Source organism: Mus caroli, unplaced genomic scaffold (genome assembly GCF_978045245.1).
Source record: "Mus caroli unplaced genomic scaffold, Mus_caroli_1 scaffold_8, whole genome shotgun sequence".
Taxonomy (NCBI): domain Eukaryota; kingdom Metazoa; phylum Chordata; class Mammalia; order Rodentia; family Muridae; genus Mus; species Mus caroli.
In genome coordinates this window covers 121050103-121119561 of record NW_028227263.1, presented here as the reverse complement: position 1 = coordinate 121119561, position 69459 = coordinate 121050103, and the positions used below count along the sequence as shown (strand labels likewise).

General features: G+C 52.2%; 3 protein-coding genes across 7 annotated transcripts in view; 2 read left to right on the top strand and 1 right to left on the bottom strand.

The window, feature by feature from the left end:
• The first annotated feature begins 6767 nt into the window (after positions 1-6767).
• Positions 6768-20774, top strand: Kcnn4 (potassium calcium-activated channel subfamily N member 4). Its single transcript, XM_021167996.3, has 9 exons — positions 6768-7131; positions 10850-10945; positions 13225-13646; positions 15026-15161; positions 17592-17702; positions 18102-18220; positions 18404-18473; positions 19944-20117; positions 20648-20774. The coding sequence occupies exons 1-8, from the start codon at positions 6973-6975 to the stop codon at positions 20106-20108; spliced, it is 1278 nt and encodes a 425-aa protein (XP_021023655.1). The 5' UTR covers positions 6768-6972; the 3' UTR covers positions 20109-20117; positions 20648-20774.
• Positions 20775-35524: 14750 nt separating this feature from the next.
• Positions 35525-58854, top strand: Smg9 (SMG9 nonsense mediated mRNA decay factor). Of its 3 annotated transcripts, none has more exons than XM_029480088.2 (14): positions 35525-35802; positions 39114-39269; positions 41366-41440; positions 41536-41791; positions 41874-41971; positions 43452-43564; positions 50852-50963; positions 52432-52527; positions 52787-52872; positions 55905-56011; positions 56704-56811; positions 56941-57069; positions 57219-57363; positions 58377-58854. In XM_029480088.2, exons 2-14 carry the CDS (start codon positions 39120-39122, stop codon positions 58453-58455), a joined length of 1554 nt encoding a protein of 517 aa, XP_029335948.1. In that variant the 5' UTR covers positions 35525-35802; positions 39114-39119; the 3' UTR covers positions 58456-58854. The 3 variants fall into 3 exon arrangements, with proteins under 3 accessions (XP_029335948.1, XP_021022457.1, XP_021022458.1); XM_021166798.3 differs by having other exon boundaries at positions 35526-35802; positions 41527-41791; XM_021166799.3 differs by lacking the exon at positions 35525-35802 and adding an exon at positions 35887-35978 and having other exon boundaries at positions 41527-41791.
• Positions 58855-68613: 9759 nt separating this feature from the next.
• The window catches only part of Irgc (immunity related GTPase cinema), a 3583-nt gene continuing 2737 nt past the window's right edge, over positions 68614-69459 (bottom strand). For all 3 annotated transcript variants that reach the window (XM_021167849.3, XM_021167851.3, XM_021167852.2), the window contains exon 2: positions 68614-69459. This exon is cut by the window's right edge and continues 679 nt beyond it. In XM_021167849.3, coding sequence (XP_021023508.1) covers positions 68688-69459 — 772 coding nt within the window. In that variant the 3' untranslated portion in view covers positions 68614-68687.

Here is a 69459-nt window from a genome sequence, read left to right as displayed (position 1 = left end):
TTGAGCGGGAAGTGGGGGTGGAACTGGAGAGAGGGAGGGGATAAATACAATCAAAACATGTTATATAAAATCTCAGCTGGGCATGGTGGTGCATGCTCTTAACCCCAGCATTGGGGAAGCAGAGGCAGGTGGATCTCTGTGAATTCGAGGCCAGCCTGGTCTACAGAGTGAGTTCCAGGACAGCCAGAGAGGGCTATGTAGAGAGAGACCTTGTCTCAAAAAAGGGGGGGGGGAGTTTCGAAATGCGCCAACAGAGAGCCGGTGAGCTCCCTGGAGCCAAGCCCAAGGACCTGAGTTTGACCCACAGGACTCATATGGGAGAAGGAGAGATCCATGTTCTGACCTCTCGGGAGAGCTGCCCGCTGACTGCCACACACTTACTGTGGAATGTGTGCGTGCCAGTGCCACCCCCAAATCAACCAGTCAGTAATGTATGTTGGGCTTTTTTGGTTGGTTGGTTGGTTGGTTGGTTGGTTTTTTTTTCCTGGCTGTCCTGGAACTTGTTTTGTAGACCAGGCTGTCCCCAAACTCACAGAGATTCACCTGCCTCTGCATGGGCCACCACTGCCCGGCTTCAGCATATGTTTAAAACAAAGAACAGTACAGATTTTTTTCTTTTGGAAAACTAAGGGGGAAAGGAGGACAGTAAAGGAAGAAGAGGAAGGGAAAGAAAGGACGAGGCTGGACGCTGCGACGTAAGAATAACAAATGCATGTGCCCAGAGACTAAGAGGAAGAGACAGGAGTTCAAAGAGAAAGGGAAGCTTGGACAGACGCTGGGATGGCTGAAATCTTGAGCGCTCTCTCCCATGTGCCTCCATGGCAGGGTTGTCTGTTTTATTCGTTGCAATATCTCCTGCTTTTAGAACGATATCAGGCATTCAGTAGGTGCACCATATATGTCGACAAGAAACTTTTGTTACAAAGCCACAGAGTGCCTGCAGTTTCCAAAATGACCACCAGGTGGGAGTCTTCCAAACCTTGACGCCTCCGTGAGCCAAGCCCCAGAGCTGGCTTCAGGGTGCTTTGCTGCCTGCCACCAGCCTAGGCCTTTCAGGATGTCTTCCGTGGAGCTCACGGCTTGCCAGGCCCAGCACATGCCCTGGGCAACAACTGACCTTTCCGCCTAAGACACCCTCTTCCCTACTTCCCTCCAACACCAGCCAGTTAAACAACCCTTTGTCCTTGGCCCCTTCCGGCTGGGCCCCGAGGCTCCTGGGTTTCTTCCAGGCCCGGAGATGGGGCTGGGACAAAGGTGGGGCATCTGAGAAACCGCCAAAGAAATGTCCTGGGGACTTTGAATCAGCTCTTCCACTCTTCCTGGATAGAACTGTGGGATCTAAACCCCATTCTCACCTTGAACCCAGAGCCCCCCCAGCCCCAGGTCTCCAGGAGCCAGCCCTCCCTGAGGTCCACAGGTCCAGTGCCAGCCTCCTCCCTCAGACCCAGGGGTCCAGGCCCCAGTCCTCCTCCTTCAGACCCAGAGATGCAGACCTTCCCATCTTAGACCAAGGGGTCCAGACCCCAATACTCTTCCCTTAGCACCAGCCTCCTCCCTCAGACCCACTGCTCCAGGCACCAATCCTCCTCCTTCAGACCCAGGAGTGCAGGCCCAGACCTCCAGTCTTAGAGCCAGGGGTCTAAGTGCCAGTCTCCTCCCTCAGACCCAAGGTCCAGACCCAAGCCCTCCACCCTCAGGCTAGCTCTGCACCCTGCTTTTATACTCTGCAGTCCTCTTACTCCAAAGACCCCGGTCTCCCTCCTGCCCCCTTCAGTGTTTCAGTATTGAACTCAAGGCTGACTCACAGGAAGTTTTGGGGCCTGAGTCACTCCCACCTCTCAGTTCAGCCCCTCCCAGAGCTGGAAAGAGCCAGAAAACGGGACGATTTCAACTGCCCGTAGCTCCAGTATAGAGTTTGGTGTCTATTTTCCATGATCATTACTCAGCGGTGCCAGTTGGGGTATCTCCCACATTCAAACTTCCCAGATATCTATTTTTTTTCCAGTATATTTGGAGACAACATTTTTGTCTAACGTCCATGTCTGGATTTCAGATTTTTTTTTCTTCCCTTCTGTGTGTTTTCTCTATCTCTTTAACTTTGTTCTGTTTTAGGTTTTTTGTGTGCTACAGATAGGATCCAGGGCCTTAGGCTAGTGCTCTACCACTGTGCTACACCCCAGCCCCTCACTGGGGGTTTCCAAACAAAGGCTTTACCACTGAGTTACGCCTACAGCTCCTCATTGGGGGATTCTAGGCAGGGGCTCTACCTCTGAGCCACGCCCCAGTATTGCCTTTATTCCCTCATCTTTCTTGTCTTTTTGTTTCTCTCCTCCATCTCTGTGTATGTAGGGTCTCAATGTCCTCTCTGCTTCCAGTCCTCAATGGTCCTCCGTCTCCCCATCTCTGCTTCTTTCTGTCTTTGTGTCTCTGTGTCTCTTGTCCATCTGTCTCCATCTGTGATTCCCTGCTTTGCTGTTCCATTCTTTCTCCTTTTTCTTCCTCCACCCTTCTGTGGTCTTCTGTTGTCTCTGCTCTCTCCAGCCTAGTTCTTGCTGACTCTGAGCTCCCGTTCTTTCTCTGTCCTTCTGTCTCGATCTCACCCTGCTTCTTCCCTAGCTCTCTCTATGTCTTCTGATCCCCATTCCTTCCTCAGTCTGCATCACTGGCGTAGGTGTGGACGGCAGGTTACTTCCATTTCTATCTTAGCAGCACAGAGGAGCTGAGAACCATGTGCAGGGAGGAGGGCCACACGTGAGTCCAAAGCCAAGAACAGCTCAAGCCACTCAACTGCACAGCTTCTGGGCCCCAGTTCAGGGACTTCTGAGAAATGTACACACAGACAATTATCAAGGGAGGGGGGCCGAGGGAGGAAAAGAAAGAGGGAGAGGGAGCGAGAGGCTGAGAAATCAGAGGGTCCAGGAGTCGCGTGTGGTATCAAACATCTGTAATTTCAGAAAACTGGAGGCTGAGTCATGGTAATGAAGAGGTTGAGTCCAATCAAGGATGTGGAGTTACTTCCTGTCTCAAAAAACAAAAACAATATACAAAAAAAAAAAAAAGAAAGAAAGAAAACTAAATCACAACACAGGTTTTGGAGGCAGAGGTGAACAAAAGGCTAGGGATGTGGCTCAGTGGTAGAGCCCCTGCCTAGACTCCCCCAGTGAGGGGCTGGGGCGTGGCTCAGTGGTGGAGCCCCTGCCTAGAATCCCCCAGTGAGGGGCTGGGGGCGTGGCTCAGTGGTGGAGCCCCTGCCTAGAATCCCCCAGTGAGGGGCTGGGGCGTGGCTCAGTGGTGGAGCCCCTGCCTAGTCTCCCCCAATGAGGTTCCCCAGTGTGGTCCAGTGGTGAGCACATGTCTAGCACACAGACTACCCAGCGTTCCATTCTAGCAGTGAAAAATAAAAACCCATAAAGACATAGAGTGAGGGAGATAATAATACAGAGTTGTGTGCAAAGCCCAGAGATGTTCCCAGGGAGGAGGAAGCAGAGATGGCTGCAGGTTCCAGGCAGCAAGCAGGCAGGGGATGCCTGGGTGGCAGCATGAGGAGTCCCCGGCTGCAGCCTTTTCTCCAAGTAGACACACGTGTGGTGTCCGGGTGTGACTGGGTGTGTCTCCATCCTTCTCCAGCCATGTGTCACTGAGTGGGATCATCATGTGTGCCATGGGGTGGGGCACCCCCACGGGGTGTGTTTCTGTCACTGGGCATATGTGTGTGTGTGTGTGTGTGTGTGTGTGTGTGTGTGTGTGTGTGTGTGTGTGTGGTTGGGAGTCTCCGGGCGTGTCTGTGTGGGTTGCATTGGTGCCAGGCATGTCTGTCCACTGGTATCTCATTTCTCTGTAGCTGGCGGGTGCATAGTCCTCGATGCCACAGGACACAGAGTGGGAAGGAGTTGTGACTTGAGCATTTCTCTGAGCCTGGGGACTGTGAGGTGAAACCCCATGTTACAAGATCCCTTTGTGACCTGTCTTGGTGTCCCCGTTGTGTCGTGTGTGTTGGCATGCTTGGGAGCATTTAAGGGCCTGGCACATGGTGTGTAGACCCATGTGTCTGCTTTCTTTGTTGTGTGTCCCTATTTGAATCTCTGTCTCACACAACATCTTATTCCCAGAGTCACGTTCACTGTGTGCCTTTGTTTTATCTCTTTTTTTTTTTAAAAGATTTATTTATTTATTATATGTAAGTACACTGTAGCTGTCTTCAGACACTCCGGAAGAGGACGCCAGATCTTGTTACGGATGGTTGTGAGCCACCATGTGGTTGCTGGGATTTGAACTCTGGACCTTTGGAAGAGCAGTCGGGTGCTCTTACCCACTGAGCCATCTCACCAGCCCCCCCTTTTTTTTTTTTAAAGATTTGTTTTATCTCTTGTGGTGTGTGTGTGTGTGTGTGTGTGTGTGAAGAGAGAGAGAGTATGTGTGTGTGTGAGTATGTGTGTGTATGTGTGTGAGTATGTGTGTATGTGTGTGTATGTGTGTGTGTGAGTATGTGTGTGTGAGTGTGTGTGTGAGTATGTGTGTGTATGAGTATGTGTGTATGTGTGTGTGAGTATGTGTGTGTATGTGTGTGAGTATATGTGTGTGTGAGTGTGTGTATGTGAGTATGTGTGAGTATGTATGTGTATGTGTGTGTGCTGTGTGTGAGTTTGAGTATGTGTGTGTGTGAGAGTGTGTGTGTGTGCTGTGTTGGAGTAGGATGCACAGAGTGTGCATGTCTGTGGAGATCAGAGGCTGATATAAGAATAGCTTCCTCAATTGCTCTGCACCTTGTGTGTTTATGCACTGCCTGCATGTGCCATGGTACACATAAGAAAGTCAGAGGACAACCTGCAGGGGTCTGTTCTCTCCTTCCCCCATGCAGGCTCTGGGATTTGAACTCAGTTGGTGCCCTTAAACCCCATGAGTCTTGTCACTAGTCCTGCACCTCATGTTTTGGAAACTGGGTCTTTCACACCAACAGGAGCTCACGGATTCGATTAGAATGGCTCCACCCATCTGACTACGTCGCCTCCCCATTCAGGGCTGGGGTTGCAGGTATGTGCCTGTACACCTAACGTCTTTTTAAAAAACTACTTTTTTATTTTAGTCTTATTTGTGCTTGTGCATGCATTCGTGCAAGTATGTGTGTGTGTGTGTGTGTGTGTGTGTGTGTGTGTGTAAATGTGAATGTAACACCCTGTCTGACTCAGTGAAGTAGCTCTGTTACTCATATCAGGAGATATGTCCACGCTGAGGGTCTTTCTCTTCCCTGAGTGTGGTGTTTGTGTGGCCATGCACATGGGAGTATAACGGGTATGTGTATTGTGCGTGACGTTGGATTGATGGTGTGCTAATCTGGACGTTGGTGTTCTTGTGGGCCTGAATCCAACCCCATCCCCTCCAAAGGGTACATATCATTCTGGACTGTGTCCTGTGTGGTTAGAATGTCCTAGAATGTCCAACGCTGGGTAGGCATTGCTTGCACACTTCCATTGACTGTTCTCTGGTTTGAATCACGTACTGTGCTAAGATATGCTGAGTGTCAAGTGCACCAGTGTATGTCAGGATCGATGTCAGGTGTGTGTGTGTGTGTGTGTGTGTGTGTGTGTGTGTGTGTGTGCTTGAGTCCCACACACAATGATGTGAGCTAGTGTGCATTTCCTGTTCTCTGGGCACTGGGTGACAGTGTCTGCCACCACAGGTGTTTGCACATATGGGGTACCTCTCTGTGTTTCACATTCACACCCCCTTGTGTGTCTGTTGACACGTGTGTGTTGTGCCTGGTGATTCTTACAAATTGGTGTGCCCAGAGCTGCTGTGTATTTGTGTGGCTCCTGGTACATGTCCCGTGTGGTCGTTGATGCTTGGCTCTTTGTATCGTAGAATATTATAGCATTTTACCTGGTTTGGGTTTTGGAAACAGGGTCTCATGTGGCCCAGGCAGACCTTGAACTCATAGTTGACAATGATTGAGACCTGCTGATCCTCCTGGCCCCAGTTTCCTAGTGCCAAGACTCAGTCATGCACCATTGCCCACTTTATGCTGTGCTGGGATCCACCTCAGAGCGTCTGTGATTCAAAGGAGCCCACTAACAGCTGCACTCCGTCCCTGGTCCCCCTTAAAAAATATCATTTAAGATTTATTTTTTATTTATGCGCGTGCATGTATGTGAATATCAGCCACATGTGTCGGGGGCTCCCAAAGACCAGGAAAAGGGTGTCATCTCCTGGAGTTGAAGTTACAGGTGGTTTCAAGCCACCCACCCAGCAAGTAGGTGCTAGAAACGGAAGTTAGACTCCTCTGGAGAGGAGCTCTGGAGAGGAGCGCTCACTTTCACTGCTGTGCCTGACTTTCCAGCCCCTCCCCCGCCCCACTTTGAATGTGTGACTGCGTGAGCTCAACCTTTGGGTGGCCCCGTGTGCAATGGGATGCTGCTGCCCTGCTAAGTGCTGGCGTGTGTCACACCATGTGTGTGTGTGGTGTCTGGGTGTGGCTGTGGGTTTCTGAACTTTCAGGAGTGTGAGTCACTTCTGTGGAGGTTGTGTGGTGTGTGCTGGTGTGTTGGGCTCCGTCTCCGGTCTGTCATAGGGTGCTTTGTGGTGTCTGGGTGTGGTGGAGGTTGTAGGTGTGTACCACAGAGTGTAAACGGTTGGAGAGTCACAACCTATTGTGTCAGTGTGTCTTTGCCCACGTGGATGGACTCTTCTTCCTTGCCCGGGGCCACAAGACACACCCCAGCCCCTCCTTAGTCTCAGAAGGGAATGGGATAGCCAGCCTCCCCCTACCCAGGGACCTCCCCGTCCCTCCCCGCCCTGCCCTGCCTGCTGCAGTTACCACTCCCCAGAGGGCACAGGACTAGGCTGTGCCTTCCAGCAAAAGTCCCAGAGTGAGCAGAACAGGCCGCTGGCCTGGAAGCCAAGCTGGCTGCCATTTGCGTACTGAGAGGTGGGGGACCCTGGGCAGGAAGCTGGCTGAGCCCCAAGACCTCAGGGGCCATGGGCGGGGAGCTGGTGACTGGCCTGGGGGCCCTGAGACGGAGAAAGCGCCTGCTGGAGCAGGAGAAGAGGGTGGCCGGCTGGGCGTTGGTGCTGGCGGGAACTGGCATCGGACTCATGGTTCTGCATGCTGAGATGTTGTGGTTCCTGGGCTGCAAGGTGAGTGGGGCCCTTCTACCGAGCAGGGAAGGGACAGGGAGCCTGGTGTGAGGGAGGAGGGCTGGGATCTGCACCCCTGGGTGTGAGGGAGGAGGGCTGGGGTCTGATCTCCTGGATCTGAGGGAAGAGAGCTGGAGTCTGCATCCCTGAGTGTGAAGGAAGGGGACTGGGGTCTTACATCCCTGAATGTGAGAGAGCAAAGCTAGGGGATCCTATTCTCCTGGGCATGAGGGAGGAAGGCTGGCATCTTCCACCCCGAGGTGTGAAGAAGAGAGGAGAGCTGGGGGTCTAACACCCTGGGTGTGAGGGAGGAAGGTCGGGGTCCGCACCCCTGGGTGTGGGAGAAGAGAGCTGGTCTGGACTCCTGGGTCTAAGGGAGGAGAACTGAGGTCTTACACTTCTTAAGGTCTAAGAGAAGAAGGCTGGGTCTGGACCCCTGGATGTGATGGAGGTAGATGGGGGGGTCTGCACCCCTGAAACCTGAGCTAGTGTGATATCGTCCTCCCCCCAGCTCCCCCCAACCTACACACACACACACACACACATGCACACATGCACGCGCGCGTTCTCAGTGTTAGCCTTTGAGTAAGTGTTATCAGACAGACCACTGGGGGTCTGGGCCTTGTTGAGGCCCATACAAGGCTGATCCTTGATAGCCTAGCTCTGGTGAAGAGAGGGCGGGCAAGGGAAAAAGACGTTGTCATTAGGCGTCTCCTTGCTCCTTATCTAGCCACTGCCATTTACCCAGTGCCACCAGGCAGTGCTCTGAAGTAACCGACAGAGGAGACTGTGGGGAGTGGAGCCTCCACCCCACCCCTACCATATAGAAGTGCCATTACCCCCAGAAGGCACCACTCGCCAGATAGTGGTCTACTGTGGTTTGAAAGCCTTCGTCCCTGTGGAAGAGGAGACTTTGGGGTTCAGGCTCAAGAGTCTGCAGGAAGAGCCTCAAAAAATCTCACCAGGCATGGGATCCAAGCACTGGAGAAGTCGGGGGAAGGAGGCTGGGGGGGAAGGCAAGAGGATCAGAAGGTTAGGCCCAGCCTAAACTACATACTGAGTTTGGAGGCTAGCCTGGGCTACACAAACCTTATCTCAAAAACAGAAATAAATCCAAACAAGGTGGGGGACGGAGAGAACACACACAAGAGAGCTATCAATCAACCTCTGGAAGACCAGGGAGTGCAGGCAGGTCTTAACAAGCCCTGGGGATATTCCCACCCTGGTCAGACTTGTGGCAGAAGAGAGATGGAGGGCAAGGTTGGGTGTGTGGCTTGAGGGGGAGGCACACTTGTTCAATGGGAAAGTTGGGACAGGAGATGTGTGTGTGTGTGTGTGTGTGTGTGTGTGTGTGTGTGTGTGTGTGTTTGCGTGTGTGTCTGCAGGTGGGACATTCTTTGGGAGAACTTCTGGGCCCCGGTGCTCAGCCACTGTGGAGTGACAGACCGGCAGGCACATGGAGGGTCAGGGCAGGCCAGCTTCCTTCAGCCAAGTGGCCAAGGAGAGGGCAGCCACTGCGAGGGGGGGTGGGGCCGTCCAGAGCCATGCCAACAGGAAACATGGCTGGGGCCTGCCCGGCGCTCCCACGCTCCTGCACCACGCCCAGTAGGAGAAGTGTGGACCTGGGAGTCCAGGCAGAAGGGAAGGAGCCAGGGGGTCTTCCTCATCCTTCATGTCTCCTTCTTCACTAACTGCCCAAGTCCTTTCCTCTGACTGTGATTCTTGAAGGAATGGATGAGGCTCTCTGAGCCTCAGTTTCCCCATCTGTTCAAACGTAGCCATAAGCACCCTTGCAGCTCTTGTTTGAGACAAGGTCTCTGGTAGCCCAGGCTGGCCTTGAACTGGCTAGGTAGCTGAGGATGACCTTGTACCTCTGATCCTCCTGCCTCCACTTCTCCATGTATCACAACACTCAGTTTACAAAAGGACGAGGTTCAAACCCAAGGCTCTGCGCTTGCTAGGCAAGCACTCTTCCAAGTGAGCCACATCCCCACCCTAAGTCCCCGTCCAATGGCTGCCTTGGAGACCTCCATGCCCCCTCCTTCCCCAACTCCATCTCAATCTAACAAACTTGTTTTTCACCAAAGGAAGGCACCTGCTCCTCAGGAGGAAGGGCGGGTGCCAAGACTATAGGAAGGAAGAGCCGGCTTTAGATGAGGTGAAGCAGAGAAGATGGGGCAGACAGAGACTTGGGGGGAGGGAAAGTCAGTCTACAGAGGGAGGGGGGGAGGGAGGGAGGGAGGAGAGGAGGGAGGGAGAGAGGGAAGGGGAGAGAGAGAGAGAGAGAGAGAGAGAGAGAGAGAGAGAGAGAGAGAGAGAGGGAGAATGTGACAGAAACGCCTCCAGAGCCACTGAGAAACCCCAGTTGGAGAGATGCACGCAGAGAGATAATAAGGCCGTGCATACATGGACTGCCCACACACACACACACACACACACACACACACACACACACACACACACTCCAGACCCGGGCAGTAGCTCAATTGGTACTTGCTTAGCATGTGCAAAGCCCCTGGGTTTGATCTCCCAGCACTGGGCTGTGATGATGCATGCCTGTGATCCTAGCACTTGGGAGGCCTAGAAGCAGACAGAACTCGCAGAGAGAAGGAAGTAAGAGACCCCAGTCTGGGTGGTAGAATAGGAAAAGGGGACCCACACACACACACATCGCCGTGGGAGACGTGAACTGCATTGTGGGAAAGTGGCTGGTATCTGAGCAATAGGGGCTGAGACAAACTGAAAAACTGAACGGGGAACTGGGTAAGGGTGAAGGATGACGGGGGAGGGGAAGGCTGAGGACAGCAGCGCCATTGTTCAGATAGAGGTGGGGGGAGGCCCCCCAGGGGGCAGGAAACTGGCCTTCTTCCCCTGCTCAGAGGCGGGGTGCTGGCGCGGGCCCAGCCAGGGAAGCTGGCAGAGGAACAGGTGCAGGGTTCAAAGAGGGAACCCAGACAAGCCCTGCCCTGGGACAGCATCTCCCTGTGGGCATCGGCCCATCTTAAGGAACTCAGCAGTTCTCACCCCCCCGCCCCCCCAACTCTCTTAATCCTTCCTCCCTAAATTCTAGATCCCTCCAAGGCATTGCCACACAAAGAGAGGAAGAAAAAAAAAAAAAAAAAAAAAAACTTCTGCTGCTTTATGTAGCCCCTGAACTTCCTCCCGGGTGCCCCGGGCATCCAGCCAGGGGAAGTGGTAGGAGAGGGGAAGAAGGGGCTCACAAAGCAGGAGCTGGGGCTGGAGGTGTCTTGAGGCTCATTCCTCAGATTAGAGAAGGGCAGAATGCTGCTCTGAGACCTGAGTGACAGTCTCTCGTCTTTGCTGGGACTGGGGTTCGGGGAGGCACTGCTTGCTGGAGAGGGAAGGGGCACCCTCTGGAAGCTGTATGTCCTTTCCTAGACTTCACACATACACAAATGAGAACTACTTTTCATAGGGAAAGAATGTGAGTTTCAAGGCTCCCCATGGTAGGAGAGTGGAGGGTAGCGAGGAACTGAGACATGGCTTAGACGATGTCCTCCTGTCTCAGCCTACTGAGGACTGGGATCATACGGTGTCCTACACACTAAACTTGAGAATGGTTTTGAGATGTCCTGTCAGGAGGGACTGGTTCGGGAGCCAGGTTGTTGGGAATGTAGAGACCGCCTTTCTGAAGGAAGGGAATGGGGTTGGGCAGACTGGAAGCACTGGCGGCTCACTGTCTTCTGTTCCCCCACAGTGGGTGCTGTACCTGCTCCTGGTTAAGTGTTTGATCACCCTGTCCACTGCCTTCCTCCTTTGTCTTATTGTGGTCTTCCATGCCAAGGAGGTCCAGGTAAGCTGGGCCCTGCCCCTCAGCTTTGCTCTCTATGTATCCTTGTTCTCCTTCCCTGAGCTACCTGAGTCTACACCTCTGCCCGCTGGGATGGAATGAACCACAGACAGACAGGCAGATTCTCCTGCCGTAGCTGATCCATCCCCCAATGTAGCCCCCACGTGTTTCCTTGCCCACTTAGAGATGGAGGCTATGCCTACCCTCCTAGCTCCCAGGTCCAGAGACCACTTACATTTTTAAAATTAATTTTGGTCCTGAGGATTGAAGTCAGGACCTTACACCGAGCCACACCCCCAGCCCCTCACTGGGGGATTCTAGGCAGGGGCTCTACCACTGAGCCACGCCCCCAGCCTCTCACTGGGGGATTCTAGGCAGGGGCTCTACCACTGAGCCACGCCCCCATCCCCTCACTGGGGGATTCTAGGCAGGGGCTCTACCACTGAGCCACGCCCCCAACCTCTCACTGGGGGATTCTAGGCAGGGCTCTACCACTGAGCCATGCCCCCAGCCCCTCACTGGGGGATTCTAGGCAGGGGCTCCACCACTGAGTTACATGCCTAGTTTCTTTACAACTGTTATTAATGACAATAAGAGTGTGTACTTAAAATTTTTAACATTTATTTATTTATTTATTTATTTTAGGGGGGGACACTTGGAAGTCAGAAAACAAATTATACAAGCCAGTTTTCCCCTTCTACCACGTGGGGTTCTTAGGAATCAAAATCACGTCATAGGGTTTGGAGGTAAAGGCCTTGGCTCACTGAGCCATCCTACAGGCCTGAAGCATGAATATTTTAACTGAGTGCCTCTCAGGTGCCAAGCACCTCCTAGGGCGTTACTGTACATGGCTGAGAATCACTGTCTTGTATGGGAGTCGGGAAACCGAGGGAAAAATCTGGAGAAGTGAAAATGGGAACGGCATTGTGTCTCAGTGAGACCGGAGTTCAAAGATGGCTAGGAAGAGTTGTTGAGTCTGGAGGAGGAAAATAAATCTCACATTAGAGGTTGGCACTACTGTGGGATGTTAAGTGTTAGGTGACTTGTGATTTCAATAGGTAGGGACACAGTAATATAGGATAGAGATCTGGAGGTGTAGCGCAGAGGTAGAGCCCCTTCATACATTCATTCAGTGAGGGGCTGGGGGCGTGGCTTAGTGGTAGAGCCCCTGCCTAGAGTCCCCCAGGGAAGGGCTGGGGGCGTGGCTCAGTGGTAGAGCCCCTGCCTAGAATCCCCCAGTGAGGGGCTGGGGGTGCGGCTCAGTGGTAGAGCCCCTGCCTAGAATCCCCCAGTGAGGGGCTGGGGGTGCAGCTCAGTGGTAGAGCCCCTGCCTAGAATCCCCCAGTGAGGGACTGGGGGGCGTGGCTCAGTGGTAGAGCCCCTGCCTAGAATCCCCCAGTGAGGGGCTGGGGGCGTGGCTCAGTGGTAGAGTGTTTTCCTTGCATACTGAAGAGTGGTTTTTACCTTCACATTGAAACAAACAAACCTCACAGAGAGCAGTTCATGCTCCGGGCCCTGTTCAGTTGCCCTGTTGTGAGAACCAGGCCTCAATTTCCAGATTTGTAAGTTGGGAGCGCTTGTACATGAACCTCTGTGTATGAACATTTATTGAGTCACATGTACAGGGATAGAGCAGTCCCCAGGGCGTCCAAATGCTGCTTAAATGGAGCTAAGTGTGGCAGCACCTACCTGTAGTTTCAGCACTTGGGAGTCTGAGGCAGGTAGATCGCTCATTTGAGCCCAGCCTATGTTATAAATTACCTGGCGCCACAGTGTGCGCGTGGAAGTCAGTTCTCCTACAACGTGGATGCTAGGGAGTCAGGCTTGGTGGCAAATGCCTTTATTCACTTTATTCACTAATCCATCCCACAGGCCCTGAGGATTATTTTTGCCAGCGGTAGTACCCCAGGGCCAAAAGTGGGCAGAGCCCTCAGGGATGGGCACACAAACCCTAGGAGGTCGATGGTTCTGTCTCAGTCGCTACAAATCATAGCTTATAGAACTTGTCAGTGCACACAAGAGGCACTCAGTTCGTGTAGGAGGAGTATTCCTTCCGGAAGTGGGCCAGAACTAGCCATTAGAGTTGGAGAAAGTGGAGAAGGTGGAGAGGCGACTTGCCGGTTCCCGCCTGCTTCCTTCCCCAGCCCCACACCCCGTACAGCTATCTCTGCCCTACTTTCCAGGCCCAGGGCGTCCTCTGCATCTTATCTCGGGGCACAGGCCGGGTGTGCCACTGCCTGCCCCGCACCTGACCTCTCTCCGTGTCTGCCTCCTCCCTGCAGCTGTTCATGACGGACAACGGGCTCCGGGACTGGCGCGTGGCGCTGACCCGGCGGCAGGTGGCGCAAATCCTGCTGGAGCTGTTGGTGTGCGGGGTGCACCCGGTGCCCCTACGGAGCCCGCACTGCGCCCTGGCGGGGGAGGCCACCGACGCGCAGCCCTGGCCGGGTTTCCTGGGCGAAGGCGAGGCGTTGCTGTCCCTGGCCATGCTCCTGCGTCTCTACCTGGTGCCCCGCGCGGTGCTGCTGCGCAGCGGGGTCCTGCTCAACGCGTCCTACCGCAGCATCGGGGCGCTCAACCAAGTCCGCTTCCGCCACTGGTTCGTGGCCAAGCTGTACATGAACACACACCCGGGTCGCCTGCTGCTGGGCCTCACGCTGGGCCTCTGGCTCACCACAGCTTGGGTGCTGTCTGTGGCTGAGAGGTGAGGGGCCTGGAGCACAGGGAGGAGACACCAGAGTCTGCTGGATATGATGGTGCAGGCTGCAAGGCTGGGGGCCAGCCAACATCAGGGCAGGCTCACACTTTCCATCCTTCTTGGCTGAGAAATCGCAAGTCCTTGAGGTGATTCCCAACTTCTGAGCTACCCAGAAAACACACACACACACACACACACACACACACACACACACACACACACGGGACAGGAGAGAGAGAGAGAGAGAGAGAGAGAGAGAGAGAGAGAGAGAGAGAGAGAGAGAGAGAGAGAGAGAGAGAGAGAGAGAGAGAGCAAATCCACCCTTCCGGCCCATAGTAAGTCCAGATTCAGACTCTGGTAATAGGGCTAATCCTAATAGCTACCTTGTTGAAAGGAACAGCTTTTCCAAATTAGCGGGTACAGTAAGTGCTTGCTGAGTCTGGAAAGCAGACATTTGGAACATTTTTGCTGGGGGAATTCCCTGCCGGACCTAGCCGGTGCTTAGCAACTGTAAACAGATGGCGGAGGGGGGCGGGGGGGAACTACTCGATTCTAACAGATCCTCAGGGTCCCACTTACAGAGAAATCCAGCCTGTGGCCTGAGAGCTGGCAACAGGGCCTTGGGGCAACAAAGCCGAACCTCTGGAGCTCAGGCTGCCTCCAACACCCCAGTACCTCAGCCTCCTGAATGCTTGGATTACCGAGGAGTGTCACTGTCCCCGGCTCTCTACAAGCTTTTTTTTTTTTTTTTTATAAGAGATGTTAATCATTTTTATCTTGATCTCACTTGAAGGCCGCGTAGTCTCCTCGTGGGTGTTAGATAAAGGTGTAGCTTCCTCTGGATAGCTCCTGCTTCAGGCTGGGTCTCAGCCCCACCTTAGCCCTCATCCGCACACGCTTGTGTCTAGCAGCCCTGGCTGCCTAGCTGAACTCAAACAGGCTCTAGCGCAACGGTTCACATCCTCCATAATGCTGCGATCTTTTAGTACAGTCCCTCATGCTGTGGTGACCCCTGCCAACCAGAAATTTATATTTCTTGCTACTTCGTAACTGTAATTTTGCTACTGTTGTGAATTGTGACATAAATATCAGATGTGCAAGGTATCTGATATGCAGTCCCTGTGAAAGGGTTATTTGAACGCCAAGGGGTCACGACCCACAGGTTGAGAACCACTGCTCCAGGCCTGACCAGACCCTAGATTTGTACTTTTATAACCCAGAATGGTTGAGCATCTGAAAGAGGCCACCAGAATTTCTGGCTTTCTATCCAGATGTTTCTTGGTGTTAAGAGTATGGCTGGAAGAGGAACAGTATTGGGGGGGGGGAGTAAACCCCACCAACACCCCCAGGCTGGGGTTTCAGAACTAAATTCTCTTTGCCCATAGGCAGGCTGTCAATGCCACGGGGCACCTCACAGATACACTGTGGCTGATTCCGATCACATTCCTGACCATTGGCTATGGGGACGTGGTACCTGGCACCATGTGGGGCAAGATTGTCTGCCTGTGCACCGGAGTCATGGTGAGTACTGCCCCCAAGACTCTCTCCCAGCCCACTGCTGATACTCATGGCTCAGAAAACCATGGGCCAACCTAGGCCCTCCCTGACATCTCTGAGAATTGTGGGTATCTGGGCACTTCCCCACTCCCCAGCCTCATTCTTTATTCAAGACCCAGATCTGCCAGGCACTTGGGAGGCAGAGACAGGTGGATTTCTGAGTTTGAGGCCAGCCTGGTCTACAGAGTGAGTTCCAGGATAGCCAGGGCTACACAGAGAAACCTTGTCTTGAAAAGAAAAAGAAGAAGAAGAAGAAGAAGAAGAAGAAGAAGAAGAAGAAGAAGAAGAAGAAGAAGAAGAAGAAGAAGAAGAAGAAAAAAAAGATATCCAGCCCATTTCTTTCTCCTCTTCAGCTTCTTCCTTCTTCCTCTCTCCTCCTCCTCCTTTAAGTTAGGAATTTGCTATGTACTCCAGGCTAGCCTTGAACCCTCAATCCTCCTGCTTCATCTTTGAAGCATGCTGGCTGGATACTACAAATGACCTGTTTTGAGACTGTTGTCCCTTAGTCCTAGAACCCAGGGTCCATATCCTCAGATCCAGGCCCCAATTTCCCAGTCCCGTTTTTTCCTGAGACAAGGGATACAGTCTCCCATCCTCCCCTAGGGAGAACTGGGTGGAAAGTCACCTTCTGGAGTATGTTTTGGGGACCAGGCTTCATAGATTCAAGCCCCACTTTGCCCCTTGCCAGCTATGGAGCTCAGGCAAACCACATGTTGTTCCTGGGCCTCGGTAGCCCCATTTGTAAAGTTGTTGCAGTCCCAGCATCCTCCTTGTGGGGTTGTTGAAAGGGCAAATGAAGAACTTCATGTCAAGGGTTCAAACAGGAAACACAGGCACTGCTCAGTAAAAGCAGCGGGGGCTGGGGGCGAGGTGGGGGAGATGACGGTTTCGGTAATGAATCCCACACATCTGTTCTGACCCCAGCCCCTGAGCTCTCTGGGAGGAAGTGGGGGTTGGTGAACAGTTGTTGTAATGGATCCCACGCGTTTCTGCAGTTCACTGTTCCTACCCTTGCTCCTAAGCCCTTCAGGCAGAGGCAGAGGCTCCTACCTCCAGGCTCTGTCCCTCACCTACAGTCACCCTCTTTCCTACTACAAACTCCCCATCCAGTTTCTTCCACCCAACTCCTTCGCCCTCTCCGTGGCCCAGCCCCAAGTGCCTTGGCCTAGCCCATCCCACAGGGGACCTAAGCCACCAGCTCCCAGCTCTGATGCTGCCCCAGGACATGTTGGGTCAACTAAGCCATGAGTCCATGGGTGAGCAATGGTGTGGCAGGCAAGCTGGACACACACAGAGAGAAGGAAAAGCTAGAAAAAATATTCCTGGGCCCCTTAGGGCTCCTCAGGGCCCCTCAGGGCTGTGTCATTTGACAGAAAGAGAAATCGAAAGTGTGAAATATGTTATGTAGACACACAGACACACACACACCATGCCTGGCTCAGAGCCTTCATTGCACAACAAGATAATAGCATCTTTTTAATGCTTTTAAATTATATTTAATTATTTATGGGAGGGTGTTGCACATCAGGACCCTCGTGTGGAGGTCCAAGGGCTACTTTTAGAGAGTGGGTTCTCTCCTCCACTGTGAGGGTTTGGATGGGGAATGCAACGCAGACCACCAGGCCTGCTGGCACTGCCTCTTACCCTCAGAGTCATCTCAGCATTGTTTCTATGTTGTTTGTTTTTGGGCGGGAGGGGATGACAAAGGGCTCAGGTAGCCCAGGCTGGCTCCAAGCCTGCCATAGAACAGAGGTTGATGATCCTCCTGCTTCAGTGCTGTCCCCTCCTCCCCTGGTACTGGGTCTATAGATGTGTGTCACAGACCCTGAGTCTGGAGCAGACTGGTCCTCTGTGCCAGTCTCTGTTCTGACATTTTCCAGTGGCAACTGGTGGCATTTTCACAGATACTGGGAGGACATGTCTGTCCCCTAGAAAGGCTGTCCTCTCGTCTTCTAATCAGTCATTTAAGGAAAGAGGCATTTGAGCTGCATGGGGGGTGACGGGTGGAGCATGCCTGTGAATCCAGAACTGGGGGATTGATGCAGGTTTGGGGGTAGCCTGGGCTACATAGAAAGACTCTGTTTATATCACAAGACAAACAGGGCTAGGAATTTGGCTTGTCCGGCATTCATGAAGACCTGGGTTAGCCCCTGGGTTTGGTACTAACTGGGCACCATGATAAGTGCTTGTAATGCCAGCACTTTGGAGATGGAGACAGCAGATCAGAAATTTGAGATTGTCCTTGGTCACATGGTGAACTCAAGCTAGCCTGACAGATAGTTCTGTTAATGGTGGAATGGCAGTGGCTGAACCTGCCCTCTGTGGCTGTGAGAAGACTGACACTGTCACAACCAAGTCCCACAGAATCATGTTCCTTGCTTGGTGTGCCCACAGGGGGTCTGCTGCACAGCTCTCCTGGTGGCTGTGGTGGCTCGGAAGCTGGAGTTCAACAAGGCAGAGAAACACGTGCACAACTTCATGATGGACATCCATTATGCCAAAGAGGTGAGGCTTGGCTGGGGCTGTAGCTCAATGGTTAGACCCTTGCCTAGCTCACATTGAGTTCAACTCCAAGCACCTTGTAAACCAGGCACGGTGGTATAGACTTGTAATCTCAGCATTCAGAAGACGGAGGCAGGAGGGTCAGGAGTTCAAGATAGTCCTCAGCTATGTAGTGAGTTCAAGGCCAACTGGGCTGCAGGAGACCACCCTGTATTAAATAAATAAATAAAGCCAGTTCCCTTTAAAGCGTGATGGTTCGGTACTCAGAAGGATTAGACAATAAGATGGCAGGGAATTTGAGGCCAACCTGGGCTACAGGAAAAATCCAGTCCCCCGACTTCTAAGCCAGGTCTTCCAGACTCCCGGGCACCCCTCTCCCCTGACACTGTGTCTTCCCATCAGATGAAGGAGTCAGCGGCGCGGCTGCTGCAGGAAGCCTGGATGTACTACAAGCACACTCGAAGGAAGGACTCCCGGGCTGCCCGCAGACATCAGCGCAAGATGCTGGCTGCCATCCACAAGTGAGGGCCTCCCTGGGTCCCTGTGTGATCCACCCGATTCTGACCGTGACTCAGTGCTAGTGGCCCTGGATTCCCTCCTACTCTGAGGCAGACTGTTCCTTCCTGTCCTGGCTCTCCTCCCCTCATCCCTTCCCTCTGACTCACCCAGGGACCAAGCCTAGAACTGAGTTCACCTCCCCACAGGTTCCGCCAGGTACGGCTGAAACACCGGAAGCTCCGGGAACAAGTGAATTCCATGGTGGACATCTCCAAGGTACCAGGGCCCTCGGGAGGAGGTCTTGGGAAAAGGGGCAAGGTGGGGCTGAGGATGGAAGGCAGGGAGATGGACCTGTGAAGGATGGACTTTCAGACCTAGATATGGTAGTTCAAGACCAGCCTGGGCTACCTGAGACCCATCTCAAAAAAAGCAGGTGGTAGTGGCACCTGCTTTTAATCCCAGCACTTGGGAGGCAGAGGCAGGCGGATTTCTGAGTTCGAGGCCAGCCTGGTCTACAAAATGAGTTCCAGGACAGCTAGGGCTACACAGAGAAACCCTGTCTCGAGAAAACCCAAAACAAACCCTCCCCCCAAAAAAACCAGAAAGGGGAGTCACCTGGAGCGGGGGAACTGAAACACACAGGTGTGCAGTAAAGGTTACAGGACTGAGAAAAAAGCCTCCCATGCTTACCGAAGACACCAGGCCCCCTTTTAGACTTAAGAAAAACAAAAAGCAAAAAAAAAAAAAAAAAAAAAAAAAAAACCACCAAAGAACGCCAATGTTTGGTTTCGAATCATCTTTATCACTTACATGTGGACGGATACAAATTTCCTTCCAGGTGCGACTCTTATGCAAATAAAACCGGGCAAACTTACAAAGCAGCTCAAACACTGTCAACAAATCCAACTTAAAAAAAATAATAAATTAAGGGACACCGTGACAGGTGATGATATTGTTTCAGCAAAAGTCAGTTCCTGACGCTGTTGTGAATCAGGTGCCCAAGGGCAGAGGGGTCCCCTTGCTTCGAAGGCTCTGAGCCTTCGGCCTCCACCAGCGATGGTGACGTCATGCTCCTTTGGCCTGCCTCAGGCAAGCCCTTCTTTATGTGTGGCCTTTTCTTGTTAGCCCAGCACAATTCAAACAGCCACCCTTGGCACTAAGGCCACTGTAAACACAGTCACAGACACAGGTCCCCAGATTACATGACACGTCTCCGAAAACAGGGTGGTTCGGGTCAGCCAGAATAGGTGGGCCGCTATGGATGAAAGTTATAGGGCCTGAGCACAGAAGTCGAAGGTTCCCCACAGCAAGCTCACAGACAAGGGTGGGGATACGTGCTTGCCTGGTGTGCATGAAGCCGCCGGTTCAATCCCCAGCCCTGCAAAAACCAGACACGGCAGTACATGCCTGTAATCCCAGCATTTGGGAGGTAGAGGCAAGAAGATCAGGAATTCAAGCTAATTAGGGATAAAGAGATGACTCAGCAGTTAAGACCACTTCCTGCTCTTGCCGATGACCCAGGTTGGGTTTCCAGCTCCCAAACAGCAGCTTTCATCTGTCTGTACCTCCAGCAACACAGTAAATTCAGTTCCAGCTTGGACTACAAGAGACTTTGTTCCACTCCCCACCCCCTAAAAAAAGAACAGTACTCCAGGACCAGAGAGGGCTCGGCAGTGCTCTGCTATCCCACTCTGTAGAGCAGACAGGGCTCTTCTAGGCCCTCACTCGTGTACCCCTCCCACCCAGATGCACATGATCCTGTGCGACCTGCAGCTGGGTCTCAGCTCCTCGCACCGTGCCCTGGAGAAGAGAATCGACGGGCTGGCAGGAAAGCTGGATGCCCTGACAGAGCTGCTTGGCACTGCCCTGCAGCAACAGCAGCTACCAGAACCCAGCCAGGAGGCCACATAGCTCCACATGGTGAGTGGGCAGGATAGGGACAGGAAAAATCCAGAGGAAGAGACAAGCCAGTGCCTGATGTGGCTGTTGCTTATAGATAAGGCCATCCTTTCTCTTAAGCTGTCCCACCTCTTAGAACTCTGAGTTTAGGGCTGGACTGGAAAAAAGGGGAGTGATTCCTTTTCCACTTGTCAGCCTCATTTCTCACTCTTTTGTGCGAGGGGTGTGGCCAAAGGACTGGAGATGGAATCTAGGGTCTTGTGTATTGTAGGCAGGGGCTCTCTTACTGAGCCATGCCAGCGCCTCACTGGGGGATTCTAGGCAGGGGCTTTACTCTGAGTCATATTCCCTAACTTGTGGCTTCTGGCTTCCCAGCCCTCTCCTGCTTTTGATTGGTCTCTGTCCCCATGCACACCTGTGCTCTCCTCTCCTGGGCTTTGGCGCCCTTCTGTCTTTCCACCTCTAGACATTCTCTGGCTTCTGCCAACCTCCACCTCTGGCATCCCTGCTCCTGTGTTTTCTAGCCATTTACCGATCTACCATCTTCTCAGGACTCACAGAAGAACCAGGCTATCTACCCAAGGACCGAGCTCAAGGACATGCTCCATGCCAATTCCGACCAAGCCCCACGATAAATCACCTCAAGATGCCAGGACCCAAGTGGATTCACGTTGAGGTGCATGGACTCTGGTGGTGGCAGCCATGAGTGGACACTGAATTGGACCTCCCATGTCAATGGGAACATGGCCACCACTACACATATGCCCTCATCAGAAGCCCTTTCTGCTGTGCTGCTGTTCAGGACCCCTTAATCTCTGTTGGAGGAGGAGGTGCCTGGGGTCTAGGATGCTAGGAAGCTTCAGTTAACCGCGGGCGGGTCTCGCTGAAGGAACCAGGTCCGAGCGACGGGAGGTGCTGCCCCCTGGTGGACACCTGGGAAGATGACATTTCCCCCTAATTGCAGAGACTGTGCCAGAGGAGGGTACAGGGTGCTGCTCACCAATCCACCCTCATACTTTGTAATAAATGGTAAACGAAGACAGAAGCTGCCATTTCTTTCCAAACACTTCAAATTTTGCTGCGGGAGGCACTTGCCCTGTCCCCAGTCTCCGTTTCCCCAACTGTAGAGGGGTCTGGTGTCATATGCTTCCCCGCATGTTCTCACTACTCAGGAGGCTGATGGACTCAGGAGGCAGATGGACTCGGGAGGTGGAGGCAGGAGGATCCCTGTGAGTTCAAGACCAGTATAGTCTAGTATACATAGTGAACTCCAGGACAGCTAGGGATATATACTAAAACCTGGTCTCAAAACAAACAAAACAACCAAACAAAAACAATATCAGTGGAAGAAGGCAGGAAGAAATTGAGTTTGAAGATAGCCTCAGCTAAATTTGGGGGGAGGGGTGCTAGCCTCACCTATATTCCCAACACTTATAAGGTGGAAGCAGGATTAGGAGTTCAAGGCCAGCCTCAGCCACATGGATCTTGCCTCAAAAACAACAAAATGAGTTGGTGTGACAGCTCAGTAGGTACAGGAACTTGCACCCAAGAGCTGAGTTCAATCCCCAGGACCAGCAGGGTAGGTAGAGGAGAGACATGGCTCCCACAAGTTATCATCCTCTGATATGTGTATAATGCCATGTACCACCCGCCACCCACCAATAAATACACGTTAAAAAGAAAGAAAGAAAGAAAGAAAGAAAGAAAGAAAGAAAGAAAGAAGAAAGAAAGAAAGAAAGAAAGAGAGAGAGAGAAGAAGAAGGCCAAGTCCCCGGAAGTGCCCGCCCGCAGCTTTCTAACACCAGGGTGGTTGAAATCAACACCCTGCTAGTTCTGAAGCCAGAGCAAAGGGTTTGAATTCAGGCAGATGGGCATCAAGATCCTTATTCTGCCCTCTACTTGCTGTGTGACCTGGAAAAGTGGCTGCCCTTCTCTGAACATTTTACTTCACCTGTGAGATGTCGTGTCTCCATGGAACTGTTGTGATGGTGTAAGGAAACAGTGCCACGGTGCAGGGGGCGGAAAGGGAGTCGTGTCAGAGTTAGTATCGTCCCGAGCATGAGGGATCGTTTGGTCCAGTGTTAATCATTTCCACACGAGGTGTGTGGCCGCCCCGTCCTTCTTGACTTCTCCCTATTCATTCACACCTACCCTGGTCCTAGCCGCCAAGTCACACACCAAGAGATGAGCAGGCACCCACAGGGTGGCACACAGCAATGTCAAAACCGCTCACGTTGAGCTGGCTGGGTCCTGGGATGGCAGATCACCTACCGTGTGCCCATATTTTTGAGCCTCACTTTTCTTTTTGTAGTGTTTTGGTTTTGTTTTGTTGATGTGTCTCTGCATATGTTCTGGAGTACCTGTGCACGGGTCAAGCTTGGGCTTGATCCTCAGACTCTGGTCCATCTTTTTTTTTTTTTTTTTTTTTTTTTCTGTTTCTGAGGTCTCACCATGGAGCCCTGGCTTTCCTGGAACTCATTATGTAAACCAGGCCAGGCATTAGATCCACCTGCCTCTGCCTCCCAAGTGCTGGGGTTAAAGGTGCTCATCGCTAGGTCCAGCCCCCACCTTTCTTTTCTCTTTCTTATGAGCCAAGACGTGTCACGGGAACGGAACAGAGAGCAGCAGGCATTAGCCTGGGCCTGCCTTCTCGGACACCCGCAGCCTGGCTGTTCTCACATGGGTTCAGGGGCCCATGCCTCGTGCTTGATCCCCATGCACTGTGCCAGCTAAGGGAGCTCCCTAGCCCTGCTGTTGTACTTGAGGCAGGGTCTCATTATGTCACCCTGGCTACCCTGGTACTTTGTAGTCCAGGCTAGCCTTGAACCCAACCCTTGTGCCTCAGCCTCCTGAGTACTGGGATTACTGTCACGTGTGACCTCTGGCTAAGTATTTTTTTTAATACATCGTGTGTGTGTGTGTGTGTGTGTGTGTGTGTACACGTGCACGTGTGCATGGGTGCACCCAGGTGCATCGTGGGCACACATGGAGATCTGAGGGCAGCTTGCCATAGTCAGTTCTTTCCTTCTACTATGTAAGGCTTGGTGACAAGCGCCTTGGCTCATGAAGTCTCTTGTCAGTCCAGCCACCTTGCTCTTTGTAAACCCTCAGCCGCCGCCACCAGGCCTCAACTTCCCCATTTCACAGATCTAGAAATTGATTTTGCAGGGCATGCAGGTCTTGTCCAAGGTTCCAGCCAGGAAGCCACACATCCGGCTGCAGAGCCCAACTTCCCAGCCGTCCTGTCCCCTGGCTAGTCTGCCTGCCTGCCCTGCCCCAAGTGAGTCAGAGACCAGTGGCCTTGGGTCTGGGGCCCAGGCCTGCATTCCTGCTCCCCAGGCTGACTCATCCTGGCTTGGAAGGGGAAGCCCAGGCTTCGAGTCATTCTGGCTGAGCTATCTTTGGATTTCCCTCCAAGTCCTCTGTCAGTCTCACCCCTGGGCTAAATTGGACTGTCTACCACCCACTGCCTCCTCTGTCCCTTCCTCTGATTGCCGGCTCACCTGGAGGCCAAGCAGTGGTTCCAGAAAGAGACTGGAGAGGTTCCAAAGATGTCTGTCCCCTGAGAGAAGCCCTCAGGCCTAGGCCATGTCTTGTCGACTCCTTTGGAAGCACTGTTCCCCTCCAGATTGCCTTCAGCTGGCTACTCCTCCTTCTGGGACTTAGATGTCCTCTCCTCCAGGAAGCCCTCTCTAGTATCCTGTCCTGTCATAATAATATTGATTGGGCCAAACACCATGTTAAACTCTTTATGTGGCTCTCAAGCAGAGGGAAAGAGGACACATTAGGGAGTGAATTTGTCACATGAGCTAACTGACTCACAGACAGATTAATAAATCTGCACAGGCCAGAGTTGTAGCTCAGTGGAAGAGCGCTTGCTTAGTGTGTGCCAAGCCCAGGGTTCAAATTCTGACACTAGACAAAAATTTTTGGAAGTCAAAAAACCCTGTGGAAGCCATAGCAAAGAGAGAGGGGAAGATGGAGGTACATGCCTGTGACCCCAGAACTTAGAGGGCTGGAGGAGGGGGATCACAAGCTGAGGGCCAGCCTGTGCTACAGAATGAGATTTTGTCTCTTAATAAGGAAACAAGGAGTTATGGGGATCGGGGATGTGGTCCTGCACCCCATTGCTTTGCCAAGCAGCTGCTCTGTCAGCTAGTAGATTATATTTTAGCGTTGTTCATTCTTCTGTGCTCTGCTTCTGGACTCTTTAAGTAGGGAGATGGGAACAAGTGCCTCCCCACCCCGTCCCAGGGTGCCAATGATAAACCACAGTATGAGCCCGCCAAGGTCCAACTGGGGAACCGTGAGTTTGCTGGGTTTATTACAGAGCCTGAATGGGGGCTTACTGTGGGGGTGTGGGTAACCCAAAAGCAACCACGCCACTTGGGGGGGTGTCTAGTCCCAGCTTGAAGGATGGCTTCCTCACAACTCCACAGATGGGGTATCCTTTCAGCCAGCCTTCCCCAGTCTGTACTCCTGAGGCCATAAGGTCCTGTACCATTAGGGCAGAAGTACAGATGGCCAGAGGTACAGCATGCAGAGGCTGGGATTTGGGATGAGGGTCCAGTGAGTGGCTCCAAGCCTCCTTCTATGGGGCGACAGACCGTGGGACCAATCTCCAGGGCCTTCAGCAAGTGTTCAGAGCTACTCTGCTCAAGAAAGGGCCATCATGCTTGGAGTCTAGCTGGCTTTCTACAACATTTTCAATGCCAAAGGTCCCAGCATACCCTCAGTAAATGCCCCCCCAAAGCCCCACATTTTATATACCTGGGTAGCCAGGAGCATGCTGCCTTCAGAGAAATCAGATGGGGAGGTGGGGGTGGGGAAGCAGCTCAGTGGTACACTGCCTGCCTAGTGTGTGCCAACTCCTGGATTCCACCCACAGCAGCACACCCCCATGTACACACACACACCTGGATCCCTCCACAGCAACACACCCCCATGTACACACACACACCTTGATCCCTCCACAGCAACACACCCCCATGTACACACACACATACACATACACACACACCTGGATCCATCCACAGCAACCCACCCCCATGTACACACACATACACACACCTGGATCCCTCCACTGCAACACACTCTCATGTACACAAACACACACACACGTGCATTTGTAAACTGGCACACGCACACGTACACACTCATGTAAGCATACCCATGTACATGCATGTGTGCACACGCCACACATGCACACACTCATGTGCACATCTTTTTTAGTTGTTTTGACAGAAACATGGGGCCTTTTGATGAACAACAGGAGTTCCCACAAGAGATCCCAAATCCCGGTGTATCTTGGATCTGTCCCTGTCAACCTGTCCCCGATCTCAGTGGGACTCAGACCTGACACCCAGTAGCATTCCCCTTCCCTGTCATCAAATCAATGCTTCCGAAAAGCCCAGCGCCAGGCAAGAGCTGAGCTGGGACGTTGAGTCAGAGGCTGCTGACCTCCAAGGCTCTGCCTGGCTACTTGAGTTACTTCCCTCTCGTTTCACTTCTGCCTGCACTCCCACAAGGATGTGGGGGCATGTGGAGGGGAACAGGGCTCAGAGAGGAGTAAGGGGGAGCTCAGGCCAGTCTCCCTCCTTAATGAATACCACACTGAGTCCCAGAGGACTTTCCTAACATCCAGCCTGATTGCATCCCTCCCTGCTCAAAATGCACCGTGGCTTGTGGCTTCCACAGTTTTTTCTGTCAAGGCTTAGCACAGACAAAGCTCTTCCTCTGTTTCCTAGTTACTGTGTGGTACTGGAGGCTGAAGGTCGAAGAAGTAAGCCCTAGACAGCAGGCTACTGTTACACTCTATCTCCATCCTCACTATTAGATACAATTCTAGGCAACATTCTAGGACTTGAACCACACCCCCAGCCCCTCATTGGGGGATTCTAGACAGGGGCTCTACCACTGATACATTGTGTGTGTGTGTGTGTGTGTGTGTGTGTGTGTGTGTGTGTGTGTGTGCTGGTTTGTGCAGAATTCAGAGGTCAACCTCAAGGTCAAACTTCAGGGACAACCTACCTTAGTTTTTGTTTTGTTTTAGCCAGGGTCTCTCACTGGCCTGGAGCTTGCTAATGAGATTATGTCAGCTGGATAGTGAGTCCCTGCCTCTGGCTCCCCAGTGACTACAGGGATTACAAGACTGCACTCTTATCTGGCTTCCGTACGTGGGTTCTGGTGACCAGACTAAGTTCTTCTGGCTCACACAGTAAGCTCTTTACCAACTGAGCTAGCTCTGTAGATGTCTTATTTGGATTTTAGAGACAAATCTTACTACGTAAACCCAGGCTGACCTGGAATTCACTATGTAGCCAGGCAAGGCTTAAACCACTCTCAGTAATCCTCCTGAATTCTGGAATTACAATCATGAGCCATTGCGTACAGATGTGTTTTTTTCTAAATAACTGAGAATTATGTTCAGATGAACAAATATTAATCTCCATCTCAATGCACTCTTGATGATATTTTTGTGTGTGCATGCGCACACGTGTGGGTGTGCGTGCATGTGCACACATGTAGGCACGTGTATGGCAGCTGCAGGACAACTTGTGGGACCTGGCTTGATTGTCCTGTCTTGTGGGACCCAGGGTTCAGGCTCAGACCGAATGTCATCACTGGTGGCAAGCCCTCCTGCTTGCTAAGCCGACTCATGGGGCCCTCAGCAAATTTTGACAGATACATTCACATGGCTGCTCACCACTCAACCCAAATGAGAAGTCGCCACCCTCCCCAAGCTCCCTCAGCCTCTGTACTCCTCCACCCCCGGCACAGCAGTCCTGGTTTCCAACCCATTCCTGGGATCACCGGGTGTCCAAGGGCTTCACCAGTAGACCTGCGGAGGACCAGTTTCTTTAGGTCTGGGAAATGAGGGGGATTTTCAGCAGCTAGTACGTCCCTAGGGCTGTGGTGTTCAGGGGGTGTCACAGTGTCCCCAGGAGCCTCCACTTGGAGTTTCTTCAAGGCCTGGCCCATTTCCCTGCCCCCTGTTCTGCGTTCTCTTGCCCTGCCCCTATTCTCCCCTCCCTCCGGCTCCCTCCGCTTAGAACAGATGTCTCCAGTATTGGTGCTGTGATTTATTACCACTGTAAACATCCAGGCTCAGCTGGCTGTGCAGAGACCTGCTTGGAACCTTTGTGCTGGGGACTCTCTGCCAACATCCCACAGCCAAGCAGTGCTTTTTATGGGGCAAAGGGAGTGCAGAACGGCAAAACCTTCCCACTCTTATAAAGATGAGATGGCACTTCAGTCCTTGTGCACCCTCTCTGGCTTCCTCATGAACAGACAGACTGGAGCACTGTGGTGCTCAGTAAGCGGAGGCAGGGGGATCCGGCATTCAAGGTCATCAGCAGCCAGGAGCCCAGAATATGTGAGACCCCATCTTTAAAAAAAAAAGACAAAGGGAGAGAAGCAAGGAAGGAAAAGGGGGAAGGAGGGGGAGAAGGAGGAAGGGAGGAAGGGAAGGAGGGAGGGAGGGAAGGAAGGAAGAAAGAAAGGAGGGAGAATTAGCTTGACAAGTCTTGGGACTGGGAAAGTTACTCCACACTATTGTAAGAGCCATCCACCTTGTGTCCTTCATATTTGTGACTCTCCTGCCACAGCTTTCAGAGGGCTGTGATAACAGACATGTAACAACACACTTTTTTTTTCTATTAGAGACAGGATTTCTCTGACTGTCCTCGACTTGATTTGTAAAGCAGGCTGGCTTCAAACTCACAGAGATCCTCCTGCCTCTGCCTCTGCCTCTGCCTCTGCCTCTGCCTCTGCCTCTGCCTCTGCCTCTGCCTCTGCCTCTGCCTCTGCCTCTGCCTCTGCCTCTGCCTCTGCCTCTGCCTCTGCCTCTGCCTCCGAGCACAGATTAAAGGCATGCACAATCATACACGGCTAGACACCACACTCTATGCACTTTCTCAACAGTTTAATTTCTTCCAAGAAGGACAGACAAGTACTGACAAACCTCTCCACAGAATATGTACTTTAATTTTGAGAAATCGTCATAGTAGAGTTAGACTATGAGCCTTGCCTTGGCTGGTGACACAGGCCTGTGATCACAATTCCTTGGGAAGCCTCAAAAGTTGAAGGACTGTTGGAGTAACAAATACAAAGTGAACCCTAGGCTAGCCTGGGTTACTTAGTGAGACACTGTTTCAAAATGAAAACATTAAAAGAGGGGCTGGGGGCGTGGCTCAGTGGTAGAGCCCCTGCCTAGAATCACCCAGTGAGGGGCTGGGGGCATGGCTCAGTGGTAGAGTATTTGCCTAGCTTATCGGAGACCCTGGACTCAGTTCCTAGCATCATACATAGACCAAGAAGTCTTTGTCTTTCTCCTGGTGGACTCCAGGTTTACCCACTACATTAGCTCATCACCTTCTCTTTGAAGCCCTTTGTTCCCATGGCTCCAAGTCATGGCCTCCATAATGACCTTGCTCTTTGGCCTCTTCCCAGCACTCAGCTCCTTTCCTTATCCCAAGTCCAAAAGACTCAGTCTCACCTGTCTTCTCCAGCCACTCAGACTAGATGACCGCAGCAGGTTTCAGGATTTGAAATATCAGCTACATGTAAATTTAGCATACCTGTATAATTATGGGTAAGACACCAAATACCTGTCATGTGTGTAAGACAAACAAAATCCAGAAGGAAAATACATTAGTTGGCTTCTCTGCTGCTCTGATACTAGAGAGTTGGCTCAGTGGTTAAGAGCACTGGCTGGGTCTGGCTCCCAGCACACAACTGTGTAACTCCAGTTCTAACTCCTCTCTGGTTTTTTGTTTTTTGTTTTTTTTGTTTTTTTTGGTTTTTTTTTTTTTTTTTTTTTTTTTTTTTTTTTTTTTTTTTTTTTTTTTTTTTGGTTTTTCGAGACAGGGCTTCTCTGTATAGCCTTGGCTGTCCTGGAACTCACTCTGTAGACCAGGCTGGCCTTGAACTCAGAAATCCGCCTGCCTCTGCCTCCCGAGTGCTGGGATTAAAGGTGTGTGCCACCACCGCCCGGCCTAACTCCTCTCTGACCTCAGTGGGTACTGCACATATATGGAGCACAGCCACACCTGCTGGCAAAACATCCATGTGTGCATAATAATTAATAAATAAGTCTCAAAAACAACTCTGACCAGAAGCGACTGGGGTGGGAGTTGCACTCCATTACAGGTCAGTACTCATGGACGGATGTCAGGGCAGGAGCTGAAGCAGAGGCCATGGAGGAACTCCGCTTACTGCCTTATTCCTCAAGGCTTGCAGGATGACCTGCTTAGGGCAGGCACCGCCCACAGTGGGAAGGGCCCTCCTCCATCAGTCAGCAATTAAGACAATGCTTCACAGACATGACCGCAGACCAATGTGATAGAGCCAACTGCTTACCCGAGGTTCCCTCTTCCCATAGTGTTAAACTGGCAACCAAGCTTAGCCATCACAGAATACACGCACACCTGGGGCGGGGGTGGAAATAGCATGGTGAGATGCCTCCAGACTGGGCAGTGGACACGTGGGAGACCTTTATGCCATAATACCATTTGTATGCTTCAGATTTATTTAATGAAAAAAAAACAGTTATCTTTAAACCCCAATTTCTCTCCCAGCATGATCTTGCTATGTAGCCCAGGCTAGCCATGCACTCAGGATTCTCCTGCATGAACCTCCCTGGGGTTAGAGTTGCAGATGTGCACCATTGTGCCTGGCTTTTCTGTCAACCTCAAGGTTTGCCTAGCTCTGTCCTTTCCCCTGGGCCAGTTAAGATCGAGCATCATTCATCCACTTAAACACACCCCAAATCCACAGAACGAACTGTCTGTCAACCCAGCAGCTGGTGGAGAGTGGCCACAAGTTTGAGCCAGCCTGGGCTACAAAGCAAGTGCAAGGCCACCCAGGGTTAGGAGACTGTCTTCAAAGACTGCCCTACATCAGAACTTTCTTTAAAGAAAAATACATTTCTTAGCCGGGTGGTGGTGGCACATGCCTGTAATCCCAGCACTTGGGAGGCAGAGGCAGGTGGATTTCTGAGTTTGAGGCCAGCCTGGTCTACAAAGTAAGTTCCAGGACAGCCAGGGCTACAGAGAAACCCTGTCTCAAAAAACCAAAAAAAAAAAAAAAAAAAAGAAAGAAAAGAAAAAATACATTTCTTTAAAAAAAAAAGAAAAACACATTTCTTTATGTTTTTGAGTACATATGTGTGCCTGAGTTTATGTGCATCACGTGCATGCAGCTCTGTGTGGCCAGAGGACAACAGATCTCCCAGAGCTGGATTCACAGGAGGTTCTCAGCTGTCTGATATGGGTGCTTGAAACTGAACCAGGTCCTCTAAAGAGCAGCTGGACTTGAACCACTAAGCCATCTCTCCAGCCCCCTTCCCAAAAGAACTTTTAAACATCATGCATGGTAATAAAATAGCATGCGCATACTCGGTAGAAAGGTTTACTTGTGCCCATATGCACTACCTTGGCACCTACATTCTTGTGTCGTGAGAACCTCTGAAGTTTCTCTCAGCAAACTCCACATATTTCCTGTGCAGTTATCATCTGTAGCCATCACGTTGCTTGGTGGATCCCTAAGATAACTGTCTGTCACCCCTGAGTCATGCTTCCGTTTGCCCTTCATACCTCTGCTCAACTTTGCAACTGTGCTCCAGCTCTTTAGACCTCCCAATCAGCATCGCTATCTTCCCGAATCATCCAGGGGCATCTTGCCTAGGCAGGCCCAGGAGCTTCCCCATGCTCTGCTTGGCTGCAGGCCTTTCTGCCCCAGGCGCCCAGCAACGGTTTCACCCTTGCGCCTCACTACTGGTCACATGATAGAAAACCCAGTGCATTCCCAAGTCTCCCCCTCGGTCCTGACTTGCTCATGTCTCTCACCTGTACCCTCGGGGCAACCACTGAGACATCTGGTGGTTCACTAGGAAAATATTGTCTTAAAGTAGTAACAGCAATAAATAAGGCACAGAACAGGCTAAGCCTTGTTCTCATTAACAGCCGGATGTCATAAATCCTTACCGTGACTCAGGAAGGTGATATCGGACTTGAGTTCTGTCCCAGAAACATGATGTTGTCCCCTGATCTCCACATGTGTGCTGAGGTACCCACATTCACACTCCTACTCCATATTTCCCTATGCCCATGCAATAAATAAATGGAAATTTTTTTGAAAAGGGAAGCCCATTCTAAATATTGCTGTTCCCCTTTTCCTCTCCCTGCTCTGATGGCCTCTAGCCACCTCCATGGCTAGTCCAACCCCTAACTCTTGGGGACAGGCATGCATACCTATGGAAGGCAGAGGATCAAGTTCAGCTCATCGGGCCTAGCAGCCAGAACCTTTACTCGCCGAACCATCTCACCAGTCCCAACACAATGTTTTGTATATACAGGGCAGAACTATAGCACATTCATTCATTTGTGCACTTATGAAACTCATTCTGTCCTGTTGCAATAGTTAAGTCTCCTTCCTTGAGCCTTTGAAAGCTGCCTCCTAGCCAGGCATGGTGGTACGTACCTATGATGACGCTAGTACTTGGGAGGTGGAGGCAGGAGGATCAGCAGTTTATGGTCATCGTTGGGTACAAACTGAGTTCAAATCCAGCCTGGGTTACAGAGACTCTGAACAAGCACTTGTTCCTCACTGAGCCTTTTACAAGGATTATGTCCCTTTGTTTTGGTCCAGCATTTTAAATTCTAAAGAAAATGACTAAGATGTTAGCTACTAAATAATCCTTCCTCAGGTTTATAGAATTCTGGAAAACCTGCTGACCCTCAGATGGCATCAGAGCCCATGTACTAACACAAAATATGCAAATTGCTATGCAGCTTAGAATGTAAAAAAGTAACGAGACCATTGAGAGAGGAGAGACAGAGAGAGAGAGAGAGAGACAGACAGAGAGAGGCCCTCAGAGGCCTAAGTCCACTTTGAGCTTCCACCAAGAGAAAAGGAGACATTCTGGGAGTAGAAACCCAGCTTAGTGTGCCCGTCCTGTCCACTGTCTCCCTGCACCACCATTCCCTCTTCAGAAAACCTCATTGTGTGCGTGAGGTGGCTCACACCTTAAAACCCAGCACCTCAGAGTCACAGGCAGGCAGATCTCAGGAGTTCCAGGTTAGCTGGGGCTCCATAGCAGTTTCCTTGTGTCCCAGGGTTCCCCAAGACAGGAGCCTGGGGTCCGTACTTCCTCCAAATGCCAGCACTTGAATAAAGTTGACTCCCCTACCCTCTCTTATCTCCTGACTGTTTGCTTCTAACATCAGTCTTTTACCTGATCTATTTAGTGTTATTACTCAGTGAGAATACAGTCTGTTTTCTTAGCAGTTTCAAATGTAGGATTTACTGTAACTGTAGTCACAATGTCAGACTCTGTGTGTGGGTGGGGGGTGCATGCATGTGAATCTAGATGCACACACCTGAGCACGCACACACCTGAGCACGCACACACCTGAGCATGCACACACCTGAGCACGCACACACCTGTGCACGCACACACCTGTGCACGCACACACCTGTGCACGCACACACCTGTGCACACAGCGATGCTTTGTGTCTTCCCCTATTGCTTGCCACCTCATTGCCTTGAGGCAGGCTATCTCACTAAAACAGGAGCTCACCCAATTGGCAGCACCCCGGATCTGTCTGTGTCCACCCTCCCAACAAATGCTGTGAATCCAGTCCCACTGGATCTGATGCCCTCTCCTGCCCTCCACGGGAACCAGGCACACTCATGGTGCATTTACACACAAGCAGGCAAAACACCTAAACACACAAAATAGTTTAATTAAAAAGATAATACTGTCAAGCACATGTCGTCAAGTATACACAGGAATGTTTATAAGAAGGAATATTCAGAGTGCGTATGTACACAGCAGCAGAAAACTGTAACAGCCTGAGCTGCAGTTCAGCTGGTCTCTGGGGAGGGTGACTGCCCACTCTCACCGAGAACTTTGAGAAGTGCGTGCAGTGAGCCAAGCCTGCCTTGTGGGCCAGGCCCTGCTGCTCCCTAAGCATGGGGCCTTCAGGCGCATCTCCTGCCTTCTGATCATCTTTCTGCATCTGTTAAATGAGGGAGGGGGCTGTATCGAGAGACCGAAGTTACAGGGAAGAAGAGCCTGGTGCCGGTGGCCCAAGGTCAGTGCTGAACCCCTCCTCTGCCCACTTTGCGGTATGTATGCAGATGAGTGCACTCACCTGTATGTGCATGAAGAGGCCAGAGGTCGATATTAGTGTCTCTCTATATATGTATATGTATGTGTGTGATGTATACATGATGACGTATATAATATATATTTATTTATTTAACATGTATGTTTTGTATATATATACACTACATGCATGCTGTGCCTGGGGAGGCCAGAAGATGCCTCTTATGGAGGAAGTTCAAGGGGAATTTACTGAGTCTCAATCTCACAAGTAAAATATGGACTAGAGATGGTTCAGTAGTCAACAGCACTGGCTGCTCTTACAGAGGACAGGGGTTCAATTCCCAGCACCCACATGGCAGCTCTCAACCCTCTGTTGCTCTAGCTCCAGGGGATCCAACGCTCTCTTCTGGCCTTGGCAGCCACCAGGCAGGCACGTAGGGCTCAATCATACTTACAAAGCACCCATACATATAAAAGAAAATTAAATCTTTAAAAAATGTAAGCGGAGGGCTGGGCTAAGGCTCTGTGGTAGGGAGCTTAGCAAGCCTACTTAAATTCAGTCCCCAATACCCTACCTCAAATGTATGAATGCTGAAACCTTAACTAAAGGCCCAGTGAGGTGGCCTGCTGGGTAAAGGCGCTTGGGACCCATGGGATGGAAGGACAGTGCTGATTCTTGCTGACTCCTCTGCCATCCAAATGTGCATTATTGCATGTGTGTGCACACATCCTAGAGGGCACACATCCTGCTTATAACTCAGTGAATCTGGTGGCATTAAGCACAGCCCTCCAACCAATCACTGCCCTGATGGTCACCTTGAATATGAAAAACTTGTGCTTTCTGTCTCCAGGCTTCAACAATAAAAAAAAAAAAAATTCTTCATGGGCTAGAGAGAAGGCTCAGCGGTTAAGAGCACTGACTGCTCTTCCAGAGGTCCTGAGTTCGATTCCCAGCAACCACATGGTGGCTCACAACCATCTGTAATGGGATCTGATGCCCTCTTCTGGTGTGTCTAATGACAGCTATCGTGTACTGACATTATAGGCTGGCCATGTGGCCCAGGCAGCAGTGTACTTACCTAGCATGCATAACATGCATGGGGCTCTAAGTTTAATCCCGTGGATCGTGCCTCTATCAGCACTCCAAGGAACATTTTTTTTTTTTTCAAATTTGAAAGAAAAGCCGAAGGGAAGGCAAACTTTAAGTCTTGGCAGCTAGCTGCCCATAGAACAGAGAAGAGCTTGGCGGGGGCATGGAGGGAGGCGATGCTGTTTGAGTTAGGCTGGCATGGAGATCAGCCACTCTGGGGACAAGCATACATGTGTGCTTGTGTCTTGAAATGCAAATCAGTGGTCTCTTTTCTCAGTACAGAAGAGAAAGGGAGGGAATAACGAAGAGCCGAGGGGGTGGGGAGAGCCCAGCAGTCCTGAGGCCAAGGCAGGTGGGTTTCTGTGAGTTCTAGACCAGCCTGGTCTACACTGTAAGACCCTACCTCAAAACAAGAAAGCTGCCTTTAATCCCAGCACTTGGGAGGCAGAGGCAGGTGGATTTCTGAGTTCGAGGCCAGCCTGGTCTACAGAGTGAGTTCCAGGACAGCCAGGGCTACACAGAGAAACCCTGTCTCAAAAAAACCCAAAAACAAACAAATAACCAAGAGAGCTGATTGTGGCGGCACACACAGGTAGATTATGCTGAAGAGGCAGACACAGGAGGGTGAGTTTGAGGTCAGGCTGATGGACTCACGTTTTTTTTTCTTTAAGGAAGGAAAAGCAATAGGGGAGGTGGAACCTCTGCCTCTCAGCTGTCTTTCCATTGGGCGACTGCACCCTCTGCCCAGTGGCCTTCCAGCTTCAGGCTGTGCCCCTAGTCCTTTGAATGTTTGCCCCTTCTGTAGCCCTGCGATCCGCTCACTTCTGCCACCCACCTCGTGCCACAGGTCCAAGCCTAGCCCTTTCTCTACAGGTGGTCTCTGTCTTGGAGGAGCTGGGCTCTTCCTTAAAGTTCTTCAAGATCGCTCCTTGCAGCCAGCTGAATCAGTCTTGTGCTTGCTCAGATAAGGACGTTAATTCCTTCCTTCCACCGTACCCTACCCAGGTCGGTGTGACAACACTACAGAAGACCCGGGATTCGAACTCGAAATCTCCAGAGCTGCCCACCCAGCCCAACAGCAGGCCCGCCCAGAGAAACAATGCGCACGCGCCTTCTCAGCCGCAACATACTCCCTCGCCCCTCCGTAATCCGCATGCGTGCTGAAACCAGACACCTCCATTTACGCATGCTCAATCTAACGCGCACGTTGGGTTCGCTTGCGCTCCCAGCCCGCGGCGCATGCGCCGAACCAGCAGCGCGGGCCCTGACTCGTAGGGCTGCGTACTGTGGCTTCCTCTTCTTCCTCCTCTGGGAGCTTCCGGGACGCCAAGGCCTGTTCCGGAATAGCCGGCACCCGCTTTCTCGGCCTCTCTCTTTCTCTGGCTGGTGACCTTCCGGCACCATTTACACGGCAGGTGGCTGTGGAGGACCTTCCCCGCCCACGCTGCACTCCCGTCACTCAGAGTGCGCGCTGCGACCCAGGAACTAATCTGCTCTGCCCTAGGTAAGGGGAAGGGGGGACGCCGCGAGCCCGGGAGAGGCGGGCGCGCCGACGGGGCGGGGCTTGGGGTGGGGCGTATTCAAGCCCCGCCCCCGCTCTGCCGTTAAAAGGTCGCTGGGCGGCTGGCCAATGGGAGTAGGAACCTGAAGGTCTCGGATTAGCGGCGCCTTTAGCTGGAGGTACAAATAAATTAATAGAAACTATAGCCACTGTAAAGTGTCCCTGTAGTACTGGTACGAGCCTTCTAATAGTATCGGGAGGAAATTTCTGGACACAGTCCCAAGGAAGCCGACACACACCTAGGGCCACCTTCCAAGTAGTGTTTACATGGAAATTGGATTTTGAGTTTCTTCATGCCTGAGTATTGGAAGGAGGCTCCATATAAGACTGCAAGTAGGGCCTGGAGAGATGGCTCAGAGGTTAAGAGCACTGACTGCTCTCGCATAGGTCCTGAGTTCAATTCCCAGCCACTACATCTGTAATGGGATCTGATGCCCTCCTCTGGAGTGTCTGAAGACAGCTACAGTGTACTTATATATAATAAGTAAATCTTAAAAAAAAAAAAAAAAAAAGACTGCAAGTAGACTAGGAAGCACTTAGAAAAATGGGTGAATAGGGCTGGACAAGGTGGCTCACACATGTAATTCCAGTAGTGTGGAACCAGAAACAGGAGGGTCGCCATGAGTTTGAGACCAGCCTGAGCTGCAGAACAGGACCCTGTTTGAGAGGGAGAGGTGAGGAGGAGGAAACAGTATTAAGTTGTGGAATGTGCCATGCCTCAAGAGTAAAGGCATTAGACCAGTTAAGAATTGGGGGTCTCCTGGAAAATCTTGCAAAGCAACTTGTCAATTCTAGAAGATTCTCCAGAAGAGGTGCTTTACATGGTAGAGGGGTGGGTGGGAAGATAGCTCAGTGTGTGAAGTGCTTGTTTGCAAGCATGAAGACCCAGGTTTGATCCCCAGCAACCACATAAAAAGTGGAGCCTGGCGGCACGATCTTGTCATCCCAGTGCTGCGGAGGCAAGCCTGGCAGATGTGCAGAGCTCCTTGGCCAGACAAAAAAAAAAATGTGGGGCTGGCAGGATGGCCAAAGAATTGACTTCCATCCCTGCAACCTACAGGATGGAAAGAGAAAATGGTCTCTCGGAAGTTGTCACCTGGCCTCCACAAATGTGATATGGCTCTGTGCCTGCTTGCACGCAGGCATGTGTATGCGTGTGTCTCACACACACAAGAAACCCAGCTCCCACCCCAACATTATGCAGATTAGACTTCATTCTGTGAGGTCAGAAATACCAGCTTAGTAGTTTGTGCAGAGCTCTTCCTGGAGAACCCTGGAAGCAGCATTACAGGTCCCAGATTGCAGGTAGATGGTGTCTTAGGTTAGGATCGTTCCCCACAAGACCTGATGAGTAGAGTCAACTACTGATTCCAGAACAGTGTGCAGATGGACACTTCCCTTGCCTGAAAGGAGGGTGGGTGGTCCCAGTGAACATCACTTCATTGTGAGGACAGGATCTCTATGGGGGCAGGGGATTAGACTCTGAGGCACTGGGGAGGTCGTCAGGAGCAGACAGTTAATTGCGGGGAGGAAGGAGTCCCAGTCTGTGGGGAGAGGGCCTTAGACAGTAAACAGTCATTTACGACCTGACTCATTCCAGCAAGCATCTGTTAGCAGGTCCTTGCCCTCCTTGGTCAGTCAAGTTTGTGGCTGTGGAGAGGTCACTCGGGCCTGAGAGGGGCTAGACAAGCCCCCACACGGCCAGCAAAAGTGCCTCGTCTGTCAGTTCCAGAGTGTGTCACAGGGGCTGGTTGATGTCATTGAGGCCTGAGGTGACGTGGGGAAGGGTTTGAGGGAACACAGTGTGAGGGCCAGACGCTGGGTTTGTAGGTCCTAGGGGGTCACACTGTCGCCACCTCTACTGCTTCTGTTGTTCACAGAAGGCAGCCATAGCCACTCTGTCACTGTGAGGCCAGATTTCAATGAGCCCTTATGTTTGGAAACAGGAAGACTGCAGATCTGCTCTGCAGGCCACAGTTTGCCAGCCTAACCTCTGGAGCCAGGGCAGGCAGCCCCGTAGTGTCCTGTGGGCAGCTGAGCACTCAGGGGTGTCCCTAGAGCACATTCTCTTGTAAAGACCCCAAGACACTTTCCCCGGGGGCCTGGAAGCTGATAACACCAGAGGTGGAGAGTGGGGTGCATAGTCCAGCAGTCCAGAACATGTTGGTCCACAGGAACCTAACGGAACCAGGTAGATAAAAGGGCTCGTGGGAGTGAGCCCCCCCGCCCCCACTGTCACCACACATGAATGGGTGGGTGATCGAGAGTCCTTCAACAGGGGGACTTGTTGCCTATGGGAAGGAGTCTGTCTCGTTTCTATGTGACTGTGCTCCAGTAAGTTGTACTCCTGTTGGACCACTTCAATAGTTGCAAATAGCTTTGGTCCCAAAAGAGAGACATAGATTTGTTTCTCACCGGCTTCAGAGGTAGGCAGTGTAAGGTTATCTGGGGACTACCAACACCTTGTGTCTTGTTTTACCATGATTTCCACTAAGCTGCCTTGAAGGTCAGGGTAGCTGCCTGAACCCCTTTTAGCCAAGAGGAGGAAGAGGCAAAAGACGCGTACCTGTTTCTGTAAAGGGAAGTTTCTGAATGCTTCCAAGCCACCCTTCTGTTGCCACACCATTGGGCACACCTAATTGCAAAAACAGCTTGAGAAGTGTGTTCTGGGTGCTGTGTGTTAACCTCACCAGAATGGAAGAAGTCAGCATAAACAGAAGGCCACTGGCAGCTGGCTGCCGCCACAGCCACACAGCTCCAGTTGGCTGTTTGTTCTCTGTGTGTATATGTGTGCAATTACATGCACATGCATGCAGTACCCAAGGAAGGCAGAAGAGGGCAGTGGTTCCCTAGAGCCAGAGATGCTGGTGAGCTGTCCTGTGTGAATGCTGGAAGTAGGACTTGGGCCTTCTACAACAGCCATGTGCACTTTGTGGCTGCTGAGCCATCTCTCCAGCCTCTGGTTTGTTTGTGGGTTTTGGGTTTGTGGTTGTTAAGAGTGGGTGGGTGGGTGTAACGAGTGCAGGTGTCTGTGGAGGCCAGAAGCACTGGTTACTGTGCGTGTGGAGTCAGTGCCTTCTCTCCTACCATGTGGGTCCTGAGGGTTGAACTTAGGGCAGGCTTGGTGGCAAGCACCTTTACCCACTGAGCGGCCTCACTGTTCCCAGAGCTTCCTTTTATGAAGAACCTCATGCAGTCAGGTGAGCCCATGGAGAAGCCTTCCCTTTGCACCAAAACCTCCTTTTTCCTTCCAGGTGACCATGTCGGAGTCTGGGCACAGTCAGCCTGGGCTCTACGGGATAGAGCGGCGGCGGCGGTGGAAGGAGCCAGGCTCCAGTGGCCCCCAGAATCTTTCTGGGCCTGGTGGTCGGGAGAGAGACTACATTGCCCCCTGGGAAAGAGAGAGACGGGTGAGTGCAGGATTCCAGCTTAGTAGAGCCCCTGCCACCAGCTCAACAAGGTTCCATCCAGGAGCAGTGGACATGTCTGTGTCCAAAGCTGCCCTCAGGGGCAGCAGGAGGGAGAATAAAGGGGCTGTTTTGATGGTCAAAGGAGACCTGTAAGGAGGTGACTTTGAGTAGGGACCTGGAGAAGGTGAAGGGACAAGCCATTTCAAAACCCTCGCTGAAGAACATTGCAGACAGACAGACAGGCTTGCGGTGTCCAGTGATGCTGCAGCAGGAGGGAGAACCAAGGGGAGGTGGCCTCAGATCCCACAAGGCCCTCACAGGGCTTGGGCTTTGACGAAGAGGAACTGCATTGGAGGCTTGACCCAGAACTGACCTCAGCTCCCATTTTAAGGAGTCGCATGTCACCACCAGCAGCACCTAGCATTATGTTCCCCTGCCTCTCTGGATGCTATGTCTCGGGGGGCTTCCCAGACCCTGGCGTGGACTGGGCCACATACAGCCCTTGGGGAAATGCCCTGGTCTTCCTGCAGCTGTCAGCTGTCATCCTGAAGAAGCTGCTCTGAGTCTTACCTTGTCTCAGACGGGGCTCCTCTCCACGTTCTGTACACCCTGCCTTAGATCTGACCTTAGCCTCTTTCTGCAGATCTTCTCTCTCTCTCTCTCTCTCTCTCTCTCTCTCTCTCTCTCTCTCTCTCTCTCTCTCTTCCATCCATCCATCCATCCATCCATTACTTAGATGCCCTGCCTCATGAGCTCAGCTGTCACCCTCAGCCTCCATCCTGCAGGTCTTCCCTCAGAGCTGTTCTTGCCAAAGCACTTTGTTCATCCTGGGGTTGTGCCGAGCCTATGAACCAATGGAGTGAGCGGGGTTTAAAGAGATACAGGTCCACTGAGGGTCCAGAGTAACCTCAGGCATAAGCAGGCCTGAAGCTTGGGCCTTGCCCCTCTGACTAGGGATCTGGTCTAGGAAAGTCCGTTAGCGCATGAGAGCAGGGCAGGGCCAAGGTTTGGCAATCAGGGTAGCAAGAATCCCAGTGGCTCCCACAGAGCAAGCATCTGCCACGTGTCAGCTGTCCTACTGGGTAATACACAGGCTGTTCCCCTCGTCCTATACTAGTCCTATGAGGGCAGAGCTCCTGCCCTACCCCCACAGTTGAACAGATAGGAGTAGGTTACCAGTTACTTAGGTTAGGTCTTACTTAGATTACTACTCTGCTGCTGGGCTATGTTCCCGCCCCATCTGCAAAGCTCCAAGCCCTCACTCCTTCCCATGGGGCTGGTCCAGCAGAGGAAACTGTTGGGAGTGCTGAGGATGTCAGACTGGAGTCAGGTAGCCAGCCGCATTCTGTATGGGTTTCTCAGCCTCATGGGCGTGGTACCAGCACCTGGGTATGTAGGTACTTTTCCTTTGCAACCTGCTTTTAATAAGTGTTCAAGCTCTCCTCTAGCCCACCACCCAGCGGAGGCAATGGAAGAGGAAAGTTATTAGGCTATGGGGGAAGTGGACCTGCTCAGCAATAGTTCTCTGGAGGAGAGCTCGATCTTCTTTGTCAGCAGCTCAGTCCCAAAGCAAACACCAAATACAGCTCAGCAGCTGCAGACACCAGACACAAACCAACAGCTGTAGCTCAATCCTGAGGAAACTGCAAGGCTGGCCAATCAGCCTGAGGGGAGACTACAGAAGCAGCAAGCTGCCGCAGGAACCCCACGAGCCTGCCTGCGTTTCTCTCAGTGGTGGAGGTGTAATATATAAGGCAAATCAATACAATCATGCCGTTATCGAAGAATAGCAAGGCAGAACCAATGCTCAGTGCTCATCCCACAGTCTGTGGGGTCATAGCTATACTCCTCCATCATGAGTCCTTTCACATCTTTGCTGTATCAAAATGTCCTTTCACCTGGGTCTGCTTCAGGAAAACATTATTTCCCATGTCTGCTTTAGCAAGACATCCTTTCGCACATCCTTTGTGTCCCCCAGCAAAACATCATTTGACATAACTGACTTTCCAAACAACCCAGAAGTTTCCCCTTCATGGGTAGGGTGGGGAGGCACCATGGAGGCTGTCTAGACAAACAGCTGTGTTCCCTCTCCTCAGGATGGCAGCGAAGACCCCAGCACTAATGTCATGCAGAAAACCCCCATCATCCTCTCAAAGCCCCCAGCTGAGCGGGTGAGTGTGGAGGACCTCAGGAGGGAGGCGGGAGGAGGGGATGATAGGAGGTCTCCCAAGTGCCCGGCAACCTTCTCACCCCACAGTCAAAGCAGCCGCCACCTAGTACAGCGCCAGCTGCACCGCCAGCCCCGGCCCCACTGGAGAAACCCATTGTGCTCATGAAGCCACGTGAGGAGGGGAAGGGGCCTGTGGCTGGAACAGGGGCTTCCACCCCTGAAGGTACTGTGCCCCCGCCCCCCACGGCCCCTGCACCACCCAAGGGAGAGAAGGAGGGGCAGAGACCCACACAGCCTGTGTACCAGATTCAAAACCGGGGCATGGGCACTGCTGCCCCAACTGCCATGGACCGTGAGTGAACCCCACAGGCTGGGCAGGGACCAGCTCCTGCCTCCCGGAGACCCTCACTGTCCTGTCTCCTCTCTCCATCCAGCTGTGGTGGGCCAGGCTAAGCTCCTGCCCCCAGAGCGCATGAAGCACAGCATCAAGCTGGTAGACGACCAGATGAACTGGTGTGACAGCGCCATTGAGGTACGGCTCCCCAGGCCCCGCACCTCTGTCCACACCCCTCCAGAACAGAACAGCCCTCGGGACCGGAGGGGGTGTCATCAGTCAGGCCTGAGTTTCATCCAGCTTAGAGGACTGGTAGTTGAGAGTCATGGTCTGTTGATAGTGTGAGGGGCGGTGAGCATTGAACCCGGGGCCTTGTGCTTGCTAGGCGAGTTTTCCCTGTTTCTTACTCTTGGTTCAGAAGTGGGGTCTTACTAAGTTGCCTGGGCTACCTTGAACTGCCTGTCTTCCTGCCTCTGCCTCCTAAATAGCTTGGATGGCAGGCCTGTGACACCAGGGCAGGTTGAAGCCCTGATTGCCCTGACATCTCTTGGTAAAACATCCCTGCTACCCTATACCCCAGAACTCCTGTGCCTTTGCACACCAGAGGAAGGTCCTGAGCCTGCTCCTACACTCCTAGGTCTAGCCCCATGCTGTCTTCACAGTACCAACCAGAGGCTCCTTCCCAGCAGCCCTTGCTCTAGTTAGAGCCTTACATTGCTAGGCCCACACACCTGTGCTCTGCTCGGGGCTTTTCCACAATTGCCCATGCTCTGGAAGGACTGCCCTTCTCACCTCTTAGCCCGAGCCTGTTAGTGCTACACACCAGGTCTGTGTGTTACCTGGCCCTGCCTGCTTGCTCCACAGTGGCCCTTTTCTGCAGTGATAAAGTGGCTTGTTTGAGCTACCTAGTGTGGCAACCTCCTCCACTGTGCAGGGCTACTGAGCAAGCCCTTGACATTGTAACTCCCTGGGGCTGAAGACAGAGTTGTCAATTTTGTTTCAGTTTAATGAAGTGAAATAGCCACATGGAATCCACCTATCACAGTGAACACCCAGTCCCGAGTAGTTTGGCTTTAAGGTACAGGGGCTCATTAAACCCTGGCCCGAGGCCTTTTTTTATTTTATTTTTTCCTGAGTCCCTCTGGTGATTCTGGAGAAGTGCCAGCAAATCAGTTGGCTTTTGGAATAGACTCCTTCTCCCCCTAGTGGTAAAGATCAGCAGAGCTGGTGGCCCCAAGGCGAAGGTCTCAGGTGTTTAAAGCTCCAGACACAGTTCCTTTCGCTAATCTCCTGCCACACGCCCTCCCTCCGCCTGGAGCCAGGGGCCTGACGTGGGTAGTCCTGTAGTCCTGTCTGCCTGCCTCTCTGTTCCTTCCCTAGAAGTACCTGGTTCTCAGCCCTCCGCTGCTATTGTTTCCTGCCCAGATCTTACAGGGTTAGCCTCCGTAGGTCGGTGTGACTGTAGACACCCTTCCACTTCTCAACCACGGGAGGCTTTCTCACTCAGCTTTTCCAGACACTAGGGCGTGGGTTCAGAGCTTACACATGAACCTGCCACAGCACTGCCCTTTGTCCAGATGAAGGGAGTGAGACTGACCAAGTGGGTGGGTGAGCCTACCAAAGGGGCCTGGCCACGCCTGTCAGGCTTGTGAGGCTCATGTTCCCCATTGCCCCCCAGTACCTGCTGGATCAGACGGACGTGTTAGTGGTCGGTGTCTTAGGCCTCCAGGGGACAGGCAAGTCCATGGTCATGTCACTGCTGTCTGCAAACACTCCAGAGGAAGACCAGAGGTGAGGGGCATGGGGCAGGGCTGGAGGAGGCCGGGAGAGCAGGGGAAGGTGACCGCCCGTGGGGAGGGTGGACTGGGTATCAGAACTGCAGGGCTCCTTCCTGGCCTCACCTTCAGAGATAGGAAGAGTGTGGGCTAGCTGAGTCTAGCTCCCAGCCAGGAAGGGGAATAAAGTCACTAAGGCTTTGAAAGGTGGTGGCTGCCGCAGGCTTGGTGTCAGATCTCCGGATCTGGTTGACTTCAGGCTAATCAGCTCCTACTATTTGAGTACATTTATCTTGTCATATTTTAATGCCTGTGGGTGTCGTACCTGTATGTATGTCTGTGTGCTACCTGTGTGCTTGGTGCCTGGGAAAAGGCTTTGGATCTGGAGCTGCCGTCACAGATGGTTGGGAGCCTCCTTTTAGGTGCTGGAAATTGAATCTGGTCCTCTGGGAAAGCAGCCAGTGTTCTCAACTCCTGAGCCATCTCGCCAGCCCCTCAAGTGGAGTTTGAAAGAATGAAGCAGATGCCGGGCGTGGTGGCACATGCCTTTAATCCCAGCACTTGGGAAGCAGAGGCAGGCAAATTTCTGAGTTTGAGGACAGCCTGGTCTACAGAGTGAGTTCCAGGACAGCCAGGGCTAGTCTCAAAAAATTTTTTTAAAAAAAGAAAGAAAAGAAAAGAAGCAGCTGGCACAGAGCCCAAAAGTTAAGGGTGCCTGGTGATCTGGGAGACAGGGCAAGGAGAGCCATGTGGGGGGAGCGGATCCTGCACCAGCCCAGGTCCTCCTGTGTCTCTGCGTACGGGGAAGGAGTAGAGAGGATACCGTGGCCTGTGCACGGGTCTTGAGTCGGGAGAGGTGTGATGGAGATAAATGGTAGCGTTAGAGGAGAGGTTAAGGAGGAGGGCCTGAAGAGCTGCGTCCTGACCCGGGCACAGACAGGGAAGCCTGGCCCTCCCACAGACAAGCTCTCCAGATACAAGTGGGACAAGTGACCCCTGTATGTGTGCATCACACATTAAGCCCTACACCCCTACCTCAGAGTGACCTGGCACACAGCCTAAGTCACATATGCCCTGTCTCTCCCTGTCATGCATACATGGTCACACACATGTCCACCAGGCTCTCCCTACCATCTCCTGAAGGCTGACTCAGCCCAATGCCTCTATCTGGACGCCACCCCCTCTCCCCTACACAACCGAGCAGGAGCAGGGAGGGCAGGGAGGAAAAGACCAAAGGACGACTCAGAATATGGGCTGGGGTGGGGAGTGTCTCAGGGTCACTGTTGCTATGGTGAACCATGATCAAGAGCAAGTTGACGAGGAAAGGCTTATTTATTTGGCTTCCTCTTCCGCATCGTAACTCATCCCTGAAGGAAGTCAGTCAAACAGAGCCAGAGCCTGGAGGCGGGAGCCGAATCACAGCACCTCTATGAAGAGCTGCTGCTTACTGGCTTGCTTCCCTGGCCTGCTCAGCTTGTCTTCTTATAGAACCCAGGGCCACCAGCCCAGAGATGGCACCACCCACAAGGGGCTGGGCCCTCCACATCAAGCACTAATTATGAAAATGCCTTACAGCAGCCGTTCTCTGTGAGTCTCAACTGTTTCAGGGGTTGAACGACCTTCTTTAACATGTTATGATTCATAACAGTAGCAAAATTGCAGTAATGAAGTAGCAATAAAAGTAATTTTATGGTTGGAGTCCCCGCAATATGAGAAGGTACGTTAAAGGGTCACGGCATTAGAAAGGTAGAGAAGCCCTGCCCTGTGGCATGCCTGCAGCCTGGTCTTACGGAGACGTTTTCTTAATTGAGGTTCTCTCTCAGATGACTTTAGCATGTGTCAAGTTGACATAAAACCAGCCATCACAATTGACCCTTGTCAGCTTGACAACAAACATCACTGTTAAACCACGACTGTTCTTTCTTATTGATCCCCAAGATCATATTAAAAACATAATTAACTTAAAAGTCCCACCATCTTTACAAATTCAAACACATTAAAAGTTAAGTCCCTTTAAAATATCCATCTCTTTAAAAATTCAAAATCTCTTAAAAGTTCAGAACCTCAACTGTGGGCTCCTGTAAAAATCAAAATTGAGTTAAATACTTTATTTCAAGAGGGAAGAACCAGGGCACAGTCTGAATCAGATGATAACCGGCAGAATGAATAATTCAGTGTACAGTGTCTGGGATTCACTCACATCCTCTGAGCTCCACCAAAGGCCTGAGTAACTTCTCCAGCACTGCCCTCTACAGCACACAGTGTGGCTTCTAGGCTCTGGCTGACTCCACTCCACTGCTGTTTTTGGTGGTCATCCCGTGGTACTCACTGGGGTCTTCTACTGTGGGGCTGCACTTTCACCATAGGCTCTCTTCAGAGCACCAAGCCTCAACTTCTTTGCATGATACCTTCAGTTCTGGGCCTTCAACTGTCACTGAGGCTGCACCTTCACCCATGGCCTCTCCTGGCCCCTCACAGTGCTAAGCCTCAGCTGGTCTCCATGACCCCTTCATGCCTTCAAGGCCAGTACCCCCAGGGTGATTCTTGCATTACCAAGTTTGGCACCAGTGCAAGGTACAACCTCGGCCACCTCTGGAACCCACTTGTGTGTGCTGACTCTTAGGAAGTATTTCCCAGAAGATTTCACCTCAGGGATTCGGGTTTCTTCTTAATCATGGCTAATTTCTCAGCTCCAGCCAACCAGCATCAACCGTCCCAGTAAGCAAAGGTTTCACTTCAGTGATGCTGGTCTCTTGTTAATCACAGCTGACTCTTCAGCCCCAGCTGACCACAGCCACAGAATTTTAATTCAAAACAAAAAATTGGCCCCAGTAGAGTCTTTCCACTTCCCTCTGAAACTTCCCAAGCCAGGCCTCCATCCCTTGCACTGATCTCAACATCCTTATCTGTCCAGCCTCCCAGGACAGCCCACTGAGGGTGCAGTGTAGCTGAGAGAAAATATTTAATCTCAGTTAGGGGCTTCTAACCTGCCTTTGATCATTCAGTCCCCAGATAAAAGACACACACTTTTATTATTTACAATAGCCTTTATCAGCACTAAAGCTAGGCCGATATCTACCCTCTGTGCTATTAAAATCTATTTCCTATCAATACCCCAAGTTATTACTTATATGTTTCATCTGAGCTGTTCTTAACCCCACTTGGCCAGTCCTCAGAGCCATGCTTTCTTGACTCCTACCCCATGGCTTGCATCTTCTCTCCTTCCTTCCTTTCTATCTCTCCCTGTGTACACCAGGAGAACCACCACCCCAGCCCTCCTCACTCCCTTACCCCCACCCCCACCCCCCACCTCGCTTATCTCAATTCTGCTCATCTGTAGGCTGTAGGCATTTTATTCACCAGTCAGAAGTAACTTGGAGGCAAGGTCATGTAGGTCACTTGGGTCTGTGTGTGGACTCTCTTGTCTCTTAGGGCAACCAGACCTTGCGGGCCCACACTCAGCATTACAATACATAGCAACAGACCAAACCTCAACACTGGCATTTGTATTCCAAAGTTCCAGAGTCCTTCCACAATCTTTCCCCAAAACATGGCCATGTCTGTCATAGCAATACCCCACTACCCTGGTACCCACTTATCTTAATCAGGGTTTCTATTGCTGTAATAAACACCATAACCAAAGCAAGCTGGGAGGAAAGGGTTTATTTGGTCTCTATATCGGTGTTAATCATTGAAGGAAGCCAGGGCAGGAACCTAGAGCAGGAGTTGCTGCAGAAGCCATGGAGTGGGCCTGGTTACTGGCTTGCTCAGCCTGCTTTTCTATAGAACCCGGGCCACGAGCCCACGGATGGGCCCGCCCACAGTGAACTAGGCCCTCCCCCATTTTAAACATGCCTTGTTCGCAGCCTGATCTTATGGAGGCAGTTTCTCAACTGAGTTCCCCTCCAGACACAGTAAGGGCCAAGCAGTCTCCAGGAGCTAGGGCTCGGCCTTCCACAGAGGGCGCCCTAGCGGCACAGACAAGTGTTCCGAGCCGCAGTTTTATTGTTGGATTTTATTGAGGGGTAGGGGTTGTGTTTCATTTCTTTAAGACAGGGTCTCCCTACGTAGCCTAGGCTGGCTTTTATGCCACAGTCCCTAGGGAAGGGGTCCATAGTTCTCACCAGGTCTCAGGGTCTGGTGAAAACCCAGAAAAGGTTAGGGAGCCCTGTTGCCTTGGCCTGGGGCTAAGAGGTCCCTCTGCCTCTCCATCCTTGCCCCTTGCCATCCTGTACTGTGCCACTGTAGCTCCTGGGAAGCCTCTTTCATGTCCCCTGTGCTCTGGGCTCTGTTACCATTTATACCTGTGTTGAGCATGCATGCAGTAGACTTTGGTTCCGGATCTTAGGTCCTGGAGGACTCACCTGATTTACAACCCGTCTCCCCCACTGCGTACCCAGCCCCTGCTCCCAGCTATTCTATCCTTTGACAGATGTCAAGACCCACTGGGCCAGTCTCTGTGCCTTCCCTCAGTTCAGCAAGTATGTAGTGAATGCGCCCTGTGTCCCCACCCCTGTTCTTGGTGCTGGGTTCCACGATGCCATAGCCTGCCTTGTGAGCTTGTTTTCTGGGACATTTGTAAAGAGAATCCATCTGGCACGGTGGAGCCATTTGGCATGCTGAGAATGATAACAGCCAGGCATGTGGTGCATGCCTATGGTCCCAGATTTCAGGAGGCAGAAGCAGAAGGATCAGGCATTTGAGGCCATCCTCAGCTACATAGTGAGTTCAGGGCCATCCTCAGCTACATGAGTTCAGGGGTCATCCTCTGCTAGATAGTGAGTTCAGGGCCATCCTCAGCTACATAAGTGAGAGCTCAGGGTCATTCTTGACTACATGTAAGTTCAGGGGTAGTATGAGTTACGGAGCAAGCAGAAAGGAGTCAGCTCAGTGATGGAGCACTTGCCTAGGCAGCCTGCCAGGTGAGGAACTATCGGTCTAAGTTGTTGCAGGGTGAGGAGACGAGAAGCCAAGGTGGGCCGTGCGGCTGTGCCCCTGAGCCACTCTCCATACGCTCCTGTAGTCCGCGTACACAGCAACACAGAGATGCTTCCACCCACACCTGCTCATTGCCCCTGTGCTCCGTGACTCTCCAAGCTGGTGCTCCTGGCTCTACCTGGCCTCTTCTTGCCTCTTGTGCTGCCCCTTGCTACAACCTGCTACAGCCCTGGTGTGCATCCTTCTTTCCTCGCACAGGCATGTCCTTCCCAACCCCCTCACCTTCTGCCCACAGCACTGCAGTTTCCCTCCTCACAGCAGATTCCCCACCCCACTGCCGTTCTTCCTATCCCATGGCACCAGAGCGCTCGTGATTAGTGAGCTAGACAGAAATGAGCTTGGGAAGGACACCCAGCTGGACAGAAAAGTCTTAGGAGGCAGCGGCCTTGTCTCCTCTGATGCTCTGCCTGGTGTCTGGCCAGTGCCAGCCATGTCAGGTGGGTTCTGTAGTGTTTGCTGAGGACGATGCCTGCTCCACGCACGCTTCTTCAGGACAGGATGTATGTGAGAGCCCCACCCCACCCCTGCCTCCTCCCGCCACCAAGGCAGGTGCTGTCACAGCTCTGTCATGAGGAGACCCGCTGACAGGAAGCGCAGCTTCTCTGCTGTATCCTGGTGTCCAGCACAGAGAAGGGTGCTTGGTGATTGGCAGCTAGCATCTACTTTGATGGTCTGAGGGCTTTCATGTATGTCAACCTCACAGCAGCCTTAGGCTTTGGGGCACAGAGTCAGATGGGTCTGTCCTTCAGCCTGCAGGCCACATATAACCCAGGCTGGCTATGGACACAGCCCAGTACAGGTTGTTAAATAACTTAAAACACTTTGCAGTTTTGTAGGTGAAATATGTAATTCTCTGTTTTGAAATTTTATTTTTTTTATTTATTTATTTATTTATTTATTATTTTTTTGGTTTTTCGAGACAGGGTTTCTCTTTATAGCTCTGGCTGTCCTGGAGCTCACTTTGTAGACCAGGCTGGCCTCGAACTCAGAAATCCTCCTGCCTCTGCCTCCCGAGTGCTGGGATTAAAGGCGTGCGCCACCACGCCCGGCGAAATTTTATTTTTATTTACATATGTATGTAGGTGCCCATGAGGCCAAAGGTGGTGAGGGATGCCCTGTTGCTGGAGGTGAGGTTGGTCGTGAGCCCTGGGTGCTGGGAATGAAGCCTGGATCCTCTAGAAGAGCAGTGCACACTCTTCACCACTGAGCCAGCTCCCTAGCCTGAGTGCACACTCTTCACCACTGAGCCAGCTCCCTAGCCTGAGTACACACTCTTCACCACTGAGCCAGCTCCCTAGCCTGAGTGCACAGTCTTCACCACTGAGCCAGCTCCCTAGCCTAAGTACACAGTCTTCACCACTGAGCCAGCTCCCTAGCCTGAGTGCACAGTCTTCACCACTGAGCCAGCTCCCTAGCCTGAGTACACAGTCTTCACCACTGAGCCAGCTCCCTAGCCTGAGTGCACAGTCTTCACCACTGAGCCAGCTCCCTAGCCTGAGTGCACAGTCTTCACCACTGAGCCAGCTCCCTAGCCTGAGTGCACACTCTTCACCACTGAGCCAGCTCCCTAGCCTGAGTACACACTCTTCACCACTGAGCCAGCTCCCTAGCCTGAGTGCACAGTCTTCACCACTGAGCCAGCTCCCTAGCCTGAGTGCACAGTCTTGAGTGTGAGCTTTGTGGATGGCAGCATTTGTGTCACAGTACCAAAAGTCAGACATACTTGGGTGGGTTGTATCATTGCTTCCATTTAAAAAAAAAAAAATGAGACAAGGTCTTGCTTTGTAGACCAGACTGGCTGCATAGAGATTAACCTGCCCTTGTTTACTGAGTCCTGCGATTAATATGTACCATAGTACCTGGCTATTTTTATTATTATTTACAATGTAGCTCACTCTGTAGCCAGCTAGCCTGGAACTAATGGAAGTCGGCTTGCCTTGACTTCTGGTACTGGGATTGAAGATGTGCACCACAACTCCCTGCCCTCATCATCTCATCTCCATTTTGCAAATAGCAAACGGGTGGGAGGGCTTAAGGACCAGGAGGACAGAGTTGAGCTCTGCAGCGTTGGGCTAGCTGTCTCTGCCTGGGAGCACATGAGCCTGCTGACTCCCTTAGCTGGTGGTGTAAAGTTGCGGGGTAACAAACATGTCATCATCCCCCAACTACGGCCACAGATGGTAGAGATGTAAGGCCTGGGGCTGGCAGAGAATCTCAGCTCCAGTGTCCACTTCTCAGGGTATTCTCTGGGGATGAGAGGAGAGGAGCCACACAGCCCACACAGCCCTCGTTTTCCTCCTCACAGAGCATATGTCTTCCGGGCTCAGAGTGCGGAGATGAAGGAACGAGGGGGCAATCAGACCAGCGGCATTGACTTCTTCATTACCCAAGAGCGGATTGTCTTCCTAGACACGCAGGTGCGGGCCCCAGCCCCTCTCCCTGCCCTTTGCTTCCTCTTGTCAGAGTGTGGCCTGAAGGAGCTCTGAGCAGCATGCCTTCAGGGGTGGCCTGGGGGCTGTGTGGGTCCAGATCCTGAACGTCAGCCTTAGCAGCCCTGTGACCTCTGCCCCCAGGCCTGGTATTACTTGACAGAAGCGCGGGCTCTACCTGTTGGGAGCTCTGAGGAGTCATTGTAACAGTCCAGGCACAGTGCTTGGCCAGCACCTGGGACGAGGTTCTTGCTCAAGCTGTCACTGCTGTTGGGTCGTGGAAATCTGGGCTGCTTTCCTCAGCTCCTGCTCCTCCAGTGCCTCAGCCTGGCATCAGGCATTGTGCACTGAGGCCTACTGGCTGCTGTCCTCTCCCTCGTGAGCAGTCAGCAGGGCCTCACTATCTCAGCCTGTTCTCTCCACTTGAAGCTATCTGTGAACTGTGCAGCCTTGCTCAGGTCCTTCCCCAATTCTGCTCCTGAGTTTCAGAAAAGAGGAGTCACACTGCCTGCCTGCCTGCCTGCCTGGGTCGTTCCTACAGTTCAGAGAGTAAAGTCTTAGCAGTTGTGTAAACAGGAGGTAGACCTGAGCTGGATGCTCTTGTCTGTCAGCATTGGGGACCTAGAACAGTCTCTATGCTGTTGCCTGTTTGCCTGGACCATGCCTCCCTTCTGAAGACTCCTGTGGGTCATGCTTCTTGGACATTTCCAGCCTCCGGTACCACTGCTGTCCACATCACCTCCATTGCTGTGTGACTGGCTGCTGTGTCTGCTCTCCCCATCCCGAGCATTTTGGGCTCCGGGCCTGGACCGTTGTTGGTATTCCCTCTTGGTGGAAGCAGGGCTCTGATGACGCAGAGCGGAAATCTGCCGCCTGAGGAGGGCATCATGCAGGGGATGCAGGGACCTGCATACAAGCTGGGCTGGGTCAGGGGCCAGAGGAGAGAGGAGAGAGGAACGTTCTGGGAAATAGGGCCAGACTGATAGCACCTTGCAGAATGGCTCGCACGCTGATGAGAGCCGGGGAGGCTGTCAGAGTGAGTTTACAAGTTGACTGCAGCTTTAAGGAGAGTTCAGAGCCGCTGCTTCTCCAACAGGCACTGATGTAATTTGTAAATCCGCACCAGGTTTCACACTAATCATTTTTTGACCTAAGTAATTATTTCAGCAAAGCTTTGGAAACACATGAAACAGCCAACAACAAAGAGTCTTTAAGGGGATGGGGCTCATTCAAGCTGTGTGAAATTTACCAGGAGCTGCCGTTGGGCACCAGGCACTGGAGAGCAGCAGGGCCTGGGAAGATGCGTCGGCTTTGGAGTGCAGTGGTTAGCTCCTCTTGCTGCCAGCCCTCTACTAGTTAGAAGTGGCCTGCTGTGCTGCTAGCAGGGTTTGCCTGCACTCTCAGAGCTTACCTCATGGTAACCCTGCCCTCCCCGTCCACCGTTCATTTTTTGCAGCCCATCCTCAGCCCATCCATCTTGGACCACCTCATCAATAACGACCGCAAACTGCCTCCAGAGTATAACCTCCCTCACACCTATGTGGAAATGCAGGTGAGGGCTCTCAGCGAACCTGCCAAAGGGGGGGGGGGCAGCTCTGGCTGAGGGTCACACCTGGCCTCAGGCAGTCACTTACTCACCTCAGGCCGGTGCCCCTCTGTGGAAGGCCGGCTGCTTCCTGCCCGGCCACACTTAGTTTTCACACAGCTGTAAGGAAACAGGCCACAGTGCTACACACAGAAAGAGGCTCGGTGTGCCTCGGCCCTGCCCTGCAGCGCTGCTGCCCTGCAGCCGTGTCCCTCTGCTTCCACAGTCCCTGCAGATAGCTGCCTTCCTCTTCACGGTCTGCCACGTGGTGATCGTCGTGCAGGATTGGTTCACGGACCTCAGTCTGTACAGGTAAGTGCTGAGACAGGGATGGAGCCTGAGGGACGGAGCCTCAGGCCAGGGCCTCGCCATCCCCCTCAGCAGCCGCAGGGACACTGCTAATGATTGTTGCTGTAGATGATCCCCACCGAAGTCCTCTGCTGTCTTCTCCTCGGTGGAGGGCTAGGCAGTGGTTGAGGCAGGGATGGCCTCTTCCTCCCTAGTCCTTCCCAGCCGGTTAGGTGTCCTCACACAGGTGCAACGCTGCAGACGAGCTTAGGAGGAGTGTCTGGCCACTCAGGTGAGGTCTCATGGCCTCCCACCCCTCCTGTGAGGGAAGTCAGTGGTCAGCAAGCCAAGCCATGGTCTTTTGACAGCGGACACAGCAAAGTCATGAAGATGGTGGTTTTATGTGAAGGAAAGGCCTGTGCGACACCCCTGCAAAGCAAACCCCTCCTTCCAGACCTCACCTCACTGGGAGTAGGCGGCAGAGCCCTTTCTGTGCTGCCCTATAGGGCTCCTCACCATCAGGAAGGACGCCCCGCATCTGGCTGGCCGTGCAGCTCAGTTGCAAGGTCCTCCACCTCGTGCTCCTTGTCCCGGCTGGAAGTGCTTCCTCCCTCCGGCCTTCCCTCCCCTGCCCAGCCCCCACCATGGCACATTGCCACTCTAGAGGGACCCCACAGGTCTGATGGCCTCCCTCAGTGCAGGTCCCAGCAGTACATGCAGAGTCTGACACAGGCTGGTGCAGAGTTTACGAGGCCGGGCTTCTTCAGCCATTGGAGTGTTGTTTTCCAGCAGCTGTGTCTGCAGCAGGCATGTGTGCTGTGGTAATTTTTTTACCCAATAAGCCCGTATAAAAATCACACAACCAGTTACTATATTTATAAGCTATATGCCTAGACTGGGCAGATCTATCACTATGCTAATTTATTCCTCAGCTGTGAGACTCCTTGTTACTTGTGGCTTCTCTAGGCCATCTTGTTCTGCTCCATCTTCCTTCCACCTCCTCTTCCTCCATCGCCTTCCCTCTGCCAGTCCCACCTTTCCCTTCCACTGCCGAGTCATCGGCTCCAGCCTTTATTTGGCCATTCAGAATGGGAGAAGGTTCAGTGAGATCACCTGAGTGTGTGATCTCTTTCTCCCCGGGGCAGCCCCTCTTGAGAAAGCAGAATTAACATCAAAATACAAACAGCACCAGGGTATCCCACATTTCCCCCTCCCTTCTTGTCCAGTTAAAAGGCTCTTTTCTCTCAGATATAAATTGAGCACAACCCTTACAATTACTAAATGGTAAAATATAATATGTACTTAACATCTAGTCCATCATATTTGTCAATTTAGATAAAGTGCTCTACCACCTATCCTAACTTAGAGAGATTACAATTCTATACCTGAATTATGCTCTGATTTGCATTGCCATCAGAAAAACCATCCTTTCAAGTGTATATCACATCTCTCAATGCTAAACAAGTTACGTTTGATTACGAGACTGTAACTAGTCTTCAATCTCGTCATAAATCCAAAAACAAATTAAATATTACCTGAAAATATGAGAAGCGCAAAACAAAGCTGCTTAAACTTAACCAGTTGAAGAGAGCCGACTACCTGGACCTAATTTCTTATAGCGTTAGAGCATTTGTGTTCAGCCTTTTGGCCCAGAGCCATGTGGAAGACCTAGCAATGGAGCAGGAATATGAAAGACTAGCTTACCCTGTCTTGGCAGAGATTAGGAATCAACTATCCCACATCTGTTTGTCCTCTTTAGACAGTATTTTGCCTGAAGATGAAATAGGCAATTTCTGTCCCATGGCTACCTTGCCATAATGAGCAACCTTGCCTGGAGGTAAAGATGTTCAATGTCTTCTTTGAACAATGAAGGGGGTGCTGTCAGGAGCAGACATGTCTCATGGTCAAGTGATCCTTAATATTGAAGTAACATTAAATGTCACATTCTGTGGATTTCTGATGTTTTTTAAGACTATCTATGTAAAGTATATCTGAACCATTAAGCCTTAACTCCTCTAGCCATTTCTATTTGAGTAAATTGAAAACTCTTTATTATAATTAGATCAGAATCTAACATAACCATGAGTTTGTTGTCTGGCTCTAAACAGTTTGTAGTAGCAGCTATTAGAAGGACTGGGCCAAAGCCGTGTGTTCTTAAGTGAGTTGCTCTTGAATATCCAACACTAGAGATGGGACCGAGTAGTGGGTCTCCCCAACAACAGAAAAGGTGTTGCCAGGCAGGGTTGTGGCCGTTTCTGAGTGACATGATTCTGGAGCAGCCCCTGCTTGCTCATTCATACAAGTGAAGACCCCCATGCATGCCAAGCACTGGGCACACAGGTGTGAAGAACACAGAGCAGGCGGCTCCTGTGGGACTTGTGTTCTGTCGGGACCATGGTCTGCAGGTGGGCCCTCGCCACTGCGGGTGAGCACTTAGGAGAATGCCCAAGTACTAGCAGTCTCCTTTCCCATTAGATAGCAGGTTTGTTTTATTTACTGTTACACACTTGGAAAATAGCACAGAGTGAAAATACATCCACATAAAGACCTGTGCACAGGTATTTATAGCACCTTTGTTCATAATGGCCGCGTGAAAGCAGCCAGCTTGCCCGTGAGAGGCTGAATAGATGAGGTAGGTCCACCCAGACAATGGAGTTACTCAGCAGTGGAAAGAGTGAGCTGTCAAGCCATGAAAGGAATGGAGGAACCTTAAATGCATATTGTTAAGAAGCCAGTGTGGGAAGGCTGCAGAGTGTGCGGTTCCTGGAGGAGGCAGAGCCTGGGTGCAGGACAGGGACTGGGGTGAAACAGCAGCACAGCACGGGGATCCCACACAGTCACCCACTCTGCCCAGTGCGCGTGCGCGCACACACACACACACACACACACACACACACACACGGAAACCCAAAGGTAGTGCACAATTCCTACAGGTGGCCATGGGCTGCTGTTGCATTGCAGGGCTGTAGCTCTCATCAGAATCTCAAGGGGAGTCCTCCCCAGAGGGTGGGAGGGTGTCCATGTGTGATCATCAGCCTTTTGCTCCACTCCTGCAGGTTCCTGCAGACAGCTGAGATGGTGAAGCCGTCCACACCGTCCCCCAGCCACGAGTCCAGCAGCTCTGCAGGCTCAGACGAGGGCACCGAGTACTACCCCCACCTGGGTGAGAGCCACTCTGGAGACCTGGGGAGTGTGAGGGGACAGAAAGGGTTAGCTGGGGCTTCCTCTCTGACCCACACTGTTTCAGTGTCCTTGGCATCCCAGGGCTGCAGAAACAAGCCCTGGGTTGGTGTGTGTGTCCCATGACCTGCTCACCCTCCAGTCCTGTGTCCTGCCTGCTCTCTGCATGCTCTGTCCTCCCTGATGCCCCTCTTCAAGGATTGTGCTTCACACACACACACACACACACACACACACACACACACACGCACACACGCACACACGCACATATGCACACACACAGTTCACACTTGCTGTGATCTTTTTTTTTTTTTTAAGATTTATTTATTATTATATCTTAAGTACACTCTAGCTGTCTTCAGACGCACCAGAAGAGGGCATCAGATCTCATTACGAATGGTTGTGAGCCACCATGTGGTTGCTGGGATTTGAACTTGGGACCTTCGGAAGAGCAGTTGTTACTCTTAACCACTGAGCCATCTCTCCAGCCCTGCTGTGGTCTTTCTAGCCTCCTTTGAGTCTCCCGTAACGTTCTTGATCACACAGCTGCCCTCGTCTCTTTCCATCAGGCTAGGGAATCCTATCAGGAAGGAATCAGGTCTGGCTTGTGTCTGGGTAGTGATCCCATGGTGAGGCCAGGCGCTGTCTGCCTCACTGCTACACCCTCCCGCCCAGTCTTCCTGCAGAATAAGGCACGTAGGGAGGACTTCTGTCCCCGGAAGCTACGTCAGATGCACCTGATGATTGACCAGCTCATGGCACACTCCCACCTGCGCTACAAGGGTGAGCATCCCCGAGCTTCTCGTAGATCGTATGCCACTCCCAGGCAGGACCCCCAGATGAGCCTTCCTGGCTGCCAGTCCCCCAGCCCAGCCCCCAGCTCAGGCTGCAGCTGAAGTGTCTGCTTTCCAGGGACGCTGTCCATGCTACAGTGCAACGTCTTCCCAGGGCTGCCGCCCGACTTCCTTGATGCTGAGGTCAACTTGTTCCTGGTGCCCTTCATGGACAGTGAAGCTGAGAACGAGAACCCACCTCGAGCAGGTAGAGTTACCCTAGGGGACACTGGGCCATGGGGAGACAACCTGCCCTGGGGCTGGGGCCTTTCTCAGGGCTGTGTGTTTCAGCACTGGAGAGGTTTGGGGAAAGCTGGTCTGAAGCAAAACTCTGAAATACCCACCCCACTGTTCCAGGACCTGGCTCCAGCCCCCTCTTTTCCCTCCTGCCTGGGTACCGAGGTCACCCCAGCTTCCAGTCCTTGGTCAGCAAGCTCCGCAGCCAGGTGATGTCTATGGCTCGGCCACAGCTGTCACACACGATCCTCACTGAGAAGAATTGGTAAGGGTTCTCTGGAGTGGGTGCATTGGAGGAGCCTGCTCAGTGCAACCTAGAGGTGGGGAACCTCAGTAACACCCAGCCCTCCCGGCCTTCTAATCACCTGCAGGGGACACTTGTGTGTCACTAACCCACTGGCCTCTCGGGCTTGATACAGGGTTTTTTTTTCTGGAAGAAATTTATGGCATGGTAGTTCATGTCTATAGTCTCAGCACTCAAGAGACTGAGGCAGGGGGATCATCATGAATTCAAGGCCAACTTAAGCTACATAGTGAGTTCCAGACCAGTGTGATATTCAAAGTGAGACCCTGTCTCAAAAACAGAAATTTAGGCCCAAAGGAAATGTCACATGGCAGAGTCACACACTTGTATGAACCCACTCAGTAGCCAGGAGAAGGATCAGTGAGCCTGGTTAAGCTTGGAGATTTACTCAAGGTCGTGAGTGCCCAACCTCGCAAATGCTGTGCTTGGCTCCCTCTGCATCATTCTGTGTCCCTCTGTCCCTCCTGCCTGTCTGCTGGCACCTTCCCATACCCTACTCGAAGCCCCGTCTTCACAGGGCTCCTGTGTGCACCCCACAGAGGAGCATTGCCTGCCTGGTCAGTTGGAGAGAGCTGACACACAGCAGAGTGGTGTGTCTGGTGCAGTCAGCGAGGAGTTGGGAGCACAGGCAGAGCCCACTCACCGAACCCTTAGGGCAAGGCTCAGGCTCCTGCCATTGTCTGAACCAGGGCCTGAGGGCAGGACAGGCCCCGGGCTGTGTAGCTGCTGTTGAATGAGTTTGTCCATCACAGTACTGGAGGGGAGGGGAGACACTATTACCACAGAGCACAACGCTAAGTGGAGACTTGGACCTTCATCCAAGTCCAGCCCTCAGCCTCCTTGGGAGAGGGCATAGAAACAGGGTGACTCCATCAGGGTCGACAACATTGTTGAAGGCTCTGGGAAGCTCACTTGTAAGCCGGAACTTATTTGGGCCTTAGTTTGCCACCCTGACTACAGACCTCCACCCACAGGTTCCACTACGCTGCCCGAATCTGGGATGGGGTGAAGAAGTCCTCAGCCCTGGCAGAGTACAGCCGCCTGCTGGCCTGAGGCCGAGGGAGGAGCAGCATGCAGGGAACTGCCCTGTCCTGTGGGCTGTCCTGTGGACAGTGAGGGCACAGCCACCCTCCAGCAAGGGAGGAGAGTGACAGAGGCCTGGCAGAGGGATCGTGGCTTCCCGCTGAGAGACGTGAGGTGTCTGAGGCCAGCCCCTCCCTCAAATGGGGGGCTGCTCACAGGGTGACGAAGAGATCCCACCCCGAGCCTGGTATGAGCAGCCTTTCCCAAATCTCCATAGAGACCAGCAGCAGCAGGAGGAGGAGTCAATGTGCCAGGAAGCCTGACCCCACTGAGTCTGACTCCAGGCCTTCCGTGGGAAACAGGGTTGGGGCTGGAGAGCTCTTCAAGGCGAGGGTCTGATGGTTCGAATAAATGTGGTCACAGAGCCTGCTCTGGGGTTTGTTCTTTCTCGAACAGAGGGCAGCTAATCCTGTTACTAGAGCCTACATAAAGACAATGCCTGTCTTAGGCTAAAAAGGTAGAATTGTCAAGTGCAGTGACTTGGCCTATAAACCCATCAGGAGATAGAAACAGGATCAAGAGTTCAAGGCCAGCTTCAGCCTACCACATGAGACCCTGACTAAATAAATGAATAGATAATAGGGCCATCATGTAACATGCTGTGTTTGCCCATAGCCCTTCTCTCGCCCTTATGAATTGACTCTTAGAAACAGCTTGGATATCCCTGGCCTCAGACCCCAAACAATGTGTGCGCCGCCTCTGCTCACTTGCACATGGTGGTCCTTCTTGGTTCTGCTTCCCAAAGCAGGCCCCAGATCAGTCTAGCTCAGTCTCACACCACAGCCACCAGCCTGCCTGGCTACACTTGACCTCTCATCTCTTCCTCAGAGGCATGTCCTTCCTGTTCTGTTCCCATATAAGGAGTGTCCAGGAGCCTCTTGAACAGGCATAGCTAGGGGGAGCAGCAAATGGCAGGCCAGAAGTGGGGAGTCCATGCAGGTCTACAGAGAGCAGAGCTCGCAGTTTGGGAGGTCCAAGACACAAGGCACACACCATGGCGCTCAGTCCCCAGACTCCCCTCTCAGGTTCTTGCCCCATGCGGATGATTTTTGTTGTTATTGTTTGAGCGAATACTTTGATGAGTCTCTTTTACAAATACACTGGACAGCCATGCTGCCTGCATCGGCTGCAATCCTGGGCCCCAGGCCTGCACACGCCTTCCCAGCCAGAACTTTCATCTGTCTGTACCCTGACCCTGAATAATCTCCAAGATCAACATCCTGTCATTCCTTCGTTGTGACTTTGGTTGTTGACTTACCGCTGATTGATGGACCGTTTTCTTAGCTCTAGTTCACCTTCATAAGTGGCCATCACCATGTAACCCACACCAGCAGGACGGCTGCTCAGCCAGCCTGATTCCCTTCACAGACATGGTAACACAAAATTTAAGCTCCTGTGTTATCACACTTTGTACTGGAAGATCCTGGGGAAATTTGCTCTGGAGGACCCACCATGTGCTTGCTTCAGCATCTCGAGTGCCTCAGAGTTAGGGAGTAAGAGGGCACTGGGATATGAGCTTCCAGATGGTCTTAAAGCCCCTCGGTGCTGTGCCCTCACACAGAGGGCCTTATGCCAGGCCCCCAACTGTGCAGAAACTCTGCTGCCCTCTCCACCCAAGGTAGCCCAGCTCTTCCCTGTCAAAACCCGGGTCTTGGCCAGGACGGTGGCACCCATCTGTCGTCCCAGCACTGCCAAGGCAGCAGGGTCACAAAATCCAGGTCAGCAGTGGCTACACAGAGATTAGAGCCTGTCTCAGGCATCCATGATCAGACCAAGCTAAGCTCATCCAGGTTTCAGGGGAGGCATCCTCTGCTTGGGAGTTTGCACCAGACTAGGGCAAGAGAAACAGGCCAACAAGCAAGCCTCACTCCGGAGAGAAAGAGCCTAAGTTCCAGTCCTAACACCACCCAGCCCGGGACGATCTGTGTCCTGTGGGCCCTGCCCTGCAGCTGGAGCAGCTCCATATCCAGCAGGGAGCATCTAGGGATGGTGAGAAAGGTGCCATGTGCCCAGGGCTGTGACCACAGAGGCATACATGACTGGCTTGCAGCAATAGTGTCTTGGGTTTATGGAGAAACTGGTTGAGTTGCTCAGTTTGTCTGGCAAGGAGTCAGGCCAGCGTGTTTAGGTTCCTGAGCACTCCCTCTGCCCAGCATGTGACAGGCAGAGAGTAGCATTGGCACCTAGCCAGGTGAGCTGTGGACAGCTCTGCTCTGAGAGCCGTGTTGAGATGGCCAACACAGCAGCCAGAAACGCCACCAGGCCTCACAACTCCTCATCATCCTCAGCCAGTGGAAACCACAGCCAGCAGGGAGGCCTTCATGTCCACTGCAAGAAAGGCTACCCACTTCCCTCCTGTCCCACTAGCAGCTGCCTAGGTTACACTCTAGAGAGCACAGCATGTGGCGTGAGGATGTCAGCCCTATGGCCAGGCGCTCTCTGTTCCAATCTCAGCCCTACCAACTGCATGTGGCCTTCAGCGAGTGCCCAAACCTCTCTGGGCATCTGCTTTCCCATCTGTGAAATAAGGTTTTCTGACCCGTGCCTCTGCTGGGTCTGAAAGTGCAGACTTCATGGAGCCCCCAAGGTTCCAAATTTACATATGTGGCTATCCTCTGTCACCTGTGTGATATGAGCCAACTGTAGGGTTTAGTCCAGTCACAAGGTGTGGTTTTATACTGCCCCTTTGCCTACTCTGGACCTTGACTGGATGGTAGAGTATTTCATCCGCCCCAGAGCCCACACCTGCCAACACCATCCCAGATCTCAGAAGCTGCTGGACTTCAGCAGACACGGAAGTCTGCTTGTCTCAGAACAGATGGAGTAGAAGCAATTGCCCTGGCAGGCATTGTGTACTCCCAGACTGAGGCAGGAGGATTACCACAAGTTCTAGGTCAGTTTGGACTTCGGAATGAAAGCCTATCTTAGCCAGGCATGGTGGCGCTCGCACCTTTAATTAATCCCAGCACTCGGGAGGCAGAGGCAGGCCAGATTTCTGAATTCGAAGCCAGCCTGGTCTACAGAGTGAGTTCCAGGACAGCCAGGGCTACACAGAGAAACACTGTCTTTAAAAAGGAAAAAAAGAAAAAGAAAGGAAAGAGAAGGGAAGGGAGGAAGCAAGCCTGTCTTAAACAGCCAGTGGGAGTTGAGAAAATCAGTAAGAATGCCTGCTGGTAACCTGGGTTAAGTCCCCTGGAACCACATGGTAGAAGAGAACCAACTCCTACAACTAAGCTTGTCCATTAACCTCCACACACACACAACACCCACACACAACACCCCACACACACACAACACACACAACACACCCACACACACCCACACACACCCACACACACCCACACACACAACACACACACACAACAACCCCACACACACACAACACACACACACACAACACACACACACACGCACACAACACGCACATACACGCACACACACACAACACCCACACACGCACACACAACATACACACACACAACACACACACACAGCCGGGCGTGGTGGCGCACGCCTTTAATCCCAGCACTCGGGAGGCAGAGGCAGGCGGATTTCTGAGTTCGAGGCCAGCCTGGTCTACAAAGTGAGTTCCAGGACAGCCCGGGCTATACAGAGAAACCCTGTCTCGAAAAACCAAAAAAAAAAAAAAAAACACACACACACACAACACACACACAACACCCACACACGCACACACAACACACACACACAACACACACACACGTGCACACACACAACACGCACACACACACACGCACACACATTTTTTTTTTAAAGGAAAGAAAAGTTAATAGATCTGTTTCTAGCAATTAAAGTGTAGCCCACATGTGGACAGCCACTGTTGGCACGTGCCTCTGCCACAGTGCTGGGCCCCAGCAGCAATACGTACTAGGCATCCTGAGCACTGCCAGGGCTGCCAGACTCCCTGCTCCCAGCCTTCAGAACTCGATCTCCAATAGGATGGGGATGGCAGTATGTTCTGAGTCACCCTTTCTCTAGATCTCTGCGTGCCTGTCTTAAGTGGTTTAATGTTAATGACAAATTCGTCTTGCTGCCTTGGCTTCCGTCTTTAGGTCTGTCCTAAGTTGTTTGAACTCAGGTACAATTCATCACCTTCACCCAGATCAAACTTGCCCTGCCCTGTGGTGGTTCGAGCTCCAGCCCACTTGTTCACCTCAGCCTAACAGGTCTCACAAGAGCTGACCGCAGCAAAGCTTAATGTCAACGTCACAGTCTCTTAAAGAGGTTCCGTTTTGAGCAGTCTTCGCCAGTGCGCTGGGGATCATGCCAGATGAACTTAATAAAACCACAGCCCCACACAAGTCCCTCCCTCCCTCTCCCTTCTCCCTATCGCCTCCTCCAAATAAAAGGAAATCAAAGTACTTGGTAAGCCAAGCCTGCATTTCTAGCTACTCGAGAGGCTGAGGAAAGACGATTGCAAGTTCAAGGCCTGCCTGGACCACCGAGTAAGCTTGAGCAAGTTAGACCCTGTCTCAGAATAAAAAGTAGAAAACAATGGGAGATATAGTTTATCTGTAGAGCCCCTGCCTAGAATCCCCCAGTGAGGGGCTGGGGACATGGCTCAGGGGTAGAGCTACTTACCATTGGAGAGGCACTAGGCTTACTCTCTTCTCATTAAATACAAATGAATGAATGAATGAATGAATGATAAAAATTAAAAGTAGCAATGTCCACAATACTTGAGGCTTTGCCAGCAGGAGGACTAGGAGGAATAATGTGGCTGTTTTATTAACATATGTTCACTGATAGCCCCGCCTCATAACAGCTGGAAAGGAGATTCTCTGGCACTGAGAGGAGGAATAGCGTGCTGAGTGCCACCAGCTAGCATACAGGCTGTTAGGAATGGAACCCAGAGCCCTGCTTCAGTCTCCTGTGCTGGTATTACAGGCATGTGCCACTACATCCAGCCACGTGCTCACTACATCATCGTCTCAGAGAGCAGGAAACGGACCTAGAGGTTTAATTTATTTATTATATGTAAGTACACTGTAGCTGTCTTCAGACACACACACACACACACACTCACACCCAGAAGAAGGCATCAGATCTCATTACAGATGGTTATGAGCCACCATGTGGTTGCTGGGATTTGAACTGTCAGTGCTCTTAACTGCTGAGCCATCTCTCCAGCCCAGGTCTAGAAGTCCCTTCCTTAAGACATTTGGCGGGCTCCAGAGCCAGGACGTGGTGCAGCACTCATGGGTCCTTTTAGCCATACAGCCTCCTACGGCTTTACAGATGCATACTCAATGTGTCCAGACCTCTAGGCCAGACCAGTTGGCACAGACCTGAAGGAAGAGGCCTAATGGGGCTGGCGCTGGAACTGTGACCACCCTGGCCTCCCACCATCTGAGTCCCTGTGTTTGCTCAGGAATGACTGGCCAGAAAATCCTGCCACCAGGCCTTGCTACCTTGATGAGTATGGTGGGCCAGGGAAGGTGGTGTGGACATTCTGTCCTTGTGTGACCATACGTATCCCCAGCCAAGACACCAGGCAGGTCATGTCCTCAAATTTGTTGTGCGTGTTCTTGTGGGTACATTAGTGCGTGCGGGGGCAGCCATGCACAGTGCTGGTGTGTGGAAGTCAGAGGATAACCCTGAGGGTTGGTCCTCAGGTGTAGACCATCACCTGTTTGAGACAGGGCTCCTCGTTGGCCTGGAACCTTACCATGTAGGCCAGGCCAGGCGGCTGGCCCTAAACTCCCAGGGATCCACCTATCTCTGCCTCCCATCTCATTATCACTGATATAACGGGGCCTTTGTTTTATTGTGTTTTGATAGCCAACCATGACCTTTAGCTTCTGATCCTCCTGCCTCCACCTGGTGAGTACTGGGGTTAGAGGCAGATGCTCACACCACTCAGAGTTGATGTAGCTCTGGGATGGAGGGAGGGAGCGCTGAGCTTTGCCATGCCCGGCAAGCACTGTACCACTGCATCCCTCCCTTGACCTTCTTCTTCCTTTCTCTTTCTTTCTTTCTTCTTTCTTTCTTTCTTTCTTTCTTTCTTTCTTTCTTTCTTTCTTTCTTCCTTCCTTCCTTCCTTTTCTTTCTTTCTTTCTTTCTTTCTTTCTTTCTTTCTTTCTTTCTTTCTTTCTTTCTTTCCTCTGTGTGTGTGTGTGTGTGTGTGTGTTAGAATTTGAATTGAGGGCCTCACACTTAGTAGGCAAACATTCGACAGCTGAGCTACATCCCCATCCCATCCCATGCAGTCTCAACTTCTGAAAGGGCCTGGCTATGAGAGAGGAGTCTGTTTACTTGTTCAGCAGTGGAGAAGAAGTTCTCAGGAGCCCTTTGGCTGCTCCGTCTCAGGGAAACGTTTACTGTTGATAAGGTTCAGGCAGGGGCCATCTTAGAAGGGAGCTGGAACAGTGGGTTGGGAAGCCACAGGAAAGTTTGAGCAACACACACACACACACCAGCACATGCACATGCTCACAGTCATGGGCATGCACAAATTCCGTGGTCCTATGGGAAATGAAGCTTGGGCCTGACCAACAGTGCAGAGATCTGGGCCCAGAGCTGCAGGCACAGAACAAGGTATGAACTGGGGGTCTGAGGTGGACATAGAGAAAGAGACAGGAAGTGGGGACCCATTGGCCGAGAGAGTAGAAGAGAGATGATAAAGAAAATCCCAGCATGTCCCTCTCCACCTTGAGACCTGTGGTGAGACTGTTCAGTTCCTGGCTCCTAACCCTTCCATCGCAGCCCCAGACAGAGCCAGGATGTCCTGGGTTTGGGATGTCAGCAGTCCATAGGGCACAGGGTTGTAGGCTGATTTAGAACATAGATTTGAAAAGGACCATCTGAAGGTCTGTGCTTTCATATGTGTGAGCCCCTGTGTATCTGGTACCCACAGAGGCAAGAGGAGGACACTGGATCTTCTGGGACTGGAGTTACAGGTAGTTCTGAGCCACCATGTGGGTTCTGGGAACCAAACCCAGGTCCTCTGCAACCATCTCTCCACCCAAGCTGGGGCTTGTATTGTTTGTTTGTTTGGCCGCAGAGGTTTCTTTCCAGCACTAGGCCTCATGCATTGGAAGCCAATGCTTCCAACCCTGAGTGCAGCACTAGTTCAAATTCTCAGTGTAGCTGAGGGAAACCTTGAACTCTCAGTCCTCCAGCCTCCACCCCTGCTGCAATTACAGGCATTGCCCTATGATGCCCAGCCAGGTCTGGGTTTCTTCTATCCCTGCAGCCTCTTTGATGCAGATAGGGCCATGAGGGTTCCTAAGTAATTCTGGTAAAGACAAAACAAGGGAGAGGCCTCTTGGGGAAGGGAGAGTTCTGTGTAAGGGTACTTACACACAAGCCTGGTGCCCTGAGTTCAGTCCCCAGAACCAACATAAACAGGAGAGGAGAGAACGTGTAAGGTTGTCCTGTGACCTTTGTGTGTTACTACATGCTTAAACACACACACACACACACAGAGTAGGGAAGAGAAAAAAAAGGAAAGAGAGAGTCCTTTTACAAAGCAGAGAGAGTCCACACCCCTTAATCTCCCAGGGGAAGGAAACTATTAGTCTGGGGCTACTTGCTAGGGCTGGGTCACTCCAGGTCAGAGCTCTCCTCAGATCCTGGAATCCTGAGGAAGCAGATGGGAGCGACTTGGGTGAGCCCAGCTCCCTTGTCCCACATCCTTGTCTGCCACCTGCTTTGTGCAGTCTCCAGAACCTTCCCGAGAGTTTCATGAAGCTTGGAAAGCTTCCCACAGTGTAACTGCCAGGCTGGATCCCAGCCCAGCCTTCCTCCACACAGGAGGCACAGGAGGCAGAGCCTGGAGGCTTCGGCTCTGCTACTCCTTCCGCTGCAGCCCAGCCAGGCATCCAGTTGACCCTCCCAAAGGAGGTCAGGCTGTTTCTGCTGCTCAGACTACTGAAACTCCAAGATGAGCTTCCCAGCCTGCCCTGGACCCTCCGTCTCTCCCAGAACGGCCAGTCACAGGGCAGCTGATCACACCCATCCACCTGCCCCTGCCTCTCTAGCTCTCGTGAACCACAAATGTGACTTTTCATCTCGCACTGCCAAGTTCCTATCACACAGCTGCATCAGCAGCTCAGGCGTGCAGCTCCTTCTTTCAGATAGTCCCAGGCCATTCTAGGCTGGGCAGGAAATCAAAAATCAGCTTCCACACAGCCCCTACGTCTCAATGAGGCCTCTGCACTATTGGAAACTATTGATATGTTTATGAATTTTTCTTGACAGGGTTTCTCTGTGTAGCTCTGGGTGTCCTAGAACTCACTCTGTAGATCAGGTTGGCTTTGAACTCAGATCCACCTGCCTCTACCCCACAAGTTTTGGAATTAAAGGTGTGTACTAGGGCTAGAGAGATGACTCAGAGGTTAAGAGCACTGACTGCTCTTCCAGAGGTCCTGAGTTCAATTCCCAGCAACCACATGGTGGCTCACAACCATCTGTAATGGGATCTGATGCCTTCTTCTGGTGTGTCTGAAGACAGCTACAGTGGACTCCTATATATAAATATTTAAAAAAAAAAAAAAAAAGGTCGGGTGTGGTGGCGCACGCCTTTAATCCCAGCACTCGGGAGGCAGAGGCAGGCAGATTTCTGAGTTCGAGGCCAGCCTGGTCTACAAAGTGAGTTCCAGGACAGCCAGGGCTATACAGAGAAACCCTGTCTCGTAAAACAAAACAAAACAAAAAAAAGTTGTGTGCCACCTCACCTGCCTTTCTGGTAGGTTGAATACTTCCTAAATACTTCCTAAACAGGGAGTTCTGGCTTGAGCAGGCCAGTGTCCTGTGTATCACCACCATGACCACCACCAAGAATCAAGCACAGAGGAAGGCCTAGGTAGGAGCCATCTCTCACTGGGACATGAACCTCACCCATGAGCATACCACTCACAGCGGTGTGTCGTCAGATACACCTCCCGACACCAGAAACCCCCTTAGCCCATCAACCCTTCACTCTAATCCCCATGACCACACTCCACGACAATGATGTGGTTTGGATCTTGAGTGGTTAGAGGTGGGGAGCTGGGGTGCCACTCAGCGGGTAGGATGCTCACTCTGCATGCAGGAGCCTCAGTTCCACCCCAGCACCCAATAAACCAGATGTGGTGGTGCACCCCTGTAATTCCTCACTCTGGAGATGGAGGACCGGAGTCAAGATTCAAGATGTAGTTCAATGTCAAGGTGGGCTCTAGGCAGCCTTGTCTCAATGGCAAAGCTTTTAGGAGATGGGGTCACGAAGGGGCTGAAGGCGGCATCGGTGGATTGGCCCATTACTGAATTCATAATATGATGTAGGGGTAGGGGTGGGAACCATAGCTCATAGAGCCTTGATGGGAGGAAGTGGGTAGCTGGGGTGGATGACTTTGAAGGGCATGGCTTACTGTTCGAGGTAGGTGTGTGTGTGTGTGTGTGTGTCTACTTCCTGGATTCCACGATATAAACAGCCTCACCTGCCATGTCTTCCTGGAGCCAAGAGGTTCTGTCTCACCACAGGACTTCTAGGGTTGAAGCCAACAGACCTGCGCTGAAGCCTTTGAAACTGGGAAGCCTCTTAAATCTTCAGGTGGCTCTGCTAAAGTGTTTTGTGCAGATCCCCTACCTCAAAATCATGGAGACTTACAGGACTCTAGATGGGATGTAGGTCAGCTGTAGGACACTTGCCCCAAATTCACTAGGTGTAGCTCAGTGGTAGAGCCCATGCCTAGAATCCCCCGGTGAGGGACTGGGAGTGTGGTTCAGTGGGTAGAGCCCCTGGGATATGATGCTAGGCCTACCAAAATGGGGGTAGAGAATGCTTAGGGTAGGGCTCCATTTCCATACCCAACAGCAAATTACAATATGGAGTGCCACAAGAAGGTTCTCTCTCTCTCTCCCTCTCTCCCCCTCCTCCCCCACCCCCACCCCCAAAGAGCACCTCCCAGGCAATTGATAGTTCTCACCTTGGCCTCATGAGGAGCAGGGAGAGAGACCACTGAGGAGCCCTGGTCACCCCGTCCACCCACCCCTCAGCCTCCCTCTCCTCGGGGTCAAATACCCCTAGACTCAGGCCTGTCTCCCTCTGTAACACCCTCTACAGCCACACCCACCCTGTGCGCAGCAACTGCGGTTCTCCCTTTGATCACAGTAGCCCTGTTTGGTTGATGTTGGTTTTTTTTTAAAGGGCTTGGCTGGTGGGTGAGGCGGAGGTGGGGAGGAGGGGCAGGGCTGCACTTTTATTTGTCTTCTGACAAGTCGCGCCTCTTCCAGCTGTCAAGAATATACTTGAGGAGGAGGCCGAGCTTCCTGCGGGTGGACAGCGGGGCTTCCTCGCTGGTTCCTTCCCCAGTGCTCCGCTTTTCCACTAAATTGTCACCAGCCGCCTCCAAGCTCACTTCACCCCCCTGGGGCTCATCTTCCTCCAGGGCCTTGATGCGGACGCGTTGGGCATCCTCAGCCATCTCATTGAGACAGCCCTGGAGCATGGTGTAGACCGTGCCGAAGCTGATACCACCGGCCACCAGCGTGCCGAAAACAGGGATGCCCCTCTCAAAGGCACGGGCCACCCGCATGGCACCATCTGAGGACTGTGAGTAGAGTCTCAGGACAGTCTCTGGTGAGACCTCGTTGGCCAGAGGGGAGCGGATGACGGAGCGCAGGTCCCCTGCCTGCTTGCCCACCTGCTCGGCCAGCTTGGCCAGCGAGTCGTCGTCTAGGCCGAAGCTGCGGTGGTAGCCCCGCAGTGAGCGGATAAGCAAGGCGTCGTCGTAGGCGGCTGCCAGTCCGGGGACCGGCAGGGCCTGGATGACACCGGATACCAAGGCAGTCTTAAGCACCTGCTCTTGTAGCATGTCCTTCTTCTTCTGCAGAGCCTCCAGCGAGATGTCAGGCAGGGACAGCAGACCGGCGTGGCGACGGTGGGCGGGCAGGTCGTGCTCCCAGGTGGTCACGAGCATCGGGAAGTCATAGCGTGTTGGCGACAGGTTGGACACCAGGAAGATGCGGGGA

Excerpts from the sequence above, each read along its gene's own strand:
- Kcnn4 (XM_021167996.3), top strand. The coding sequence starts at position 6,973 with ATGGGCGGGGAGCTGGTGACTGGCCTGGGGGCCCTGAGACGGAGAAAG. Across the intron at positions 17,703-18,101 it reads ACATCCATTATGCCAAAGAG|ATGAAGGAGTCAGCGGCGCG; the intron begins GTGAGGCTTGGC and ends TCTTCCCATCAG. Across the intron at positions 18,474-19,943 it reads CCATGGTGGACATCTCCAAG|ATGCACATGATCCTGTGCGA; the intron begins GTACCAGGGCCC and ends CCTCCCACCCAG.
- Smg9 (XM_021166798.3), top strand. The coding sequence starts at position 39,120 with ATGTCGGAGTCTGGGCACAGTCAGCCTGGGCTCTACGGGATAGAGCGG. Across the intron at positions 39,270-41,365 it reads CCTGGGAAAGAGAGAGACGG|GATGGCAGCGAAGACCCCAG; the intron begins GTGAGTGCAGGA and ends CCCTCTCCTCAG. Across the intron at positions 56,012-56,703 it reads CGAGTACTACCCCCACCTGG|TCTTCCTGCAGAATAAGGCA; the intron begins GTGAGAGCCACT and ends CCTCCCGCCCAG.